The sequence below is a fragment of the Hemiscyllium ocellatum genome, chromosome 4 (assembly GCF_020745735.1).
Source record: "Hemiscyllium ocellatum isolate sHemOce1 chromosome 4, sHemOce1.pat.X.cur, whole genome shotgun sequence".
Classification (NCBI taxonomy): Eukaryota; Metazoa; Chordata; class Chondrichthyes; order Orectolobiformes; family Hemiscylliidae; genus Hemiscyllium; species Hemiscyllium ocellatum.
The window spans coordinates 135,428,577-135,490,988 of NC_083404.1; the positions used below are offsets into that span (position 1 = coordinate 135,428,577).

The following is a 62,412-nucleotide window of genomic DNA, read 5'->3' on the forward strand; positions in this document are numbered from 1 at the left end:
TCAGGCCCCATAAGACACAGGAGCAGAAGTAGGCCATTCGGCCCATCAACTCTGCACCACCATTCACTCAGATCGTGGCTGATCTGATAATTCTTCTTTCCTTCCTTTCTCCCATAAGACTTGATCCCTTTACTGATTAAACTCATCCATCCCAGCCTTCCACATACTTAATGCCCCAGCCTTGACAGCCCTCTGCAGTAAAGAATTCCACACACTACCCTCTGACAATAGAAATTCCTCATCTCTGTCTTAAATGGGCAAATTCTTATTCTGAGATTCTGGCATTGTTTCCATCTCTCCCACAAGGGGGAGCAACCTGTCTGCATTTACCCTGCCAACCTTCCGAAGAATTGGAAGAGTCATATCAGACTTGAAACATTAATTCCAATTCGCTCTCCACAGAGGTTGCCAAACCTGCTATTTCCTGTGTTTGTTTTAGATTTCCAGCATCCAGAGTATTTTGCTTTTTGTTATCCCCTGAGAAGCTTGGATGTTCCAATAAGGTCCCAGAACTAGAGGGCATAGGTTTAGGGTGAGGGGAAAAATTTAGAAGGGACCTAAGGGGCAACGTTTTTACTCAGAGGGTGGTGCGTTATTGGATAATGAGCGCCACATTTAACAGGCATTTGGATGGGTATATGATTAGGAAGGTTTTAGAGGGAAGTGGGCCAAGTGCTGGCAAATGGGGCTGGATTAGGTTAGATATCTGGTCAGCATGGACAAGTTGGACTGAAGGGTCTGTTTCCGTGCTGTACATCTCTATGACTCCTCTCATTCTTATGAGCTCCAATGAATACAGACCCAACCTACTAAATCTCTCCTCATATGATCATACCCCTATGATCCTGGGAACATCGCTGGACTCCAATGAAATACAGAAAGACAGAACTTTGGAGCAGAAGTCGTCCATTTGCCCTTCAAACCTGCTCCATCATTCAATATGATCATGGCTGCTCATCCAATTCAGTTCCCTTCTCCCCATACCCTTTGATCTCTCCAGCCCCAAGGACTATATCTAACTTCTCGTTGAAACATTCAATGTTTTGGCCTCAGCCACTTCCTGTGGTAAAGAATTTCACAGGCTCCCTGCTCTCTGGGTGAAGACATTTCTCCTCACCTCAGTCCTAATGTTCCCCAGATAAGGAGACCAAAACTACACACAGTACTCCAGGTGTGGTCTCACCAAGGTCCTGTACAACTGCAGCAAGACATCTCTGCTCCTGTACTTGAATCCTCTCATTATGAAGGCAAACATTTTATTTGCCTTCTTTCCTACCTGCTGCAACTGTATGTTTACTTTCAGTGACTGATGTACAAGAACACCAGAACTCATTGTACCTTCCTCTTTCCCAAACTACTGCCATTCAGTTAACAGTCTGCCTTCTTATTTTCGCCACCAAAGTGGATGTTCTCACATTTATCCATGTTATATTGTATCTGCCAATGCTTTTACTCACTCATTCAGCCTGTCCAAAGTGCAGTGCAGCATTTCCACATCCTCCTCACAGTACTCCTTCCCACCCAGAGCATAGGTAAAGGGCTTTTGTCCCATCAATTCTGTGCCCTCTAAAAACAACTGCCAAACTACTGTAACCCATTTTGCAGCATTTGTCCCATAGCCTTGTATACCTTAGGTTGTAAATGTACATTTAAATACGACTGAAATGTTGAGGGTTTCTGCCGCTCCCACTCTTACAGGCTGTAGTGAGTTCCACATTCCCACCATCCCCAGGGCGAAAAAAATATTCTTACATCCCCTCTAAACCTCCTGCCCCTTCTATTCCTTCAGCCACTGCTCCTTACTGTCTAATCTATCCGTGTCCCACATTAAGTTTATATATCTCCAACATGTCCTCCTGAACCCCCTCTGTTCCAAGAAAAACAAGTCCAATCTCCCTTCATAACTGAAACTCTCCAGCCCAAGCAACACCCTGGTAAATCTCCTCTGCATCCTCTCCAGTGCTATCACATCCATCCTATAATGTGGATTCCAGATCTGCACACAATTCTCTATTTGTGGCCAAACTAATGTTTTATACATCACTCCACTGCTCTTAAACTCTATGCCTTGACTAATAAAAACAAGTATCCAATATGCCTCCTTAACTATTTTATCTACCTGTCCCACTACCTTAAGGGACCAGTGGACTGAACACCAAGGTCCCTCTGATCTTTAGTGCTTTTCAGGATCATGTATTCATACAATCATAGACAGAGTCATAGAGAAGTACAGCATGGAAACAGATCCTTCGGTCCAACCCGGCCATGCCGACCAGATATCCCAACCCAATCTAGTCCCACCTGCCGGCACCCAGCCCATATCCCTCCAAACCCTTCCTTTCCATATACCCATTCAAATGTCTCTTAAATGTTGCAATTGTACCAGCCTCCACCACTTCCTCTGGCAGCTTATTCTATACACGTATCACCCTCTGCGTGAAAAAGATGCCCCTTAGGTCTCTTTTATATCTTTCCCCTCTCACCCTAAACCTATGCCCTCTAGTTCTGGACTCCCCGACCCCAGGGAAAAGACTTTGTCTATTTATCCTATCCATGCCCTCATAATCTTGTAAACCTCTGTAAGGTCACGCCTCAGCCTCCGACGCTCCAGGGAAAACAGTCCCAGCCTGTTCAGCATCTCCCTGTAGCTCAGATCCTCCAACCCTGGCAACATCCTTGTAAATCTTTTCTGAACCCTTTCATGTTTCACAACATCTTTCCGATAGGAAGGAGACCACAACTGCACACCATAGTCCAACAGTGGCGTGTTGGAATACAATGTCCTGTACAGCCGCAACATGACCTCCCAACTCCTGTACTCAATATTCTGAGCAATAAAGGAAAGCATATCAAACGCTTTCTTCGCTATCCTATCTACCTGCGACTCCACTTTCAAGGAGCTATGAACCTGCACTCCAAGGTCTCTTTGTTCAGCAACATTCCTAGGACTTTACCATTAAGTGTATAAGTTCTGCTAAGATTTGCTTTCCCAAAATGCAGTCCCTCACATTTATCTGAATTAAACTCCATCTGCCACTTCTCAGCCCATTGGTCCATCTGGTCCAGATAATGTTGTAATCTGAGGTAACCCTCTTCGCTGTCCACTACACCTCCAATTTTGGTGTCATCTGCAAACTTACTAACTGTACCTCTTATGCTCACATCCAAATTATTTATGTAAATGACAAAAGATAGAGGGCCCAGCACCGATCCTTGTGGCACTCCATTGGTCACGGACCTCCAGTCTGAAAAACAACACTCCACCACCACCCTCTGTCTTCTACCTTTGAGCCAGTTCTGTATCCAAATGGCTAGTTCTCCCTGTATTCCATGAGATCTAACTTTGCTAATCAGTCTCCCATGGGGAACCTTGTCGAACGCCTTACTGAAGTCCATATAGATTACATCTACTGTTCTGCCCTCATCAATCTTCTTTGTTACTTCTTCCCTTGTCTTGTTTATCCTCATGAAGTGCAAGACCTCACACTTATCCAAATTGAATTCCATTTGACACTGATCAATCCGTTTGACCTGCCTATCTATATCCTGTTGAAGTGTAAGACTATCTCTTCAATATTTACCTTCCCATCAAGTTTTGTCTCATCCATGAATTTACTGGTCAATACTTCTCCTTTCAAGTCTGAATCATTTATATAAAACACAAATAACAAGGGTCCCAACACTGATCCCTGTGGAACCCCATCAGACACAGGCTTCCAGTCACAAAAATCACGCCTTGCCATTCACCCTCTGCTTTCTACAACTCAGCTAATTCTATATCCACTTAGGTAATGTCCTTGGGATCCCATGGGCTCTTATCTTTACCATCAGTCTCCTATGCAAGACCTTCTCAAAGGACTTTCTGTTGTCTGCCAACTTGGTGACAGTACAATTATTTTCCTTATCTAAAACATTAATATACATTTTGACGGATAGGGACCAAGCACTGATCCCTGTGGTATCCATTAGTCTGTGACTGGCACTTGGGAGAAAATAATCTTGCTCATCCCTGTCTGCCAGTATATATTTCTTTACAAATTGCATTGAAAGAAGGATCTTCACCAACATTACAGATGCACCATAGAAAATATACTGTCCGGGTGCATGACAGCCTGGTACGGCAACTGGTCTGGCCAGGACCGTAAGAAAATACAGAAGATTTGTGCACAGTCCAGACCATCATGGAAGTCAATCTCCTAAACATGGATTCCATTTACACTTCTCATTGCCACAGAAAGGCTGCCAACATCATCAAAGACCCCTCCTACTCTGGTAATGCTCTTCTACAACCTCTTCTGCCAGGAAAAAGATACAGAAGCTTGAACACACACAACAGTTTCAATAACTGCTGAATGGACCTCTCTAACTTCAAATAATATTGATCTTGCTTTGCATACCTCCTGTGCTGTTGTAAACTGTATGCATCGCTGTCTAAACACCCTATAATCTGTATGTCCTTGTTTGCTATGATCTGTCTGTACAGCTCGTAAAACAAAGCTTTTCACTATACTTCAGTACATGTGAATACAATAAATCAAATCAAAGATGATTTTATTGTCACATGCATTCAGGAAATGAAATGAAAATTATTATGTCGCCACACTCCAGCACCATTTTGAATGACTGAATGAATAAAAATAAGTTGTTGAAATAAGAGTTTGTCTTCCATTCAAATTAACATCTTTTGTTTCTACACATCAGCCATCAGATAAAAGGACCAAAACTGTTCACAGTACTGTGTTCCAGCTGTGGACTGACTTTAGCAAAACCTCACACCTTTGATAATCCTTTCTCTTTGAAGTAACAACCAACATTATATTTTCCTATTATTGTGGTTCTGCTCGCCGAGCTGGAAGTTTTTGCTGCAAACGTTTCGTTCCCTGGCAAGGGAACATCATCAGTGCGGTGGGAGCCTCGTGTGAAGCGCTGCTTTGATGTTTCTTCCGGTATTTATATTGGTTTGTTCTTGCCGCTTCCGGGTGTCAGTTTCAGCTGCAGTGATTTGTATCTGGGGTCCAGGTCGATGTGTCTGTTGATGGATGTTCTTGCCGTTTCCGGGTGTCAGTTTCAGCTGTAGTGGTTTGTATATGGTGTCCAGGTCAATGTGTCTATTGATGGAGTTTGGGGATGAATGCCATGCTTCTAGGAATTCTCTGGCTGTTCTCTGTCTGGCTTGTCCTATGATAGTGGTGTTTTCCCAGTCAAATTCATGTTGCTGGTTGTCTGAGTGTATGGCTACTAGAACTGACACCCGGAAGCGGCAAGAACAAACCAATATAAATACCGGAAGAAACATCAAAGCAGCGCTTCACACGAGGCTCCCACCGCACTGATGATGTTCCCTAGCCAGGGAACGAAACGTTTGCAGCAAAAACTTCCAGCTCGGCGAGCAGAACCACAACAACGGATACCTGAGCTACAAATCTTCAATCAGATTTTAAATTTTCCTATTAGCTGCTGAACTTGGATGCCATCTTTTTGTGATTCATTCACAAGGATCCCCAAATCCGTCTGAATACTCTGTATCAACCTGTCCAGAGATGGAACACACTGCTAATAGAGACAAATAAAATACCAACATTTAAGAGGCACCAAGACAGATACATGAACAGGGCAAGAAGAACATGGGTCATGTGCAGGTAGATGGGATTACTTCAGAGTAGCATCATGGTGAGCCGAAGGGCCTGTTCCTGTGCTGCACTGTCCTATGAGTTGTTACACACCTCTGGAGCACTACCTGAATCTGGGCCTCCTGGCTCAGAAGTAGGGACATTACTAATGCAACATTCTGCAGACATTCCCCATTGGGTGAGAGGAGAGGCCTACCTCGCCTTTGCGGACACGTGACCTTTCCCCCACCACCCCGCGATTGGACCACGTGCCCCTCCCGCTTGTCAGGCGCAACCCGTCCTGTGCGGGGCGAGTGACGTCAGCGCGCTCTGTCCTCGCGATGGTTGAAGGCGGGAAGCCTGGAGGATTCTGGGATAGCCTTCCTTTTCTCCCTCCGGCCATCTTGGGTTCGCCTCGGTGCTGCCGCTGCTTGTCCCCGAGCGGAGTCTGAACCCTCCCGCCGCGCCGTGTTGCGCTGCCGGTCCTTCTCCTTCCCCCTCCCGCTCACGTACACCGTTACTCGGGCTCTGCAGACACCGGCAAAGATGGTGGCGGCCAAGAAGACGGTGAGTCTGAGGCGCCTGCGGCCTACGAAGCGCGGCCGAGGCTTCACGTGGAGGAAGCGGCAGCCGGGCGAGAGGGAGCGGCTCCAGCTCCGACCTTCACCTTGTTCCTACCCCCGGCGGGTTCTGGCCCCTACCGTCATGTACCTCCCTCATCCTGATTCCGGCGGCCCGCTTGCAAACCTTTCAGACACGGCGGCGGCTGTGGGGAAAGCTGGTGTTTGTTCATCTTCAACCCTGAGTGCTCGCCCCTCTTCCTTCCCCCCCCCCTCTTCCCCCCCCACCTCTTTCCCCCCCCCCCCTTCCCCCCCCCCCCCTTCCCCCCCCCCCCTCTTCCCCCCCCCCCCCCCCTCTTCCCCCCCCCCCCCCCCCCTCTTCCCCCCCCCCCCCCCCCCTCTTCCTTCCACTTCCCCCAAGCCTCCGGCAGGACTCGGCCGTCAGATGAGTCGGTGCTGTACGGGTTAGCCACCTTTCTCGAGTGCCACGCCGGCTCTGGCCTAGCTTGATTTCAATCACACAGCAGGCCCTCAGTAACTATGCTTCCAGCTCACTGCCTTTATTCCTGATGAAGGGCTTTTGCCCGAAACGTCGATTTCGCTGCTCCTTGGATGCTGCCTGAACTGCTGTGCTCTTCCAGCACCACTGATCCAGAATCTGCTTTCCAGCATCTGCAGTCATTGTTTTTACCTCAGTAACCATTGCCCTGCCTTTTAAAGTCTAGTGCAAGATTCTGGAAGAACACAGTTGAAAATGTGTTGCTGGAAGAGCGCAGCAGGTCAGGCAGCATCCAAAAGAGCGGGAGAATCGACGTTTAGGGCACAAGCCCTTCAGGAAGGGCTCATGCCCGAAATATCTATTCTCCTGCTCCTTGGATGCTACCTGACCTGCTGTGCTTTTCCAGCTCTGATCTCCAACATCTGCAGTCCTCACTTTCTGCTGGAAGCACACAGCAAACCAGTCCTGAAGAAGTGTTGCACCCAAAATGTTGACCTTTCCACCACCTGATACTGCCTGGCTCGCTGTGTTCCTCCAGCCTCCTGCTTGTCTAACTTGGATTCCAGCATATGCTTTTTTTTATCTCCAACTTAGTTTGAGTGCAGTTTAGGCATTTTACCGCAAAGGAGAAAGTTAGGGTAAATAACATTTCTGAATAATGAAAGAATGCGTGATCTAGGCAATTGAAAAAGTGTGCTTCTAACAGATGCCAGACACAACATTTAATCTTGGTTAGAGACAAAAGACCTGCAGATATTGGAATCCCAAGTAGACGTGCAGAAGGCTTGTTATACCTGCAAAGTTGATTTCCTCACCTACTGATGTTGCCTGACTTGCTGTGTTCCTGCATCCTCCCCCTTGTCTACCTATTCAGGCTGGGTGTAAAAGGAAATGTGAAAAAGCAAAGTAGGTATAGATGCTGGTAGCCGACATGAAAATCAACTGTCTTCATGTCATGAATATTGGGAAGGATGGGGAAAAGAAGTGGGGCTGAATAGAAAGCAGAAACAGTTATGAGTTTGTAAATGAATGCTTTTCACCTGTCTTTAACAGCAGAGATGCTGATTCCCAATTTATGGGGAGAGGAGGTTCAAGCACTTGATTTTTTTAAAATTGATAAGTGAGCTGACAAATTGCAAATGGTAAACCCTTTTTCTTAACAAAAGATGTAAAGATGAAGTGACAAATGCAGACCAGTCAAGTTCACTTCAGTGGTGGAGAAACTTTAACAATTAGAAATAAAAACAGAATCTGCTAGAAAAGCTTAATAGGTCTGGCAGTGTCTGTGTATGGAAATCAGTTAACATTTTGGGTCAAGTGTCCCTTGCCTAGAATTTAGAATAAAATTTGTCATCTGTTTAATGATAGAAAAGTAGCTGCGAACACAAGAACAAGCATGGAAATATGTTAACTTGTGTGCAACATTGGCTCAGCCTCAACTGGGTTAGGCCATGAAAAAACAGAAAAAGGACAATTGTGGTAGCAAAGCCAGGAGCCAGTGTAGGTAGATGTGGTATGCGAATGGTAGCTGACACAAGTTTGGAAATGGGAAGCAGAATTTTTCAGAGTTTAAGTTTGAGTTGTGGAAAATGCAAGGCTAGTTGTACAAAATTAAAATGAAGTTTGCCACTAAGCGGATGTTTGATAATGAAGCGGAAAACAGTTTTAAGCAGCAAAAGAGCCATGAAGGAGACAAATCTTAATGCAGTTGTGATCTGAAAGGCTGGGGGAATGCATATTTTAGATCTTCCAAAAGCAAGTTGCCAGGTGTAGAATTTGCATGATTTAGGGAGGCAACAGAATGTCAATCTGATTTGATACACCCATATTGACTCTTCAAAAGATGTAATGAGCTGAAATAATTATAAAATATACTGTAGTTTGGGCTAGATGTTACTAGCGAGATATAACATTTGAAGTTTTGATCTAATTATAAATACATTCATTTAACCTGTATATATTTTTGTAGAACAATTCGAATGAGCATCTTCACTGTTTTGGTGTTCATTGAATGCCATTGAACATTTAAAGTTCATTGTTTCATTGCATTTGTAGACTTTTTAAAATGGGGTTTGCTTTTTGAATGCAGAAAAAGTCTTTGGAGTCCATCAACTCCAGGCTCCAGCTGGTTATGAAAAGTGGCAAATATGTGCTGGGTTACAAACAGACTTTGAAAATGATTCGTCAGGGCAAAGCCAAGCTAGTTATTCTTGCCAACAACTGTCCAGCTTTGAGGTAAGTGGAGCTATTTTGTGAAATAAATAGCAAGATATAGAATGGGTTTGCTATTATCCATCCTCTTCCTTGATTTATCTCATTTTATTTTAATGTTCCTTCCTATTGAGAAAAGGTAAATATTTATTTTCTAATTAAATCTGTAGTCCAACTTGATTTGCCATAATGTCCCTTGCTAATAGTGCAGTTGGTAGTTTGTTATGCAATGTATTGTGTGCAGTTTTGGTCAATTGTGTGCAGTTTTGGTCGCCATACTATAGGAAGGATGTGGAAGCTTTAGAACGAGTGCAGAGGAGGTTTACCAGGATGTTGCCTGGAATGGTAGGAAAATCTTATGAGGAAAGGCTGAGGCACTTGGGGCTGTTCTCATTGGAGAAGAGAAGGTTTAGGGAGATCTGATAGAAGTGTATAAGATGATTAGGGGTTTAGATAGGGTAGATACTAAGAACCTTTTACCGCTAATGGAGTCAGGTGTTACTAGGGGACATAGCTTTAAATTAAGGGGTGGTAGGTATAGGACAGATGTTAGGGGTAGATTCTTCACACAGCGGGTTGTGAGTTCATGGAATGCCCTGCCCGTATCGGTGGTGAACTCTCCTTCTTTATGGTCATTTAAGTGGGCATTGGATAGGCATTTGGAAGTTATTGGGCTAGTATAGGTTAGGTAGGATTCGGTCGGCGCAACATCGAGGGCCGAAGGGCCTGTACTGCGCTGTATCCTTCTATGTTCTATGTATGTAAATGTCACATAGGCCAAATGTTTGCTTAGGTTTTGACCCATTTGTCACCCTGAAAATTCAGGAAATTAAATATTAATCAGGTTGAACCAGCTCATTCACAGTGCAAGAGAAAAATTTCCAAAAAAGTACTGGATAGCCACAAAATGCTATGAAACGTTTTTTACTCCCATCAAAGCCCAAAATATTTCTGCTGCTGTAAAGACTGCTGATGAAGACACTGTTACCAGATGTTAGATGAAAGGTTAAAAACAGGTTCACTCGGACCAGACAGAAAGCAAATGTTAGACCTAGGACCTAAGGCATTGTTGAAATATGTAAGTTAGTAATCTTACGATATGTCCCCTTAAAAATAAATAGGATGCAATAGTGAAAGTTGACTATTTATTTGATGGTGAAGGTGTCAAGAAGTCAAACTCTGATTTATGTATGCCTTTTAAATCGTTGGGATGTTTGAAAACAATTTGCAGACACTACTAAATTAAATAATTGTATAATTCCTGTTGTAGACTGATATGGCAACCAAATCTCGCACATCAAAGTACCAGAAATGCCACTGAGAACAATTGTAACTTTTTATGATCATAGTTGATATAAATAATGGCCATGACATTCAATAATTTCTGCTTTCTTCAGAATATTGAATGTAGGTATTGGGTTGTCATTTTGCGACTGTACAGGACATTGGTGAGGCAGCTTTTGGAATGCTACAGACAATTATGGTTGCCCTTGTGTTGGAAAGTCTTAAGAAGAACCTAGGTGGTAACTCTTTCATGCAGAGGGTGGTGTATGTATGGAATGAGCTGCTAGAGGAAGTGCTGGAGCTGGTAATAATAGCACTTAAAAAGGATCTGGGTTGGTACATGAATGGGAAGGATTTAGGGGAAATGGGACTAGGTCAGATTGGGATGTCTGATCAGCACGGACAATTGGACTGTAGGGTCTGTTTTTGTGCTATATGACTCTATCACATACCTTTGGTCGTAGCTAATCATAGAATGGTTACAACACAGCAAGACCATTCAGCCCTATCTATGCCTGCTCTCTGCAAGGTTATATTCCATGCACCACCTTTGAGAAGATTGAGGGATGATTCTGGTAGAAGTGTTCAAGATCGTATGGGCCCTCGACAGCATAGAAAGTTTCCAATGGTAGTGGGGCTGGCACAGTGGCTTAGTAATTAGCATTGCTGCCTCTCAGCACCAGTGTCCCTTGCTTGTGTGGAGTTTGCACATTCTCTCCATGTCTGTGGGTTTCTTCCAGGTGCTCTGGTTCCTTCCCGCAATACAAAGATGTGCAGGTTAGGTGAATTGGCCATGCTAAATTGCCCATAGTGGGAGATGTATTAGTCAGGGGTTAATATAGGGGTTAGGGGGAATGGGTCTGGCTGGGTTGCTCTTTGGAGGGTTGGTGTGGGCTTGGTCCAAATGGTGTGTTTCCATACTCTATAGGGAATTTAATCTAATTACTGGAGGAACTGATTTTGAGATTGGATCAAGAGCTAGTGGCAAACTGGAAATATTTTTTGAAAGTCTATCTCAAATGGTTAGAGTCTGGAATTTGTCGAGCTTGTAAATTCTTTCAAGAGGTCAAGGCTGTGGCCGCAAACATATGAATACAAGTTCTGCCACTGCAACTGGAGGAATTTAATCCACTAATCTAGAATTGAGATATCATCTTAATCGAAACTGTTGTAACCCTCCCTTTTCACTGATTCTCCAAGGAAGATGGTCTACTGTCCTTGCCTCAACTCCAAATCCCAGGTGTATCTTTCCTTTATGAAATTACCTAATAAGTCATTCTCTTGTTGGCTTACCACCTGTTCAGGGGCAATTAGGAACAGGCAACAAGTTCTGGCTTTAACAGCAATATGCTCATCCCTAAAGTGAAATTTTTAAGCTAAGGTTTTGTGCTTTTTTTTTGTGACTTGGAACCATTATAACTTGTACATTTCAGTTGGCAGTAGCTGCTTATGCCACAATCGTCTTCAGTGTTGTTTACAGTACCTAATTAGTGTTTAGTCCATGTTCGCATAAGATTGTCTCTGACAGGTATTAAGGCCTAATATCGATCCATTTGTGTGCTTCAAATTCACCTTTTTGGACTGGAGCATTAATTTGGTACTATTAGGCCACCATAATAATGGACAGATTTTTCTTATTTCACTTATGTGCAGTAACTGACTTTGAAGTCATCAGATAAATGTCCTTTCATGATTATAAAAACTTTTTTTTGTCCCTGTGCCTTTGTCTGTGTTCGGAGAGCCTTGTTTTACATTGAACTATTTGTCTGTTTTCATGGCTGATCTTGACTGACTTAAAATGCAACATTATCATGGTACTGTTTTAATGGTGAATTGTATTTATTTCAGGAAGTCGGAGATTGAGTATTATGCTATGTTAGCCAAGACTGGAGTGCATCATTACAGTGGCAACAATATCGAACTAGGTACAGCTTGTGGTAAATACTACAGAGTGTGTACACTGGCTATCATTGATCCTGGTAAGTTCTTCCGAAAGTATACTACTCTGGCTGAACCAATGTTAAAGTGTATTGAGAGTAAGGTACATAGTATAATGTACCTTTCTATGCTTGTGCTTTAATTGATTGTGGAAGTGTCTGTAGGGTTTGAATGTTTGTTGCTGTATGCTGAGTACATGCCATGTGTGAATGAGAGGTATGGCAATTTGTGTGCTTAGCCATTAATACTTAGTATCTAAAAGAATTTACTTAATGCGAATATTCTCGCTGTCTTGATTCTTGTCTCCAGTCAAGTCAGGCTAGACATTCGCTAGATTAATGCTGTGCTTATTGTCCACAAGCCTAGTTTGTTAAGTCCTGTGGTAATATTTGCCAGCAACAACTTTTACATTGTGACTTTTCTGTCACATCTCATCTGTGGCAGGGTTTTCTTCTCAGTGGTGTGATGGTACGTTTTAAATTGCAACTGGAGTGGGTAGTAATGTATATCATTGACATTCCTTTGAGCAATTGCTTTGATTTGGCCTTGGTCCCGACAAATACCTGTTTGCATTGGTTTCTGTAGCTGAGATTGTGAATTGTGCCTCCTTGGCAGAGATACCTTTTCCATTCTTACTACTTGCATTGCACCAAGTGTAACTGTGTACATCTGTTCACATGATTTGGGGCAGGGCTAATGTGCATTTCCTTGATACAAGTATTTTGAGGCACATGGTATGTTAATTTGGAGAGAGGGCCTGTGGTGGTTCAAGAAATTCTCTCGCCACATCTTTGAAAACCGTTCAGGATGGACAAAAGATGCTGACTGTCAGCCACACTTACCAAATAGTCACCTGGTGATGGCGGTTAACTGAATATTCTTGAAGCTCCTCATAACCATTACCCTTTGTGCTCTATCCATATTTATGGAGACCAGTATTTGCTGCTATCTTCAATGATTTGAGTAATATGCCTTTAGTAGCAAAATTAATTAAATTTAGTCTGCCTTGTGCCCAGACTTATTCTGCCAGTGTATCTGGCACCTTGAAATTTATCATTTGATTTCTCACTTCACAATCCTGCCAAGTATTGTCATCTGTACGTATTGAATTTGTGCCCTGCACATTCAAGCTTGTCATTAATTTAGATCAAAAGAAGCAGCATCCTATTACTGACCCTACTGTGTACTGTTCTCGGTCCATAAAACAGCTCATATCCATTTCCTATCAACTTTGTTTCCATATTGGCACCATTCCTTTTTACTCCCTGTAGTTGAACTTTGTTGATAGGCCTGTTTTGTGACAGTTCATTGAAAATGTGTCTTTCATTCGTCTGGCTTTCTGAAAGATAACAGTAAAGCCCTCCAGCCTTTTATTCAGTGACATTTGCTTCGACTAAACTGAATTCACTTCTCTTTTCAGGTGATTCTGACATCATCAGGAGCATGCCAGAACAAATCAGTGAGAAATAAACTGGGCTGCAACTCTGAAATGTTTTACAAATAAAGTTATTCTGTTAAAAAGGCACTTGCTTTTGTTTTTAATTTAAATGCACATGACATTTCAGATATTTACAGAAATTAATTTATTTGAAGATACAATCATGTTGTTCTATAATATAAAAGTTGTGTAGAAATTTAAATTGGGAATTAATCTGCTTTAATGGTGACACAAATGGTAAATGGATTTGATAACTCCTCTACACTTTTTCTTTGGAAATGAAGAACAGTGGGCCTTATTACTAAATCAGTTGATTAAGAGTGAAGTCAGGAAACAATTGACTGCAATGGTGGAACAACTGCATTCCCCCAGACTGTTTGTAATTGATTTGGGTATTTCAAATTGGGGTTGATAACCTTTTGTTAGGTGACAGTAGAAGGGAATATAGTCTCAAGGTACAAATCAACAGAAATCTGACAATGCTGGAACAGTTCTCCAGGTCAATAAGGAATGGGCAATAAAAGCTATCCTCGTAAGTTGTCCATGTCCCATGAACAAATTTTAATTCTGGGAGGGTCTAAACCTGTTTCTAAGAATCATGTTTGGTACTGTACTGAGCAAAATAGTTTTTGTTGCAAGGCAAGTTTTGTTTCCTTTCCACCTGTGGTTAAGGAGTCTTAATGCATTGCATTGAGGAATGCTTAAGATTTAAACAATAACTAACATAAACATGGGTTATTCTGTCTATATGTCTGTCCTAGCATCAATAATTGTCCACTTAAATGTATATTGTTAAAATTAGCAAGAATAGTTAGTGGCAGTAGGTTCAATATTTCAGGATGAGTGACTGATCTTGATTGCATCTGGCAGTGGGCAGAAAAGTTTGTTATACCTAGCTTAGTAAAATTGGGTTTATTCAATTATATTTAAAATTCTATGTATCCAAATCCTATCACCATAACCATATATTTGCAACATTCCTGTAGATCTGGCATATTTTTCAATGCCATAAGCTTACTCACCTCTTGTAGAAACTGACTTTAATATTGAGGGTTTAAAGCGTGTTGCAGCTTGTTGAATAAGTTACTGCTAATCTCAGGTTTGGTACCATGCTCCTGTCAACACTTAGGTCACTGCTGCTGCATTTCAAGGAGAGATTGTGTCTGAAGACTTCTTTGTCTGACTTTGGAATATTGGCCATTTGATTGTGAGAATAGGACCTAGCAGGAAGACAGCTTTCAGGTTTGTGATCCTGATTTCTAGTGTTTAAATGGGGTCTCAGATCAGGAATTATATTGGAGGCATTGCTAAAGAAGTTTAACCTTATCTGCTGAATCACAATCTAGGTCTCTCTAAAGTGCAGGAATGTGATGCTGACAGTACTAGATGACTACTTTTAAGATTTCTGTTGGTTTAAGGAGGCTTTTGTAAAAGAGGTGACTGCCGAGGTGTGGGAAGTGCTCAACATATTCCAGCAGCTCTGCGTATGGGAGGTGAAAGTTTTGGCTGGCCAGGTTGAAATGAGTTTTATTTTGGTGACATTTAAGGTCAAGCTGTGTATTTGGTATTTGTGTGGTTTGTTGCTTGCCTTTAGCCTCATGATGATTCTAGATGTTAGAGAAGTTAATGGGAAGGTTGTGCTACTAAATTAACTGATGTTTTATACATACGACCATACAAATGAGGAACTGGAGCAAGCTACTCAACTCATTGAGCCTGTTAAATCTTTCACTAATATTGTTGTTCTGTTTACTAGCATCCACCACACATTGGAGTAGTGAATTCCACAGATTCTCAACTATGAGATAAGTAATTCCTCCTTTCCTCTTAAATTTGCCACCCTGAGTTGAAAACTAAACCTCTTGATCTTTGAACCTCCTCTCTCCAACTTATGGCAAGTATATTCCTCTTTCTATAAGACACACACAGTACACAATACTTCATGCAAGGGTTCACTAAGGCTCTGTATGTCGCAGCAAAACATCTTTACTCCTGTATGCTCATTTCCCTTGCAATGAAGACCAACCTATCATTTGCTTGCTACTCCTGCATGCTGTAATTTAGTGACTCTTGAACAGGGCCACCCAGGTTTGTCTTGGATCCCTGCATTTCCCAGACACACAGTTTCATAAATGTCCTTTAATTCATGCTACTTTGCATCTGCCATAATGGAGCCCAGTCAGTGAGCTTGTCCAATATCTGTTGAAATCTTCCTCATGGTGTTCACAGCAAATCTGGTGATATTACAATTGGTCCCCATGTCCAAATCATTTGTGTAGATTGTGAGCATTAAGGTGCAAATACTAATACTCACGACTGAAAGTTAGTTTATTCTTGCTCTATTAGTCTATTAATCAATACTCAATTCATATTTGCCTATTTTCCCATTCTTGTGTGCCCTTATTTTATTTACTAGCCTTTAGTATGCAACCTTATCAAAAGCCTTCTGAAAATTCAAATTAACAAATCCAGTAGTTCTCCTTTGACTTTGCTAAAGTAATATCCTCAAAAGAGATTGCCAAACATGATTTCCATAAATCTGCCCAATTTTAGCATTCTTTTCAGCCCTCAGTTATCATCTACTTTTTAATAAGTTCTAACATTTTTCACTCCTGCCATCAAACCAAAAGGTCTATTGTCTATTCTTTGTTCCTCAAAATAATCAGGGTTGTAGCTGCTATTTTCTAGTTGTAGGAAACTTGATAATCTGGAATTTAGAAAGGTAGCCACACACATATCCACAGGTTCTCTAGCCACTCAACTCTGGGATGTAAATCATCTGGCTGGGGATTTATCAGACTTCTCAAATACTATGTTTTAAATTTTGTTCGTGGGTCCCTTGGTCACCTGTTAATTCAGAGATTTTCTGTATCCTCTTACAGGTAGATGCAAAATAACTTTAGTTTTCCTGTTTTAGAGTCATACAGCGTGGAACAGATCATTCAATCCATGTCTTTGTAGCCCACATTTGTCCTATCAAATCTGTTCCTTTTCACATATATAATGAAGATTTTACAATTCTATTCTATCTCTTTTGCTAGTTTGCACTTGACTTTGTTCTCCTTTCATCAGGTTCTTGGTCCTCTTTTGTCTGATTCTCATTGCTTGCATTTTTCCAGTTTACCACGTTTCCTGCTATTATCTGCTTCCTTTCATCTAATGCAATGTTTAACTCTTCCATTAACTATCGTTGGTTTACCTTTGTTTTTGATGTTTGTGTCCTTATTACACAGTGCTAAATCTAAATTAACCAGATCCCTAAACAAAAAAACTGCAGATGCTGGAAGTCAGGAGCAAAGACAGAAATTACTGGAAAAACCCACTGAATCTGAAAAATTAACTCTGCTTTCCTTCCACAGGTGCTGCCAGGCCTGAGTTTTTCCAGCAATTTGTTCTTTGTGACATGATTCCTGGTTGGATTCTCAATCTATTGCTCCAGAAACCCTTTTCGTACAGTCAAGGAATTCATCTTCCACATTTAGTGCTGATTTGGTTTACCCAGTCAGTGCCTAAATTGAAATTGCCCATTGTTACTGTGCTGTCCACATTACATCTCTGATTTTCCCTCAAAACTAATACCTGTACTGTTGTTTACTACAATTCCCTCATAGTTTGCTGCCCCTTCTTTCTTTGCTCACTCAAACTGAATCCATGCTTTATTATGCATTGATAAATTATAGTATAATTTTAATAGAAGTTGGTTGTTTGATTAAGAGCTGTTCATTCCCAAAATGCTTCAGAAACATTGTAAATTTAGATGGTAGGGGTCACAGATTTGGAAGGTGCTAATCTGTCCTTGATTTATTGTAACTGAATTCATTGTGTTGCTGTTCTTAAATGGGGAGAAGAGATCTAGAAAATATTTGTGATCTTTTGGCAGGGTTTCTTTTGTGGGGCTGATAAAGTGGGGGAAAAAAGACTATAAAATGGATTAAACACAAACTACGCATTTGGTTGACATCCTCTTTTTATTTGTTTTAACATATAAACTGTTAGGTGTGTTAACTCATCAACCAGTGGGAAGGATGATGAGAACAATAGCTTTCTGCAGCAAAAGGCAAACAGCCCTGAATTGTTTTTGCAATAATCCTGGCAATATTCATTAAGTATGCACATTTCATTCATGCTGAACTATAGTAGCAGTCTTAAAATTAACTAATACTTCTCTACAGATTATCGGTGAAGTGGAAGTGAGTTGTCTATATTTCTAATAAAAATATGTAACACATGGTAAAAAGGATTTCGTTTCTTTCAGAAATGGATGAGGCACTAATCATTTTCCCTTCGCCAGTTTGTAAATACCATATCATCAATAAAATGTACAAAATGAGTTGTCTAATCACCTGATCAGAAAACAACTCTATCCACCAAACTAAAGTCTTTGTTTATAGGAATTAAAGAGAGATGTATATTCCATTTTACTTGGCTTTGAAAGAGTTCTCCACGATCTTCAGCCTGTTCATCACTTCTTCCAGTAGTTCTAGTTAAGGAACTCAAAAGATAAAATGTTGGCAATTGCTGTTAAATATTATATACAATAATCATATGCATTGTACTGGTATAAGTTGTTTCAGCAATTTTAAAAAAGCTTTGACCCTATTCACCCAGCAAGTTTAGGATCAAAGCACTGAATTTCTACCCGGTGACACGTTTTGCATCATGTAGTCAAGAGGAGTTAATTGTAAGTTACTGATTTGACTGTAAATTCATATAGTCTCCCTGACATGGAAACACAAATTGGGTTATTGCTGCAGCTGTATGGGGTGCTCATGAGGTCACGCCTGGAGTATGGTGTACAGTTTTGGTCTCTTTACTGGCACTGGAGGGGGGTACAGAGGAGGTTCACTAGGTTGATTCCAGAGATGAGACGGCTGGTTTTGTGTGTAGACTGAGGCTATTCTCATTGGAATTTAGAATGAAGGGAAATATTACAGAAACGTATAAAATGAAGGAAATAGATAAGAGAGAAGCAGGGAAGTTGTTTCCACTGGTAGGTGAAACTCGAACTAGGGGCATAGCCTCAAAATAAGAGGAAGCTGGTTCAGGACTGAGTTGAGGAGCTGCCTCACCCAAAGCGTTGTGAATGTGGAATTCCCTGCCCAGTGAAGCAATTGAGGCTACTTCATTTAATGTTTTTAAGGCAGTTGGGTGTTTGAACAATAAAGGATTTAAATGTTACGGTGAGCAGGTGCGTTCACGAAAAGATCAACTATGATTTTATTGAATGACTAAGCAGGCCTGAAGGGCCAGATGGCCAACTCCTATTATGTTCTTATTAGGAGAATTAGATTAGATTACTTACAGTGGGAAACAGGCCCTTCAGCCCAACAAGTCCACACCGAAGCAATATTCATTAAGTATGCACATACCCGTACGTTTGCCCTTTACCTAACACTATGGGCAATTCAGCATGGCTAATTTACCTGACCTGCACATCTTTGGACTGTGGGAGGAAACTGGAGCACCTGGACACCCACGGAGAACGTGCAAACTCCACACAGTCAGTCGCCTGAGGCGGGAATTGAACCAGGGTCTCTGGCGTTGTGAGGCAGTAGTGCTCACCACCATGCCGCCCACTAAGCATTTGACCCCTTATGCCTGTTTTCCTATGCAATGAGATCAGGCTGATCTGTCTGTTCAAATTCCACTTTCCCATATAGAGCTTGTAACTGTTTCTCTCTACAAGCCAGTTATGACTTCTGTGTCCCCTTCCTCTTTAAAATTATTCAATGACCCCTCACCGCCCCCCCCCCCCCCCCCCCCCCCCCCCCCCCCCGCCACCTGCAACAGAATTCCAAAGTCACAATCATGGTCACAGCAGACATTGCATGTTTAATAAATCAATTGAGTAAAGTCATTTAGACCCGTTGCTGGGAAATTTGCTATACTACCCAGTGTTCCTCCACAAACCTTTGCCTACTATCTCACCACCGTCCCTCAATACACTCTATTGCAGCTTAAATTCTTTCCAACCAAATGTTGGGATTACTGCATACAGTCATTGGTCTGAAGACAAACTTAGTTGCCTTGCCTCTCCTTTGCAATTATCTGTTGCTGAACAAAGATTCGATGGGCCAAAGGGCTTCTTCTGTACTGAGATTCTAAGATTGTTTCAGGATAACTATCAGATGTTCACCTCTGTAACATCGCTTGACTTCATTCCTGCCTCAGTTTAGATCAGAATGGTGCTGGAAAACTGCAGCAGGTCAGGCAGCATCCGAGGAGCAGGAAAATCGACGTTTAGGGCAGAAGTCCTTCATGATTTCTGATGAAGGGCTTTTGCCTGCAACGTCGACTTTCCTGCTCCTCGGATGCTGCCTATCCTGCTGTGCTTTTCCAACACCACTCTGATCTAAACACTGGTTTCTAGCACCTGCATCTTCACTTCTGCCTTTATTCTTGCCTCAGCCTATCTGCTGAAATCCTTATTCGTGCCTTTCGTATCAGTAGACTTTCCAATATTCCCCTGGCTCTACTCCTATATTCTATCCTCGGAAAGCATGAGGTTGACCAACTTGTATCAAGTTTAGTTCATTCATCACCTTGTGCTTGTTGACCTACATTGGCCCCTGGTTAACCAGCGCTTTAATCTTTAAAATACTATCCATGTTTTCAAATTCACCATGATCTTGCCCCTCTGCTAAACCTAATCACCTCTAGCTCTACAACTATCCAATTTCTGCCCTGTTCCAGTCCTGAACTTTTGATCATCCCTGATCCATGCACTAGGGGACAAGGCTGTTTTAAATTCAAGTCTTTAGGATGGCACAGTGACTCACTCACACACAGTCTCTGGCCCAGGTTTGAGTCCACCTCTGTGCTACTGTTTGTGTGGAGTTTGCACGTTCTCCCTGTGTCCGTGTGGGTATCCTTCCATAATTCAAAGATGTGCAGGTTGGGTGAACTAGCTATGGGAAATGCAGGGTTATGGGGATAGGGTAGTAGGTGGGTGGGTATAGATAGGATATCCTTTGGAGAGTCTGTGTGGACTCGATGTTCTGCACTGCAGAAATTCTGAATGAGACCTGAACCCAGAACCTTCTGACTCAGGTAATAGTGCAACCAATTACCTAAATGTAAATGTGTCTCCCTCCTTGCCCTTTTTTTAATTATAGACTGCGATAACCACATTCCCAGTGCCTATAGCCACCAGAATATTGAGAAAATGAAATTAATCTACACGTACTTACAGACACTCAGAATAAATCTAGGTCATTATTTTGCATTGTGAAGGAAATTAAAATTTCTTTAAAGTACTGTTGCACAGTACATCGAAAGGATATATTTCTGGTTTAATGTCCGTATTTCTTCTTTAGCTTGAATCTGGAACAACACAATTGCTTCACATTTGCATTGATCACCAAGTGATGGAGTTCCTGTAATAATTTGTGTACACTTATTAATTTCATTCTTACTGTGTAGAGTTTCATACAAGACAAGTCTGATTCCAGAGTGAGGTCTGACTTGATAGACTGTAAGTTTAGATTTTGCAAACTGCAGTGATCAATTGTGATAGTCATGTGGAGATGCCAATGTACTTTTATAGTTTATTACATGAAAGGAAGGAGAAAACACAGATATAGGAACAATTTGAAAGGGTTTTATTACAAATATCAAATAAAGATTTTACCCTTTTACACTCAACAGCAATCTTGTAGACACTCGAACCTGTGTTTGTTTGTCCAGTTTCCACTTTAAAGTTTGTCAGTTGGCACAGCTGTATCTGGTTTATTTCAAACCTACGTATTCAGAATTGAGTGGTGCTGGAAAAGCACAGCAGGTCAGGCAGCATCCGAGAAGCAGGAGAATCGATGTTTCAGGCATAAGCCCTTTGTCAGGAATTCATTCCTGACGAAGGGCATATGCCCAAAACGTTGATTCTCCTGCTCCTTGGATGCTGCCTGTCCTGCTGTGCTTTTCCAGCACCACATGCTTGACACTGATCTACAGTCCTCACTTTTTCCTAAACTTTTGCATTCACTCTTATCATCTTTGTTTAGCAGTCTTATCAATAGATGTTAACTAAACTGCTAAAACAGGTGACTTATTCCTTAATGTGTTCCTTAAATTCGTGTTCTCAACATCCTTGTAGGACATCCTGCTCTCAGGCACTTTAAAGCCTTTTGTTTCTGCATCCTCTCTCTCATTCTCGGCCACTTAGAACTTTTCTTCTACCCGGGCTATTCTGGAGACTGCTAACCTGCACTGCCGTTGGTCCAGGCCTTTTCTGACCTGCTGCTTGTACATTCACTGATCTGCTCCTTTCCTATGAGAGGAAACTCATTTCTGTCTCGTTCTCCCTGTCTCCTAGGCCACCTTGTTGCCAAGCAACAGACCTTTTTTTTAATCATTCACCTTTTTTAAAGTATGTAAACAGATTTCCAGATAACTCAATACCACTGAAAAATGAAACTAAGACTATATCCTTTCTTTCTTGTCACACAACATAGAACGATAAATCAAACTTAAAGATGTATATAGTTTTGTCCATTTCAGAACACATTTCCAAATAATAACATATATCAGGAACCTTCATCACAAGCTCAGAACGTGATGGTGGGGATTGTTTATTGGACTGGAGGCCTGTGACCAGTGGTGCGCTGCAAAGATCGGAGATGGGTACACTGCTTTTTGTCATTTATATAAATGAATTGGATGTGAATTTGAGGAATGGTTAATCAATTTGCAGATGATGCCAAAATTGGTGATGTAGTGGACAGCAAAAAAGGTTATTTCCGAGTGCAACAGGACCTTTGATCAGATGGACCAAGGGATGGCAGATGGAATTTAATTTAGATAAATGTGCACTTTGGTAAGGCAAATCAGGGTAAGATTTATAGACTTGACGGTAAGGTTCTGGGGAGTGTTGCCGTACAAAGAGATCTTGGAGTGCAGGTTCATAGTTCCTTGACATCGGAGTTGCAGGTTGACAGGATATTGAAGGAGGTGTTTGGTACACTTGCATTTATTGACCAGTGCATTGAGTATAGGAGTCTAGATTAGAGTGGTGCTAGAAAAGCACAGCAGGTCAGGCAGCATCCAAGGAGCAGGAAAATCAATGTTTCGGGCAAAAGCCCTTCATAAGGAATGGAGGCAGGAAGCCTCCACGGTGGAAATATAAATAGGAGGGGGTTGGGCGTGGGGGGAAAGTAGCAAAGAGTACAATAGGTGAATGGGGGTGTGGATGAAGGTGATAGGTCAGAGAGGAGGGTGGGGGATGGTAGCAAAGATCTACAGTTCTGGGTGGACCTACACAATGGGTGAATGGGGGTGGGGATGAAGGTGATAGGTCAGAGAAGAAGGTGGAGCGGATAGGTGGGAAGGATGATTGGCAGGTAGGACCGGTTTTGAGGACGGTGCTGAGCTGGAAGTTTGGAACAGGGGTAAGGTGGGGGAGAGGAAATGAAACTGGTGAAGTCCACATTGATGCCCTGGGGTTGAAATGTTCTGAGGTGGAAGATGAGGTGTTCTTCCTCCAGGTGTCTGGTGATGAGTGAGTGGCGGAGGAGGCGCAACACCTGCATGTCCACGGCAAAGTGGAGGGGGGAATTGAAGTGTTGGGCCATGGGGTGGTGTGGTTGATTGATGCGGGTGGCCTGGAGATGTTCCCTAAAGCGCTCTGTGAGGATGCGTCCAGTCTCCCCATTGTAGAGGAGACCTCATCGCGAGCAACAGATACAATAAGTGACATTGGTGGATGTGGAAGGGTCCTTTGGGGCCTTGGATGGACGTGAAGGGGGAGGTGTAGGTGCAGGTTTTGCAATTCCTGCGGTGGCAGGGGAAAGTGCCTGGAGAGGAGGGTGGGTTGTTGGGGGGTGTGGACCTGACCAGGTAGTCACGGTGGGAACGGTTGGGAGGTCATGTTGCAGCCGTGCAGCACATTGGTTAGGCCACCTTTGGAATACTGTGATAAATTCTAGTCTCCCTGCTTTACGAAATACATTGTTAAACTTGAAAGGGAGTGCAGTAAAAATTTACAAGAATGTTGCGGAGATTTGAGCCATAGGGAGAGGCTGGATAGGCTGGGGCTGTTTTTCCTGGACCCAGGGAGACCTCTATAATCCTTATAGAGGCTTATAAAATCATAATGGGCATGGATAAGATGAATAGCCAAGATGTTTTCCTGTGAGTTGGAGAGTCCAAAGCTAGAGGGCATAGGTTAAAAGGGAGGGGGGAAAGATTTCAAAGGGACAACTTTTGCATGCAGAGAATGATATGTAAATGGAATGAGCTGCCCAATTTGATAAATTGCAGGTACAATTGCAACGTTTAAAAGGCATCTATGGGTATTTGAGTAGAAAAGGTTTAGAGGGATATAGACCGAATGTTGACTGATGAGACTAGATTAATTTAGGATATCCGGTCGGCATGGACGAGTTGGACTGTAGGGTCTGTTTCTGTTCTCTACTTGAAATTGCAAAATTCTCCCCTTCCAGATATTTTGAACCTTGCCACCAATTGCACCTAGAAACAAATGGTACCGAAACATGACACTAATTGGGTCAAGAGCTATTATGCTGTACTTCAGTTGAATTAATGTCACAATATTAATACTGACTTCAGAATTCTTCTATATATGACAGGAATTATTCTGACTTATAATGTTCCCTTGGAGGGAATTCCCACAGAAATTACAATACATGTTACTTAAGTACCTTGACAAATTTGTAGTTTGACTGTTTCTGCTATTTCCCCCATGGTCCTGAAGTCTTTTGTGTAATGCAGGTATTCATCATGTGGCAATGAAGCAATTTGTTGTAGTTGTTCTTCAGTTGCCTTGCCAACTCCAATAGCGAATATATTGATACCTGTAGAGACAGTTCCCATGAGTATGTTGTTTCTCTTCACCTTCAATGCACTATAGAGCCACAGAGTGGGTTATTGTGTGAAACACACCAACTGAACAGGTGATGAAAGCAGATGTGATTTATAACTTCCAAAGAAAATTAGATAAAAACTTAAAGCTTTGCAGGATTTTGGGGAAAGTACAAGGAGAAGGACTAATTGGATTGCATTTTCAAAGAGTTAGTACAGTGATAATGGGCCAAATGGCATCCCGTGCTGTATAATTCTGAAGAACATCTTGTCCTTGGCTGTCAATCAAGGAAAGGTGGACAATTGTGTAATGGGGACGCATATAGGTAAAGAGTTTACCAAAGAAAAAAGGACTCCAACCAAAGTGGTGTCTGGACTGGCCCTGTACTGAATGCTTTGATTTGATGATACAACTGAAATGAAGACACTTGGTCAATTTCAGATTCATGAGGTAGTTGCCTCATGCCTGTTCAACAGTTCACTCAACTTGCAATTCATTTTCAATGGGTTGTAAAGGCCACAAGTGAAGCATTAGTAAGGTGGTGTAACTGTGCAGGTTAACTACTTACTGCAGCTTTTCTTAGCTTCAGCCTCTGAAAGGTGACAGCACATTAGAATTAGGCAGCTGTCCTGGACACTATTTAGTCATCAATCAATATCACTAAGGATTTATAATTATGATTTTACAGTTTGAGAACTTCATACGTGTAAATTGGCTGCTGTGTCTCTTAAATATTAAAAATACAATACCTTTGGTGAATGATAATCTATCAATCTCAGACTTAAAAATTAATTTGGTTTCAGTCACCATTTGCAGTCATCAAGTTCCCTGACCTCATAATGATCTATGTACCTAGAACCAACTCAATTTTCTGCAGATGTTGAGATGTTTAGCTTTATATAGAAAATAATTTATCCTATGCTTTCAAGATCCAAAGTGCATTACCTCAAATAGGCCTACATTGAAAACCTTTTGCCATGGTTCTGCCCAATCACTTCATCAATATCTTGATGTGATTTTCCAATTTCATCTACCCAATTTACAATAGTGTCTACCCTTATTCAACAGCTCTCATAGACAATCATGCGACAGTGGTGAGAATGTACAGTTCCTGTAGCAGATTGGCCATGATCCCATTAAAAGGGAAAAAGACCTGAGGCACTAAATAGCCCCGTGCTACTATGTTTCAGCGTCTTTTGTGCTGATCTGAATAGATAGGACTTTGGTTAAATTCCCTAATTATAAACACTGCAGCAGTCGCTATATTGCACTTTGAGACTTTAGCCATGTCATTGAGCTACATATATGGGTAAAATTATTGCTTTGTTACAATGTTGTTTTATCTGCTATTGAAAACCAGTATTCATAAATAATTAAAATTTAATCAAGTTAAAATAGAAGATTGGGTCCTTAAATGGCCTGACTGAAGAACAGAATGGCCTACTTCTGCCTTAAAGGAAAAAAAGACTTGCATTTATAGAGTGCACTTCCCAACCTTTCAATGCCCTGCAGGACATATGAAGACTTGTGCTGGAACACAACTGGCTTTATGCAGGAACCCAATGTGATACTGAGCAGTGATCTGTTTGTTTTAGCGGTGCTCACTAAGAGACAGGTATTGGCCAGGGCACTGTGAAGAACTCCGCAGCTACATTTTGGAAGATTGCCTTTTGAGACTTTCGATGCCCACCCAAGGGGCCTCAGGCAGCACTCCACTGACACCAGAGCTTAGGTTTTCTAGAGTGGCATTGAACTTATGACTAAAATGCGAGAACGTAAGTCAAGACAATGTACAAAAGCAAGCTATACGATTCTCTGGGAGATTCTTTGCATGGTGTAAAATGTGCATTACCAGTCTGCTTTGCTTCAGTTGCCCATTCCACAACATCGGCCTGTTGCCGGCTATCAGTGAGCACGATCGCTATCCTTGGAACGTTTTCTGCAAGGGCTCGAGCTCCTTCGGCCACCTTGAAGCTGTTTTTAAAGATCTGTCTCCGAGGGCGTCCTCTTGTGGGCTGTTGGCCTATGGATTTAGCTCGACTCACTGCAGCCTTGACCTGGTTGACAGTGCTGTAGCGTCGGAGAGGAAACTCATTCCGGACCTTAGAGGAATACTGCACCAGACCCACTCGAGTTGCGTTTGGTGCAACTTCCAAGCCATCCACGATGCTGTTGACAAACTGTTTCACTGAGCGGAAATGATTTGTTCCAAGGCCTTTGGATTCGTCAATGAAGAAGACAAGGTCCATAGCTCCATGGATACACTCTACAGCATCCAAACAGAACATTAAACAGAATGTGGGGGAAACACACACCGATAAACCCAATCTTAAACAAAAGTTAACGTATGCTATTTAACTTTTGTGCAGATAGATATCTTTTAAAAATGGTTTCTTGAGAAAGCATTGTGGCAGAAAGTGCTAAATTGTAATGACAATTAAATAAATCAAGTTTAAGAATTTACAATTTAGAGATAAAATAGTTGAAATAGAATAAAGTATAAGCTAATAAAAAGCTGGCACCATTGTGTGTGTAGAATTGATCACATTTTATTGCAAAATCAAGGTCTTCTTACTTTCAACCTATTGACGGGATTGGACAAAGTCTGCATGGATTTATGGAAGGGAAATCATGCTTGACAAATTGATTGGAACTATCGATTATATTAATTACATTCTTGACAAATTGACTGGACTTGTGGTAAGTTGGTACAACTCAGATATCCAGACAGTGATAGAAAGAACATTGGAGCCTAATCGTTATATTACAAGATAATGAGAGGCATAGGTAGAGTCGATAGCCAGAGACTATTTCCCAGGGCAGAAATGGCTAATACAAGGGGTCATAGTTTTAAGCTGGTTGGAGGAAAGTATAGAGGGGATGTCAGAGGCGGATTCTTTACACAGAGAGTTGTGAGAGCATGAAATGCGTTGCCAGCAGCAGTTGTGGAAGCAATGTCAGTGGGGACATTTAAGAGACTGCTGGAAATGCATATGGTCACAGAAATCTGAGGGTGCATACATGAGGATCAATGGTCGGCACAACATCGTGGGCTGAAGGGCCTGTTCTGTGCTGTACTGTTCTATGTTCTATGTTTGTTACAAATGTGTTTGGTGTATTAATGTGCCTATATAGAGGAACTCAGTTATGTCCCCATTTCACACCGATTCATCACCAATTCAATGTCTAATTAACCAGGCAGACTCCAATTTTGGATCACTACATTGAGAGGCTAGAGGGTCTCTTGTGGTGAAGCGAAAATGACCGTCTCTCTGAGCCTAGAGGTGTGGGTTCAAGCCCCACCTACTGCAGAGATGTGTGAGATACCATCTCTGAGCAGTTTTAATAGAAAGCATCTAATGAAGCTACAACACCAAAAGAGGCCTTCAGTCCTAACTGATGAGACCCTGTTCATTACTTTTAATCTATCCTGGTACTCCTTTCTTCTTTTCCAGCTTCTCCAAAATAAGAGCTCACATAGAGACACTGCACAGCAATGGCTTTACAACTCCAATAATGATCAATGTGAGGTTACACAATGCTGAGAGATCTCAGGCTTACCTTCAGATGGTTATTTATCCAGTTAAAGTGATGAGCCATTCACTAATGAATACAAAATGATAAGGGGCTCTTGTAGTGTAGGAGTAGTATCCATCTCTCTGAGTCAGGAGGTCTAGGTTCAAAACCTACCTGCTCCAGAGAAGTGTAATGACATCTCTGAGATGAGGTAATATGTAGAAATGCTGGAGCATAACAATGGGTTTAGTGAGGCTTCCTCTGGAAGGCTGTGTCCAGTTTTGGTCGTCCAGTTATAGGAAGGATATTATTAAGCTAAAAAGGTTTGAGAAGAGATTTACCAGGATGTTGCCAGGTATGGAAGCTTTGAGTTATAAAGAAAGGCTGGATAGGTTGGAACTTTTTTCACTGGAGCATAGGAAGTTGAGAGGTGACCTTATAGAGATTTATAAAATCATGAGGGATATCAATAGGATTAATGGTAGGTGTCTTTTCCCTCGGATGAGAACTTTCAAGACTAGGGGCATATTTTTAAAGTGAGAGGAGAGAGATTTAAAAAAGACAAGAGACAAATTCTTTCACACAGAAGGTGGTTTGTGTGTGGAATGAACTTCCTGAGGATGTGGGTACAATCACAAAGTTTAAAAGACACTTAAATAAGGATGTGAATAGGAAAGGTATGGAGGTAGATGGGCTGAAGGGACTAGTTTAGCTTTGGGATTATGTTCAGCATGGCCTAGTTGGACCGAAGGGTCTATTTCCATGCAGTATGCTGATCTGCATAACTTATTTGTTTAACAATTCAGCATTTTGCGATCTGCATTCCATTTTGATTCCTTGTAATTCCCAAACAATGAGTCTCCGATGTATGTGGTGCACAACTGACTCTGGGATTGTGATTTAGGCAAGTTTCAATCAAGCACATCTGTTTAATTTAGTGTTTCTTGTCAATGAGGATTGAATGACTGTTTCTACATCATTGAATCCCTACAGCATAGAAATAGGTCATTCGGCCTGTCAAGTCCACACTAACCATCCAAAGAGCATCCCACCCAGATTCACCCCCCCCCCCCCCCCCCCCCCCATCCTTGTAACCCTGCATTTCACACAGTTAACCCAGCTAGTTTGTACATCTCTGGACAATTTAGCACAGCCAGTCCATCTAACTTGCACATCTTTGTGACTGTGGGAAGAAACCAAAGCACACATGGGAGAATTTGCAAACTCCACACAGACTGATGATGGAATTGAACCTGAGTCCCTGGCGCTGTCAGGCAGCAGTGCTAACCACTGAGCCACCCTAAATACATTGTTTGGATTGGAATAAAAAGGAATTTGGCTTGTTATGAGACAGGGTCTAGAAGAAGATGAAATGTATGTTGTGAGAGTGAGTAGTTACTGAGGGACATACTCAGACATGTCTTGCCATCGGGGTGAAGTTTATATCCTTTCCGACATCTGCAGAAATAACTGTCCTCCGTGCTCACACAATCATGTTCACAGTGGTGCCTGGCCTGGACACAGAAATCAATTCCTGTAAAAAGGACAAAGAACGTATTGAATTGTGTTAATTTAAAGCAGCTGTTACTCTTTTTTTCCCCAGTAGTATAGATATTTTAAATCAAGTTGCTCAGAGATGTTATTAGGCCTGACCCCAGGTCTCCAATCTCAGAGGTAGGGACACTACCACCATACCACAAGTGCCCTACAAGCAAGCTACTGTATATTAAGCATATACAAGTCATTTAGACTTTTCAGTTCGAACTGGGGGCATGGTTAAGCTGATAGAAGTCTGTAAGATTCCAACAGGTTAGGTCTCAAGGGTGTGTCAGGAAATATATCAGAATATAATAATGCCATGTGAAAAAACCCAATCATGGTGATTTTAATCTTGCTGTAAATTGGAATATTCAGATTGACAGAGATAACCATGAGGAATAATTTGTAAGTGAATTTCTTAGAATAATATGTTATGAATCTGACCCAGGATAAGGCTTTTCTTGGATCTATAGATGTGTATCGAGGCATGTTTAAGAAATGATGTCAGAATAAAGGATCCCCAAGGAAATAGTGATCATAACATTTAGCATTGTTTGAAAGGGAAAAGTGCTGGTTGGAAATTAAGCTTAAATAACAATAATAACATGGGAATGAGGACAGAGCTGGTCTGATTGGAGGGGGAAGGAGTTTAACAAAAAAAGATGGTTGATGAACAATGGCAAACGTTCAATAAATTAGTTCATGACTCACAATAAAGGTATATTCCCATAAGAAAGAAGGATTCTAAGAAAGGGATAAGCCAACCATGGTTAACCAGGGAAGCTAATTAGCATAAAATTGAAAGAAGAAAAATATACAGTATGGCAAACCTTAGTGGTAAACCAGAAGATGGGAAAGTTTTTAAAATCAACAAAAGATAACTAAATGAATAATAAAGAGGCAGAAAATAAACCTTCAGCAGCAAATAATATTAGGATGGAAAGCAAGAGCTTTCTAAATAAGTAAAAGAGAGTGGGAAAAGTGACTGTAGATCCCTCACAGGATGACATTGGGGAATCAATAATAGGGAAATGAAAAAAAGACAGAGGACTTGATTTTTGTTTATTAGTGTAGGAGACCCAAAGAATTCCAGAAATATTAAATAATTAAGAGGCAAAGGATGAGAGGAACTAAATTCAATAATTAACACAAGGGCAACAAATGGGGCAAAAGATTAACAAATTCCCTGGACCTGATGGATTGCATCCTAGATTATTAAAGGAAATAGCCAGAAGTCACACGACACCAGGTTATAGTCAAACAGGTTTGTTTGAAATCATAAGCTTTCATTCAGATGAACTTCACCTGACAAAGAGGCAGCGCTCCGAAAGCTTGTGTTTTCTGACTTTATTCCCCCTCCCCTATCCGAATCCAACAATGGAACCTCCACATCAAACGAAATAGCTACAGAAAGAGTGATAGTAATTCTCCAGGAATCTTTAGATTCTGGAAAAACAACATATAATCCCCCTCTTTTAAAAAGGGGTCGGTAACAAAAAGCAGGTTACTAACGGCCAGTTAGTTAAATGTCTGTTATTAATATCTCATTACACTCTACTGGAAAGGATGTAATAGCAGAGCATGTCAGAATAAATGATATGATCAAGCAGAGTCAGCCTGACTTCAGGAAGGAAAAATCATGCCCCTGGCAAATCTATTAGAATTCTTTGAGGGGGTAACAAGCAGCACTGCAAGGCATTGGACACACTATGCTGTCTCCTTTAACCCTTCAGATCTGATTGTAACCTTCTTTAACACTGTTGAACCTCACCATCACATTCTCAGCTACGACTAGGACAGGCTTTTTATTTATTCACAGAATGTGGGCATCACTGGCTGGGCCAGCATCTACCGTCCATCCCTAATTGCCCAGAGGGCAGTTAAGAATCAACCACATTGGCTGTGGATCTGGAGTTACATGTAGACCAGACCAGGTAAGGATGGAATCTTTCCTTCCCTCAAGGACATTGGTGACCCAGATGTGTTCTTCCTGACAATCAACAATGATTTCAAGGTCCTCATTAGACTCCAGATTTTATTGAATTCAAATTCCACCATCTGGATGGATTCGAACCCAGGTCCCCAGAAAATTACCTACTTCTCTGGATTAATAGTGTTGTGATAATACTCGGCCATAGCTGACTAAACACTGGCCTATAATGCAACACCCATTTCACATGAAAGTGTTTAAAAAACATTCCCTTCAAATGGTCAAAGCGATTTAAACTATGACACCAACTGGCCTTACTTCGGCAGGTTTTCTGATCACTGTTGAGGACGAATCCTTTTTTACATTTGCAAATGAACGACCCTGGTGTATTGACACATATCTGTTCACATCCATGGCCAATCACTCCGCAGAGATCCGTATCTGTGCACAAAAAGAGAAAGGTTTATCGTTAGTGAAATATTTCTCAAAGGTACATGATGAAAGACCACGAGAGGAAGATGAAGAGATGTGGAATGTTGTGCTTGAAAAGGTGTGGGAAACTGATTCAAAAGGAACTTTTCCAAGGATTAAAAATAAAGCAGAAGGCAGTGTTATACTGGAGGAGGGACGTGTGGGATGAATTGGATAGCTGTTTCAGAGAGCTGGCACAGGTTCAATGGACCAAATGGCCTCCTTTGGTGCTGCATTAATCTATTTATCTACACTTCCTGCATAAGCAAATCCTGTGCATTACCTTCTATCTTAACCAAGACAGATTACTCCTTTCAATTAGTGTGAAATCGGTGCTAAATGATTGACATTAGGAAATTATCCTGAAGGAATTCTTCACAATACTGACAAGTACAGCCGTGAAGATGCATCAATTGTAGTGAATGAAACTTCAAAGGGTTTCATTGAGCTGGATTCCACTTAAAGGCAAAACAAAGTGGGCCAGCAAACTTCCAAAGATTTTATCAATATCTGCTCGTGGATTGGACTTTCATGCAGTCCCTTCTCAAAGTTAATTCACTGAGAGAACTTGCATTTCTACAGCACCTCTTCCACCAATCTTCCTAAAAGGACTCCCGAACGCTTACAATGCAATTTGACATTACCTCCTCTCGGTCTTGCTGCAGTTTCAGCAATGACCACTGCTCCAGGTGGCACTGTCGGAATGAGTGAGTTGCTTGCCTCTTATTGGTCAGCTTTCTGAGGTGTAACTTCCTGTACCAGTCTATCATCAGCCAATGCTTACTGATGGTTGCATGGTTACCCTTCTTTGCCTGGTGATATTTTGAAAGCAGAGTTCACAAGACCCCTTAAAACCCATCCTTTAGACTGATGCAAAAAAAAGGCCATTTGTCTATCTAGTCAGTCCTGGCTCTCTCTACGGTGATCCTGACAGTCCCTAACCTCAGGCTTTAGCCCTGTATCCCTGCAAGTTTATCTCTTTCAAGTGCTCATGATTTCCTTCTGGAATCATTCATTATCTCCATTCTCACTCTCCTCTGCTAAAATACCTCTCCTGTAGGCAGTGAGTTTCAGATCTTTTCAAATCTATTTGCTATAATAAAAATCTTCTTGATCACATTCTGATGCAAGGTCTTAAATCTGCAACTCTAGTCCTTTGGATGACAGCCAATGGAAACGGATTATTTTTGTTTATGTCTCTAAATCTCCCGTAGTTGGGAACAATTCTCTCAGATCTCCCCTCATTCACCTTCACCCGAGGACCTACTCAGATTCTCCAACTTCATCCTTCAGCTAAATTCGCTCATCCCCGGTAAATGTCCTCATCCCTCTCTCAAGTACTCCTCCTCAGGCCTGGTGACCAAACAAATTAGGTGCCACACTCAAGTTGTGGCCTATTGAGAGTTTCATAAACATTCAGCATAGCATGCCTACTTTTGCACTAAACATCTCTTTATATGAAGCCTAAGAGAGCACACAATTTGCCAAATAATCTCTCAATATGAGCTGGCGCTCTCAAAGATCAGTGTACTTGCACCCACTGATCCCACACACCCATCAAACTCTTTTGACCCATGCCATTAAGTGTATATTACCATTCCCGCTCTTTGGGATGCACTTCGGATTTGGACAGATACATGGATAGGAAAGGTTTCCAGGGACATGGGCCAGACACAGGCAAATGGGGCTAGTTCAGTTTGAGAAACCTGGTCAGCACGGGCAGGTTGGGCCGAAGGGTCTGTTTCCATGCTGTATGGCTCTACGATTCTCTGTATCAAATCGCATTCTGTCAGTCTGTCGCTGTCTTGCTGCATTAGATTGACATCATTCTCCCTGTCTGCCACATCTCCAAGGCTAGCACCATTGGCAAATTTTGGAATTTTATTCTGTAATCCAATATCCAGGTCAATTGGACATATTTTTGAAACAATAGCAGTACCAGGAAAAGCCATCATTCTGAAAGTCAAAAATTGTTGTGACTTGCTGTTTTCTGTATTTGGCCAATTTTTGACCCAAGTTGGAAGTCTTGCTACTTGAACCTCAGTTTAAGATAGTGTGGTCTTTTGCACACACTTGAGAGGACAGATAGCATTTAGGTTTAATGTCTCAACTGAAACACAGCACCTCTGGCAATGCTGCACTCCCTCAGTGGTGCACTGGACTGTCGGTTTACATTTTGTGCCTAAATTTTTTGGTGTAAACTCACAATCTTGGGAACCTCCTGATGCTAAGGGTGAGAGCATTGGCCACAAAACCCTCTACATGGCTAAATGTTAAACAGTGCATTTGAAACATAATGGTGCTATTCCCATCCCGTCCCCACTTCGCCCCCCCGCGCCCCCCCCCCCCACTGCCCAACATACCACATATTTTGGTTTGGAATTCAGAGAGGAGAGTTTGGATCATGCTGAAATTCTGCACAAAGAACACGTGTTTCTCATGTGGCTCGCTCCCAATCAGCTGGAGTGTCTGCATATCGACTCTCCCTACACCCACAGCGAATATCAGAATTCCTGAGTCTCTTGCTTGAGCTGCTACTTCTGCCACCTTGTCCTGGGGTCGCCCGTCCGTCACAATAATCGCCACGCGTGGCACGTTCCAATCGAACGGCCTTGCCCCTTCCTGAGTGGAGAATGCCACGTTCATCGTGTATTCGATGGCCAGCCCTGTCATGGTACCAGTTGCCAGGTGCACCATCTCGTCAACTGCTCTCATCATGTCCTCCACCTTCCTGTGGGTTTTGAGGGAGAACACACTTTCGACAGTGCTTCCATAGAGGACAAGGCCCACTCTTGTCTTGGCCAGACCGATGTCCAGGAATTTAAGGATGTTTTTGATGAATTCCTTCACTTTCTCAAAGTCAGGAGGAAGTATACTTCGGGAACTGTCAATGATGAAGACTAAATCTAAGGCCTTGCCAACGCATCGTTCCTCTGTAAAATAAAACACAATATTTACAGTCTAGAAAATGCATTGGAGTACAGGTAGTTCTTCTATTAAGTGATTGTTGCTTTGTCATACAACTCTGTGTTATAGAAAAATTGCATTTTAGAAACAGCACACAAAGTGTTGGCGACGTAATTGCATCACAGCCAATACATGTTTTAAAAGTTCACACTTTAGAAACTGTCCCCAATCGCGTTACAGCGAATTCGTGTTATCGAAATGCACTTGTAGCAAAATGATCTGTAGCTTCTGTCATGGGTAAATACCACAGGAGCAGGCCATTTTACTCCTTGAGTGTGTTCTGTCAATCAATGGCTGATCTAGAAGACACCCTCCTTTATTCTTCCACAGAACAGGTCATAATTGGCAAGCCCAACATTTGTTGAACAATCCTAATTACCTCTTGAACTGAATGACTTGCTCGGCTATTTCAGAGGGCAGTTAAGAGTCAACTACATCACTGTGGATCTGGAGTCATATATAGGCCAGACCAGGTATGGAGGGCAGATTTCCTTCCCTAAGGGATGTTAGTGAACTAGAAGTGTCTTTTTAAATTTAAGCACAATCAATAGTTGTTATCAATTCCAAGACAAGTTTTCAATTCCAGCTGCCCATGGTGAGATTTGAACTCATGTCCTCAGAGCAATGGTTTCAGGCCTCAGCATTGCTAATCCACAACAACATCACCATCCTTCCTGCCCCAGATCCCTTAATCACTTTGGGTAATAAGAACCTCTCAATGTATTTTAAAACTGACAACAAATTTAGCATCAGCTGCCATTTATGAAGAGAATTCCAAGTTTCCAAATTTCTTGATTTTACTCCTGAAATTTCATTTTTTGATTAAAGCTCCTAGATCAAGATCCACACCTCATCTCCATGCCTCCAAACAGTGAAAATACTTTTTCCTGACTACCTATTTTTTGTTCTCACTAATATCTTGAAAATTTCCATCAAATCGTCCCATTCCAACCATGGTTTCGTTCAGTAGTTGTTTGGTGCTGTCCTCCCAAGTACAATAAAAATTTTATAATTGAGATTTCTTTCACTCCTTTCCTCCCTCAACACCTTATCACAAGGATTTCGGCCTTCACGTCACCTCATCATCTTCTCACTCCTCTGAGATTACTGGCCTCTGATCCACTCGAAATGTCTTCCTCTGAGATATTCCCAGCCCATGTCCAAAGCCATCTCCTTGTTCTCACTGTCTGCTCCTTACAATACCATAGTTTCAATCATAGACAAGTTTAGCTCTGTTTACATCTTTAAGCATCTAAGGCCCCCTTTGACACCTCCAACCTTCCCTCCATCCATATAGCCCCTGGAAAAAATGAGCCCAAATTCATTCACAGCTGCACTTTCATCATCTAGCCTTTGACCTTCCATTTTGCATGACATTCCTCCAACAACTGATTCACTCTCTGCATTGTATCTGATGTTCCCATCCCCAGTGAAATGGTACTTTCTCATGTGACGATGCTGTCGCTTGGAAAAGGTTATTTTGTCCTTGGTTTTTTTAAAAAGAGGTCATAAAGGCAGAGATGCCGAAGGGTCTGTTTCATCAATGGAAGGGGAGTGGTCAGTTCTTCCAGTTCAGGTTTCTCTAGTTTGTGAGACTCCGGGGGAGTTATAAGCTTCAGTAAAGAATTCCTCTGACTTTCTTCTAAAATGTCTTGCTGGAAATTGTTCCCTCCTGCCAGTAAGAATCTGTGTTTGAATTTACCTTTTTGTCAAAGGGTGTGTCTATGGGATGTTACTGTATCAGGTCAGTTAAGTTTTCCAATAGTTGAGTGGGTTTCTCTTCGGCGGGTCGATGTGGACTTGTTGGGCCGAAAGGCCTGTTTCCATACTGTAGGTAATCTAAATCTTAAGTTATTCTAAATTCTGCTTCCCTTTGTTCATGTTTTAAGTGTAGTGTTTAAATAAATACTGTTTTGCTTAAAGCCAAGTGGTTTGAGGAGCTGCATCACATCTGGAATATCCACTTCACATCTACCTTTAAAATAAGAAAGAATTAGGATCTAGGCTACCCTCTTAAATATTTTGAGGGGGTTTGGTCTGCTCCATAATGCTCTCTCATCCTGACTGTTCCCTTACAGCAAAGGACGCAGGCATGAAAGGAAATGACAGAGAATGGTTTGGACATCGTTCAGCAGATTTGGCTGGAAAATACCATCGGATTCTGTTGTCATCTGTTAAAACCACTGACTATTCCAGAATCCTGCTGGAATACATTCCAGATCATAACATACTCACTGTGCTACCATTAGCAGCAAAAACAACAGGACAAACAACATTAAGGATAGAGGATTAGCTAACTAAGACGAGACAGAGAAATGGGATAAGGTGGACATTTTCAGGATGGCCACCTGTAAAACAATGATATGCCACAGGGATCAGGAATACCCATTATTTTCAATATATAAAATACAAGGATAAAGTGCTGAAGATCAGAGTCAAAAAGTGTGGTGTTGGAAAACACAGCAGGTCAGGCAGCATCCGAGGATCAGGAGAATGGACGTTCTGAGTGTAAGCTCTTCATGAAGGATGTGGATGAGGATAGCCAGGTTTGTGGATGACACAAAAATAAGTGGGAAGACAAGTGATGAGAATAACACAAAGAGTTTGCTGAGAAATATAAACAGGTTAAGTGAGTGGGTAAAAGTGTGGCAGATGTAATGTGGGGATGTGTGAAGTTATGCACTTTGGTAGGAGGATTGGAGGAGCTGAATATTACTTAAATAGAGAAAGACTGCAGAACGCTACAATACAAAGTGATTTAGGATTCTTCGTCCATGAATCACAAATTGCATTTTCCTTCCTAACTGCCAGCTGAACCTGCATGTTTTCCTTTAGGGAACTCAGACTCCTAAGTCCCTTTGTGCTTCAGATTTCTGAAGCCGTTGCCACATAAACAATAGCCCACACCTCTATTCTTCCTACCAAAGTGCAGAACCTCACACTGTATTCCATCTGCCACTTCTTTGCCAACTCTCATAGCCTATCCAAGTCCTTCTGCAATCTTCCCACTTCCTCAGCACTATCTGTCCCTCCCACCTAGCTTTGTGTCATTCGGATGAAGGGTCACCAGACTCAAAATGTGAATTCGACTTTCTTCCCAGAGGTGCTACCTGACTTGCTGAGTTTCTGTCACATTTTCTGATTTTGCTTCAGACCGTAGCATCCACAGTTGTTTTATCTTTGTGTCATTAGGTTTCCTCTTAACCTTCTCTAAGAAGAACAACTGCATTCTCTCTGGTATCTCCACATTACAGTGATAACTCAGCTCTGGTATCTCCATGTGAACTTTACAGGATCGTTTTCAATATGCAGGAAGTATGGATGGAAGATTAGTTGTTGCTGCTTATTTAACTCACTCACAGTTTTTTGATGTGGTCCCTTTTCCTTACCGAGATGCTTTAGTGCCAATTTGTGTGACCTGTTGTTTTGAGCTATCTGCCAGTACTCACCAACGTATTGTTGTGCTGCGATTTCATCTCCTGCGTTTACTTTGGATTGTTTTGCATGCTGTGTTTTTCTGGCCAATGCAACATTCTCAACCAGTGCAATTTCCAAAAGAAGCAGCAGGAAGATATTTCGTGGTGTCATCTTCACACCTGAGGAGTTATCAGAACAGACGAACATTAAGAATAGGGAGGTCAGCCATTATTCCCACCTCAAGCTTCTTCAGTAACATCAGTGCTCAACTTCATTGGCTCCAGCTGAGTCTTACAGTTCTCCCTGCATCCCAAATTCACAAAATGCTCACCCATCTATTGCTGTCAATACTGAACACTCCGCAACCCTCAGAGGTAGAGAATTCCAAAGGTCTGCTGCTCTCTGAGTGAAGAAATTCCTCCCCATTTCAGTCCCAAATATCAATCTCTTAATCTGTGATCATGCCCCAGTTTCTAGACTTTCCAGTTGGTGGGTGGTGGAGGGGTGGGGGACATACAGTCTCCATCTATTCTACTAAGTCCTCACGGAATCTGATAAATTTCAATGAGATCACTTCCCATCCTTCTAACTCCAGAGAGTATAGGCTGTCTCTTCCTTGACCTTGGGAACCCATGAGCCATGATTTGAACAAAGTTGCCCTTTGTCTATTTTTAATATATGATTTCTGTTATTAATATAGGCACCAGAGTATAGTGACTTAAACACTTTTCACTGTACCTTTTGCAAATGGTAATACATTACTGTTCTATTTTATTCTATTTTGTGATGACATGGAGAAAGACAACTGAACCAAATCAGCAACATGGTAACATTAAAGCATTCAACGATCTTTAAAATTGACCCCAATGGTTCCTCATTAGAATTTTTGAATAAACAATCCTAAGCTGTGAGAATAGTCAATCTTTGACCACCAGTTTGTATTTTAGAACAAAAAATATTGTAATTTATTAACAATATAATAATGTTGGTAGTGTAAGATTAAACGACAAAGTAATGTAGTTGGTTGATGCTAAAACCCAAAAACCTTTGATATCAGCTCAATTCACACAAAAGTGAGACAGACAGACAGACACACACACACACACACACACACACACACACACACACACACACACACACACACACACACACACACACACACACAGTTAAAGGATGAGTAAAAGAAAAGAACAAAACTGGCTGGATTGCTTCAGTGGGTTTCACAACGTCTTGTTCTACAGGCTTGGGCCATGCTTCCTTGGTTGATTATCTGAAGATGTTGATTATGGTCGATTTTACAGTTCACCCAGATAAAGGCAGGAATACATCTAGCTTGGTTTTCTATTCTCTGAATGACTAAGAAGATGCTTGTGGGAGGTTAGATATGGAACTTCCAAATCTTCAAGTTGTAGCTTCAATAATCAGAGAAAACACAGTCCAAAACTCAATTCAAATGTTGTCCTCTCCCTGACAGACTGAAGGGCTTATGCCCGAAACGTCGAATTTCCTTTTCCTTGGATGCTGCCTAACCTGCTGTGCTTTAACCAGCAACACATTTTCAGCTGTGATCTCCAGCATCTGCAGACCTCATTTTTTATCCAAAGATTTTGACCTTCCCCTCCATCAGGTCTCAGTTCTCATTCAATATCTACCATCTGTTAGGGCATAAGGTCCATTCCAAATTTGCTGTAACCACCTCCCAAGGACTGGCTGCATTAATAAACAACTTCAGTCAATCTGTTTACATGTAATGCTCTTATCAGATGATGCCACATCTGTAGAACCTTTTGATCAGGAACCAATCTGCAAATAACTTTCAGGGATGGCCTCACAATTAAATAAAAGCTTTTCGTTTACAATTCAATGGTCTTTTTTTCATTGTAACACAAGTTGTTACTCACAGTCCAAAAGTCATTGTTAGTTTACAATTCTTAGTTTCCAGCTCCGTACCAAAATTGATAAAAGAATAAAATAAAAGCAAGGAAAATCAGCAAGGGCGTTAGCAAGGTCCTTGCTCATTGGAAGCTTTCAGGAATAATGTTTCGTTGCACTATCTATCAAGAGTAGCTGATTGAGTTAGACCTTTATTCACCAAAGGGCTGATTTTATTGAAATGTACAAGATTCTGAGGTGGTATGACAGAGTAGATGTTGAGATGTTTCTACCAGCTGGGCAGTCTCAAACCAGGACACATTGTTGCAGAATAATCACTGAAAACTGCGATGTGAGGGAATGTCTCCTCCCAGAGTAGAGTGATTGCCTGGGGTGCCTACTCAGACAGTTTAATGATCCAGCCCAAATTATGGATCAGATTCGTGGACGATACCTTTGTTATCATTGAATGGTCCAATTTGGAAAGTACACACCATCTCATCAATACCATACTCACCGGGATCAGGTCCACCAGAGAAGAACAGGACAACAACCAACTCCTGTTCTTTGACGAACAGTGGGGAATTCCTTACCAGAGTGTATAGAAAGGCCACACGTACAGACTAGATCCTTAATTACAACAGTAACCACCCCAATGTCCACAATCAGAGCTGTGTCAAGATCCTGCTTAAACAAGCTATAACACACTGCAACACCCCAGAACTCCACATAAAAGAAGAGGAACACCTATACAAAGTTTTTGCCAATAATGGGTACCCTAGCATCTTCATCTGCCGATGCCTGGCATACAAACAACACCAAGAAGACACTGTGCCCCTCGACACATTGACCACCCTATCCTACATATAGAAACGTCTCAGAACTAACAATGAGACTTTTGTGCCCTCTGGGAATGAGACTTTTATGCCCTCTGGGAATAATGACAGCACTCAAACCCACAGCCACACGTCGCCAGCTACTATTCAGGCCAAAAGACCCCATACCCGCAACATGCACGGTGAATGTGATGTATAAATCACCGTGCAGTGACTCTGAGAAAATTACATAGGACAAACGGGCAGGAAACCTACCAGCAGAATACATGAGCATCAGCTAGCAACAAAATGACATGACCAATCCTCCCTCATATTAATATACACTGACAATGAAAGACACCAGTTTAACTGGGACAACATCATGATAATGGGACAGGCTAAACAAAGACAAGCTCAGGGAATTCTTGGAGACCTGATATTCATCCACTGGTGCCATAAACAAACACGTTGAAATCAACCCCATTTACCAGAACCAGAACCACCTGCCATGACAAACAGAACCGTATAAATTCTGGGCAGACCACAATGACAGCACTTCTCAAAAGGCTACACAGCACTGAAGATGTCACCCAGAAGGGTGATGAAAATCTTACAAGATAACCAACCAGCTTAGCGAACCGACAAACAACTTCAAATACATGGTGTAGCTGAAAAGACAGGCGTATGGCTGCTCCATTTTGCAGTCATCCATAGAGTTCTAATCCAAGATCCTTATAGAGACAATGAAGAAAAGGTTCACAACAATGGTTTCAGTTACAGGGAGAGATCAGAGAAGCTGGTTGGGAAGGCTCTCCTTAGATGAAGAGGGGAGATTTCCTTTATTCTTTCATGGAACGTGGGATGTCACCAGCAAACTAAGCATTTATTGCCCATCCCTAATTGCTTGGAGTTAGTTAAGAGTCAACCACATTTGCTGTGGATCAAGTCACATATAGGCCAAATCAGGTCAATGCGGAAGATTTCCTTCCCTCAAGGAAATGAATGAACCAGACAGGAGTTTTGTTTAAAATTAATCATTGAGCTTTACGATAGTCACCATTACCGTTAATGTCCAGTGACGTTACAGTGAAATCACTATCGTCATTTTGATAGATCTGTTCAAAATCCTGAGGATCTGGACAAACAGAAATGGTTACCTATTGGCAGAAGGGTTGATAACTGGAGAACGTGCTTTCAAAATGATTAGGAAAAATATTGAAAGCAAGATGAGGTTTTTTTTATACAATGAATTGTATGCTTTGGAATGTACTGCCTGAGACTGTGGTAGAAGCAATTCATTGTTGATTTAAAAGAAAATTGAATAAGCAGCTGGACTTAACAACCATGGAGAAAGGTGGGGAATGTGTCTAAGTTCCTTTTTGGGAGGGTTAGTGTGATGAGGTTTTTAGTCATTTGTTACAGTCCTGGGTGTGCCCCCAGTTTTATATTACAGTCTGTTTAGGTCCCAGTAACATTTTTGTCTAAGGTCAACAGTTTTTTTTGAAATCCTAGGTACTTATTAAGAGAGTAAAGCCACAACTTCCAGTTTTGAACAGACTGCAAACGTTTATTGTATATTGTCAGGAAAGGAAAACAATCTACAAAATGCTTGCAATTTATATTCTAATATTCAAAATTATCATGAGGTAAAATGAATGAACAGTTAAAGATAGCGAAATACTCCCCAGAGCACATCAAGATGCAGTCATTAATTTCTCTGTAACCCAGCTAGATTTTAGTGACACTATGGATAACCAAATCTCATTAAAATTTTCTCTCCTTCATGAAAGATTAGAACTCTTTACTCTTGAAGATCTAGTCTGTGAAGTTCCTCAAAGGCTGCATCAATTAGATTACTTACAGTGTGGAAACAGGCCCTTCAGCCCAACAAGTCCACACCGACCCACCGAAGCGCAACCCACCCACACCCCTACATTTACCCCTTACCTAACACTACGGGCAATTTAGCATGGCCAATTCACCTGACCCGCACATCTTTGGACTGTGGGAGGAAACCGGAGCACCCGGAGGAAACCCACGCAGACACGGGGAGAACGTGCAAACTCCACACAGTCAGTCGCCTGAGTCGGGAATTGAACCCAGGTCTCAGGCGCTGTGAGGCAGCAGTGCTAACCACTGTGCTACCGTGCCGCCCACAATTGTCACCTGCTGGTGGTTCAATCTCTTCTCCTGAAACAGAAACCCTGTGGACCCGTTAAGTTGCACTCCTGCCTTTAATTACAAGCACAACTGTGAATGTTTCACAGACAAAAAATCTCCCAGTAACTCTTCTCGCTTGGCAGGTAACTAGGAAGAGCAAATTGCCTGTTGAAAGGATTAGGGTGAAAAACCACCTTCAGAAGCACTGAAAGGGGGAAATGCCCAATCAGTGAATGAAAGATAGCATCGCTATGGAAACATCACGGTCTGAGGAGGAAGGAAGTGATTCAATGTGCGTTACTCAAACTGGGTTCAAAATTGTTTTCTCTTTCTTTTACTTTCCCCACTGTAGAGACCTGGACCTTCTCTTGTCTCATTGTGTGGCTGTATCTATGTGCATGGGCATTTTAGAAACAGATAGTTTAAGATTTAAAAAAAAATCATTAATGGGATGCAGAAGCCTGGGCCCAGTATTCATTGCCTGTCCCTAATAATTCCTTGAGAAGGTGGGGGTGAGCTGCCTTCTTGAACTTCTGTAGTCCATACTGTGGCTTGTCCCACAATGCCCTTGGTAAGAGAATTCCAGGATTCTGACCCAGCAACAGTGAAGATCCAGTGAAATATTTCCAAGTCAGGTTGGTGAGGGATATAACAGATCCAGCTGTTTATAATCAATGGTAACCCCCAGAACATTAACAGAAAGGAATTCCAAAAGGTCATACAAGAAAGAGCAGACTTTAGGCCATTCAGCCCATTGTGTCTGCTCTGCTATTCAATCATGGCTTACGTTTCTCAACCCCATTCTCCTGCCTTCTCCACGTAACCCTTGATCCCACTACAAATCAAGAACCTGTCTTAAAACCCCTCAATGATGGCCTTCACAGCCCTCTGTAGCAATGTGTTCCACACTGTCTGGCTGAAGAACTTCCTCCTCATTTAAAGGGCCACCTCTTCACTCTGAGTCTGTGCCTTCAGGTCCTAGTCTCTCCGACTAGTAGAAAAATATTCTTCACATCCATTCTATCCAGACCTCCCAGAATTCCATAACTTTCAGTCAGATCTCTCCTCATCCTTCTAAACTCTATTTAGTACAGATCCAGCGTCCTAAACTGTTCCTCATATTCTAAGCCCTTCATCCCTGGAATCATTCTTGTATACCTCCTCTGGATCCCCTTCCAGAGCATGTCCTTCCTTAGATACAGGGCTCAAAACTGCTCACAATATTCCAAATGTGGTCTGCACTATTAGTGATAGTAATTCAGTCATAGTAATGCTATTGAACACCCAGGAATCATGGTTAGAAGGAGTGGTGATATCTTTCCATTCAGATGGAGAGAAACTCTCAGGTAATAGTGTTCCCACGTATCTGCTGTAAATGATCATGGGTTTCGAATGTTATATAGTTATAAATCAGCAATTCTTGTTTCTTTTTTGTTGTTGTTTAAAAATAGTTCAATTAAAATAAATAGTTATTTTCTTATTAATGATTCCCTGATTGGGGCTGTTAACTGATCCAATCAGGGAGCCCTGGCTGACAGACATAAACAGGAGTGTCAGGGGTTCTGTTCACTCTGAGAGCTGGCACTAAGGGAGCTGGATCAGTGTCAAGGACTCTCCACATGTAAATAAAGGGGGATTTGGTGACAGGATACTGGCCTCTATGGAATTATTTCAGTTACAAGTCAACCACATCACTGTAGGTCTGGAGTTACAAGTAGGCCAGACCAGGTGAGGATGGCAGATTTCCTTTCCCTAGAGGGATTAGTGAACCAGATCTGATCTTATAACAACCCAATAATTTCATGGTCAGTGTTGCTGAAGTGTTTTATTTTGATTCCAAATTTATTTAATGCTTTGAATTAGAGGTGGTGGTCAAATGGTATACTGGCTAGAACATTAATCCAGAGATCCTGGTGACATTCTGGGTATCTGGGTGTGAATCCTGCCACGGTAGATGGTGGAATTTAAATTCAACAAATATCTGGAATTAGGAGTCCAATGATGACCATGAAACCATTGCCGATTGTCAGGAAAATCCCACCTGGTTTACTAAAATCCCACCTGGGACAGCACGGTGGCTCAGTGGTTAGCACTGCTGCCTCACAGCGCCAGGAACCCAGATTCAATTCCAGCCTTGGGTGACTGTCTGTGTGGAGTTTGCACATTCTCCCTGTGTCTGTGTGGGTTTCCTCTAAGTGCTCCAGTTTCCTCCCACAGTCCAAAGATGTGCAGGTCAGATGAATTGGCCATGCTAAATTGCCCATAGTGTCAGGTGCGTTAGTCAGAGGGAAATAGGCCTAGGTGGTTTGCTCTTCGGAGGGTCAGTGTGGACTTGTTGAGCCAGAGGGCCTGTTTCCACACTGTAGGAAATCTAATCTCTAATACCCTTTAGGGACGGATATCTGCCATCCTTACCTGCTCTAGCCTATATGTGACTCCAGACTCACAGCAATGTGGTTGACATTCTATTGTTCGCTGGACAATTATGGGTGGGTAATACATGCTGACCTAGCCAGAGACATCCATACCCTGTGAATGAATTTAAAAAACCTACAATATCCCAATCAGTAGTCCAGATCGCTAGGTTACTGACCCAGTGACATTAGTGACTTTTTTCCATAACCCTCACACCGTAGCTCCGTATTCATATCCCTCAACTTCAAATTCATCATTTTTTGTTATCCTTCCTACAACTTAAATGATGCTGGGGTGACCTAAATCCAACATGGGCAACACAACTTTGTCAACCCCAACACATACTACCCAGAGGCTGGAGGGAATCTGGACTCCCTGTGTGTCAGCCTGGTACAGACACAAACCCTGATAGCATTTCAATGTATATAATTGTGCATTTGCAATGCCAAGACATACATGGTATGGGTCAAGTGTTGGAAAATGGGATTAGAGCAGTTAGGTGGTTGTTTTTGAGAAGTGTGGACACAATGGATAAAGGTTTGTCTGTGCTGTAAACCTCTATGGCTGGGTTAGTGCAGCAACACTGGTAGCTGATGTATTCCTGAGCTTCACAAGCCTGTGGTGCGTTGACACTGCCCGATCATTAAATGTGCACAGGATTTCAACTGCTTGGCACCACAATGTCTCTGGGAGTGGGTGCAAGAGGCTTATTGAGGGGGACACACTTTGCACAGCATTCCTGCTCAGCAGACCACTAAATGTGTACTAAGCTGGTCAAAAAAACTGTTCAGGATGCACTGCCAAAAATTACATAGCTTACCTTACTACAGCACAGTAACTCTAACCCTATCACAGACATAGGAGCAGAAGTAGGCCATTCAGCCCATCAAGTCTGCTCCACCATTCAATGAGATCATGGCTGATTAATAATCCTCAACTCCACTTTCTTTTCTTTGCCCTATTGCCCCTGATTCCCCTTACTCATTAAAATTCTGTCTATCTCAGCCTTGAATGTACTTAATGACCCAGCCTTGAAAGCCCACTGCTGTAAAGAATTCTACAGATTGCAACTTCTTAATCCAAAGATGTACAGGTTAGATGAATTGGACAAACTGAATTGCCCATTGTGTTCAGGGCTGTGTCGGTTAGGTACATTAGTCAGGGGTAAATGTAGAGTAATAGAGTAGGGGAATGAATCTGGGTGGTTTACTCTTTGGAGAATTGGTGTGGACTTGTTGGGCCAAATAGTCTGTTTCCATACTGTAGGAATTGGATGATTGGATCATTGGGAAATGAACAAGGGGGGCATCGTGGAGAATTTATGCTAAAACCTGGTGTCGTGATCAGCAGTGAACTGCCTGAAGAGGTGGCAGAAGCTGATTCAGTCATAACATTCAAAACAAGAATTGGAGGGTTTGAGCTACAGGGAGAGGCTGAATAGGCTGGGGCTGTTTTCCCTGGAGCATCAGAGGTTGAGGGGTGACCTTATAGGATATGGATAAGATAAACAGACAAGGTCTTTTCTCTGGGGTGGGGGAGTCCAGAATTAGAGGGCATAGGTTTGAGGTGAGAGGAGAAAGATGTAAAAGGAAGCTAAGGGGCAACTTGTTCAGCAGAGGGTGGTACGTGTATGGAATGAGCTGCCAGAGGAAGTGGTAAAATTACAACATTTAAAAGGCATCTGGATGGGTGTATGAATAGGAAGGGTTTAGAGGGATAGGGCCTAAGAGCTAAATTCATTTAGGATATCTGATCAGCATGGATGAGTTGGACCAAAGGTTCTGTTTCTGTGTTGTATCTCTCTACGACTCTATGATTCAATGATGCTCTCTGCTCCTAGATTCTTCTGCAAGGAAAAACAACTTCCTATATCTACCCTCCCATTCTTTTATATATATATTCATCTCCTCTTATTCTTCTATATTCCGACGAGTAAAGACCAATCTCCTCATAAGACAGTCCCTCCATGCCCAGGATCAGCCCAGTCAACCTTCTCTGGACTGTCCCCAATGCCAGTATATCTTCCTTCAGATAAGGGGCCCAAAACAGCTCTGGTCTGACTAGTATCTTGTATAGATTTAGCGAAACGTCCCTCATGCCTTGGAGGTTTTACAAATACCTGGAATTATTTAGTTGAGCTTCCACCCAAGGAGGTCATTTGACCCACCCTGCCTGTGCAAGCTCTTCAAAAGAGCAGAGCAATTAACTCCCCTTCCCCCAGAGCCCTGCAAGTATTTATCCAACTCTTGTTTTGAACATTATGACTGAATCAGCTTCCACCACCTCTCCAGGCAGTTCACAGCTGAACACAACGCCAGATTTTGGCATAAATTCTCCGCAATGCCCCTCTTGTTCGTTTCCCAATGATCTTAAATGTATTCCTTCTGATTATAGACATTAAAATTCCAACCATTCCACCTACTAGAATTCCAAACATGAATTCCTCAGATATCCCATTGGGATCAGGTCCACATTGTTGGAGATCATTCCATCATTTATTTCTGCAAACTCTGACCTGGCGAAGCATTTAACGTTCACATCTATTTAAAACATTTCAACAAAGCAGGATACCTGATTGTGACTGTAAGCTGACAGAATGTGAATCAAGAAATAGTCGACTGTTTTCGGTGTTGGAGTCCTGTGGTGTAGCCCCTTGCCCAGTGGGCTCTCTGGAGAGAGGGTTGGAATTGGCAAGAGTTTAACTTGAACTTTGCAATCACTTCTACTGCAGCGCAGCAAATTTAGAAATCCATAAAATCGATTTCTTCGAGAAGGAAAGCCACAAAATTTAAAGACAGGGTGGGGTGAAAAGTCTAGCCTTTCATTGGAAACAACCTGGAAATATTTCAGAGAAAACAACCAGTTTTTTTTGTGTGACAGAACATTACAGCTCCCCCAACAATTATCCAGCTAATGTTTGATTTGAAAAGAAAGGGTAAATATGTAACTTCGTACCTGCTGCAGCGTGAATCTATCCAGACCTCGGAACCCAGTTACACGCTGGACCAAGAGCTGGTGTTGCTGCTGAGCTCTGAAACCACTCTGAAAGCAAAAACCTTATCCAAGGATGCTGCTGCACTCGGTTGGTTAGAGTCAGGCGGGCAAATTTCCAGATGCGAAAACCACTTTTTAAAATTCTCGTTGTGTTTGTGGAGCTGACTATTCCATTGAGGTAAAGCCCAGTCCCTTTTTGCTTTGAGATGGGGTGGAGATTCGTGTTGCTAAACTAGACTATTATGGCCGATTCACACACTGCCAGGACTAATGATAGCCAATGTTATGATTTCCGTGATGCTAGAGAAAGGATTAACAGAGAGTGTGGAAATAGTAAGCTCCACGAACTACTGCTGATTGCCAGAAGAGTGGTTTTCGAAATTAGGACTAACTAGCTGACAGCAACGAAGAAAGCAGAAGGTCAACATGATCAGACAGATACACAAAATGAAAATTATCACTTCTCATTGTGATGATGCACTAGAAATCAAGCTCTGCTATTTCCAGAGTCATCACAAAATTGAAATGTTTTACTATTAATAAATAGATTCTAGCTACAGGTAAACAATAGTGAACAGATAAATCTGATAATTAAAACTCTAACCTCCTTATAATACACATACAGAAGTACGTGAACAGGCACCAAAGAAACATTGGTGTTAGGGTTGGAGGGAAAGACCGAAAAGGCAGTTCAGTGATCCCTGTTCACAGGACTTGCTGAAATGATTCTTTTGACTTGTCAGGATTTGCTGATGGTCAATTTCTCTCTAGGACAATTGTTTTTACATTGTTACAGAGCTACTGGTCAACAAATTATAAAGGCTATGCCTTATCTGTTAAAAGCAACAGCTTATAGCTGTTGTTGAGGGAAAATGGCTTTCTTTGGTCTTCAGTTGTGTTTCCACAGCAGAGAAAAGGACATCACCTCCCCTTCTGGAGGTCAGATGGATTTTGTTTTATCATTCACAGTCACAAAGTAGTCAGCTGGCTAGGAGCCAATCACATTGTTGTTGGCAGGCAGAAAGCCTTTGTCATCGAGAACTGGTCACCATTCCACAGACCAATCAGCTACTTGTTGCTGGTCAAATCTCACTTTGTAATACTCCCTGGCACCATTTGCCGGCAATTAATATTTCTCTCCTGGTTGAACAAGCAGCGCTGTAAGCAGCACTTACAATAAAAGTGCATTTAAACAATGCAGAAATCCCTTCCACAGTCCTGTTTTTAAAACAACATTTTTCCCATTTCAGTTACCAATCAAAAATACAGGTAAAGAGAGGTTAGAGTCATCACATGCCTCCAGCCTTATAAGATGAAACATTAGACAGAAGGTGGTATGTAAGGGTATACACCTCTGTAAGGATATAGGGACATGGAAGAAAAAGACTGTAGGAATTAATAATAGAAATTTTTAAGGCATTAGAGGAAACAGGAAGATGACAGTGAGGAGAAAGTGAGCAACAGGTTAAACCTTGTAAGGTCAATATCTGGGAGAGATCTGGGAGTTCAGGTCCATTGTACTCTGAAGGTGGCTGCACAGGTGGATAGAGTGGCCAAGAAGTCATATGGTATGCTTGCTTTCATCAGACGGGGTATTGAGTATAACAGCTGGCAGGTCATGTTAAAATTGTACAAGACTTTGGTTCGGCTGCATTTAGAATACTGTGTCCAGTTCTGGTTCCCACTTTACTAAAAGGATGTGAACGCTTTGGAGAGGGTACAGAGAAGGTTTATGAGGATGTTGCCTGGTATGGAAGGTGCTAGCTATGAAGAGAGGTTGAGTAAGTTAGGATTGTTTTCATTAGAAAAAGGGAGATGAGGGAGGGACCTGACTGAGATCTACAAAATCATGAAGGGTATGTGCAGGATAGATAGAAATCAGCTTTTTCCCAGGGTGAGGGATTCAATGCTTTCAAGGTGAGGGGAGGAAAGTTTAAGGGGGATACACATGGAAAGAGGGTGGTAGGTGCGGGAGCAGAGGGATACAGATGCTTAGAAATTGGGTAAGAGGTTTAGACAGTGGACTTGGATCGGCACAGGCTTGGAGGGCCGAAGGGCCTGTTCCTGGGCTGTAAATTTTCTTTGTTCTTTGCTCAATAGGAAAGTATTAGGGAAAAGAAGTCTGAAGACTTACATTTATGTAGCGCCTTTCAGGATCTCAGGACAGCCCAAAGGGTTTTACAGCAACTCGTGTACTTCTGTTGGTTGTTTAGGATACACAGCAACTACAGGAAGCTCCCACAAACATTAATAAGATGAAGCACTATTTTAAATATATGTTTCATCACTAGATATGTGATAGACAACAAAACACAAGAAACACATCCATTCATTCCCTTATACAACTTTATACATTCTTATCAATTTGTAAACCTTTAATTTACTCCAACAATTTACACTCGGTACAATGCACCTGCAAATTGCAATATTTATTCCAGCAATGTGAACACCCTTGGCAATAAATGGTTGAAATAAATGACTCCACCTCATGTTTGGAGTTTATAAACTTTTCAATGTAGGCCAGTGCATTGTGATCAGTGAAAGTTAATGTTTCATTATGACAATGTCAGAGGCTTTTTCCTAACCTGTTCCGAGATGTAATGAGACATCTCTGGATCAGGTGGGACTTGAACCTTAGTGTAATAACTCAGGAAACTTGACTGGAAAAGAGCATCATTTATTGTTGAACACCAACATAGAGCTACTATTCATGGTATACATAAGCTAGGCCCAGCCTGGGAAATAATGATCTGTCGATCTGTTTCTCGGTGATGTGGATTGTGTGATACATATTGGATGCCAGAAACAAGTCCCCATCTCTTCGTCCAATAATATCATGTAATCCTTACATTCAGAGTCAAAATGTGTGGTGCTGGAAAAGCACAGCAGGTCAGGCAGCATCTGAGGAGCAGGAGAATCGACATTTTAGGCACAAGCCCTTCATCAGGAAAGTGGGCAGAGGGGCTGAGAGATAAATGGGGGGGGTGGGAGTGGGGAGAAGGTAGCTGGAAAGGTTCTCAATGTAGTCTCCTCTGCATCGGGGAGACAGGACGCCAATTCATGGAATGTTTCAGGGAACATCTCAGGGACACACACACCAAACAACCCCATCGTCCTGTGGCTGACCACTTCAACTCCCCCTCCCACCACACCATGGACATGCAAGTCCTGGGCCTGCTCCACCATCAAATCCAAGAGTGGAGAAAGAATGCCTCAGCTTCCGCCTTGGGACCCTCCAACCACACAGCATCAATGTCGATTTCACCAGTTTCTGAATGTCCCCTCCCCCCACCCCATCCCAGATCCACCCTTCCAACTTGGCACTGCCCACTGACTTGCCCTACCTGTCCACCTGCCTTCCGACTTGTCCCCTCCACCCTCTGCTCTGACCTATCACTATTACACCCTGCCTGCAACCACCTATCGTCTTCCCAGATACCTCCCTCCCCCCACCCCCCACCCTCACCCTCCTATTTATTTCTCAGTCTCCTTCCCCCTCCACATTCCTGATGAAGGGCTCATGCCCAAAACATCGATTCTCCTGCTCCTCAGATACTGCCTGACTTGCTGTGCTTTTCTAGTGCCATACCTTTGACCCTGATTTCTCCAGCATCTGCAGCCCTCACTTTCCCTCAGATCTTTATATGCACCCAAGAGAGGAGACAGACCCTTAGTTTCACATTTCATTTGAAAAGTAGAACCTTCAACAATGCAGCCCTCTCTTTGTAGCACACTGAGAGGATTAATTTAGATATTGTTGATAGATGTGAGGCTGGAAGAGCACAGCAGGAGAGTCAACGTTTCAGGCTGAAGCCCTTTGTCAGAGCTGGGGAGGGGGAGGGGAGCCCAGAAGTAAATAGAGAGAGGAGGGTGGGGCTGGGGGAGGGGTAGGTGGGATGGTGTTAGGTGGATGCAGTCCGGGGTTATTGTGATTGGTCAGTGGGAAGGATGGAACGGATAGGTGAGTAGGAAGATGGACAGGTTAGAACAGGGAGGCGAGGAGGATGGGTGGGGTTAGATATAGGATAAAGCTGGGAGGGACTTTGAAGCTGGTGAAGTTGATGTTGAGGCCATTGGGCTATAAGCTTCCCAGTCGAAATATTAGGTGTTGTTCCTCCAGTTTCCATTTGGCCTCCCTCTGACAATGGAGGAATTTTTCGTTTATCTAAGTTAAGACTAAGATTAAAAATGGCAGGAGATCTCCGACCTGTGTTATGCTCCACTTTCTGAATGTGGGAGCTCAGGGACCAGCTGATGGCCCTGGCTCCTTCATGTGCAGGAAGTGTGTCCAGCTGCAGCTCTAGTTTGACCGCATGGCGGATCTGGAGCTGCGGATGGACTCACCGCGATGCTGAGGAGGTCGTGGATAGCACGTTCAGTGAATTGGTCACACCGCAGATTAGGATTGCTGAGGGAGACAGTGAATGGGTGACCAAAAGGCAGAGAAAGAGCAGGAAGGCAGTGCAGGTGTCCCCTGTGGTCATCTCTCTCCAAAACAGTTATACCATTTTGGGAGAGATGGCTCACCAGGGAAGGGCAGCAATAGCTAGGTTCATGGCACCATGGCTGGCTCTGCTGTACAGAAGGGTGAGAAAGAAAGTGGAAGGGCTATCCTCACAGGGGATTCAACTGTTAGGGGAGTAGCTAAGTGGTTCTGTGGTTGAAAATTAGACTCCCAAATGGTGTGTTGCCTCCCAGTGCACGGGTCAGGGATGTCTCAGATCGGCTGCAGACAATTCTGAAGGGGGAGGGTGAACAGTCGGTTGTCGTGGTGTATATAAGCACCAATGATAAAAGTAATAAATGGGATGAGGCCCAACAAGCAGAATTTAGAGATTTAGGAGCCAAGTTAATAAGTAGGACCTCAGAGGTAGGAATCTCAGGATTGCTACCAGTGCCACATACTCGTCAGAGTAGAAGTGAAAGAATAGGCAGGATAAATGCATGGCTTGAGGGATGGTGCAGGAGGGAGGGGTTCAGTTTTTGGGATTGGGACCGGTTCTGGGGAAGGTGGGACTATTATAAATTGGATGGTCTACACCTGGGCTGGACTGGAACCAATGTCCTTGGGGGAGGAGAGGGTTTAAACTAATATAGAACATAGAACATAGAAAAATACAGCACAGTATAGGCCCTTCAACCCTCGATGTTGCTCCGACCCAAGCCACCTAACCTACACTAGCCCACTTTCCTCCATATGCCTATCCAATACCCATTTAAATGTCCATAAAGAGGGAGAGTCCACCACTGCTACTGGCAGGACATTCCATGAACTCACGACTCGCTGAGTAAAGAATCTACCCCTAACATCTGTCCTATACCTACCACCCCTTAATTTAAAGCTATGCTTTAAAGCTCCTCGTAATAGCTGACTCCATACGTGGAAAAAGGTTCTCATGGTCAACCCTATCTAAACCCTTAATCATCTTGCACACCTCTAACAAGTCACCCCTAAACCTTCTTTTCTCCAATGAAAACAGCCCCAAGTGCCTCAGCCTTTCCTCATACGATCTTCTTACCATACCAGGCAACATCCTGGTAAACCTCCTCTGCACCCGTTCCAGTGCCTCCACATCCTTCCTATAGTATGGCAACCAAAACTGCACACAATACTCCAGATGAGGCCGCACCAGAGTCTTATACAATTGCAACATGACCTCAGGACTCCGGAACTCAATTCTTCTACCAATAAAAGCCAGTACACCATATGCCTTCTTCACAGCACTATTTACCTGGGTGGCAACTTTCAGAGATCTGTGTACATGGACACCAAGATCCCTCTGCTCATCCACACTACCAAGTATCCGACCATTAGCCCAGTACTCCATCTTCTTGTTACTCTTACCAAAGTGAATCACTTCACACTTAGCGACATTGAACTCCATTTGCCACCTTTCTGCCCAGCTCTGCAGCTTATCTATATCCTGCTGTAACCTGCCACATCCTTCCTCACTGTCAACAACTCCACTGACTTTCGTATCATCCACAAACTTGCTCACCCAACCTTCTAGCCCCTCCTCCAGGTCATTTATAAAAATGACAAACAGTAATGGTCCCAAAACAGATCCTTGCGGAACACCGCTGGTAACTGCACTCCAAGATGAACCTTTACCATCAACTACTACCCTCTGTCTTCTTCCAGCCAGCCAATTCCTAATCCAAACCTCCAACTCCCCCGCAATGCAATACCTCCGTATTTTTTGCAGTAGCCTACCATGGGGAATGGTAGGCTACCGATATGGCAGGAGGATGGGAACCAAATGAGGAAATTAGTGGATAATAAGGAGGTAGTAACCAAAACCTGTAAGGACCTAGATAATGAAGTCAGCATGACTAAGGGGAATAGTAGGCAGGAGAAAGTGAGGACTGGAGATCTGGAGATCAGAATCGAAGTGTGGTGCTGGAAAAGTACAGCAGGTCAGGCAGCACCCAAGGAGCAGGAGAATCAATGTTTCAGGCTTAAGCCCTTCATCAGGAAGAGTAGGCAGGGAGCAGATAATGAATGTGCTCTGAGATGCATTTGTTTTAATGCAAGAAGTGTAGTAGGTAAGGCAGATGAGCATAGGGCTTGAACTTGTACCTGGGAATATGATATTATTGCTATTACTGAGACGTGGTTGAGAGAAGGGCATGATTGGTAACTAAATATCTCAGGATAAAGAGGGAGGGAATAGAGGTAGTGGAGTTATATTACTTGTCAGAAATGATATCACAGCTGTGCTGAAGGAGGGCACTATGGAGGACTCGAGTAGGGAGGCAATGTGAGCAGAGCTCAGAAATAGGAAGGGTGCAGTAACAATATTGGGGCTGGATTACAAGCCTCCCAACAGTAAGCGTGAGAGAGATACAAGTATGTAAACAGCTAATGGACAGATGTAGGAGCAACATGGTGTTGGTGATGGGTGATTTTAATTTTCCCAACACTGACTGGGATTCATTTAGTGTTAGAGGTCTAGATGGACCAGAATTTGTAAGGATCATTTGGGAGAGTTTTCTAGAGCATTATGTAAATAGTCCAACTCGGGAGGGGGTCATACTGGACCTGGCGTTGGAGAATGAGCCAGGCCAGGTGGTTGAAGTTTCAGTAGGAAATTACTTCGGGAATAGTGATCACAATTCCGTACGTTTTAGAATATTCATGGACAAAGATGAGTATTCCTAAAGGAAGAGTGCTAAATTGAGGGAAAACCAATTATAGCAAAATTCGGCAGGAGCTGGGGAATGTAGATTGGGAACAGCTATTTGAGGGTAAATCCACATTTGATATGTGGGAGGCTTTTAAAGAGAGATTGATTAGAAATCAGGACAGATATGTCCCTGTGAAAATGAGGGATAGAAATGGCAATATTAGGGAACCATGAATGATAGGTGAAATTGTGAGACTAGCTAAGACGAAAAAGGAAGCATGCATAAGGACTAGACAACTGAAAACAGATGAAGCTTTGGAAGAATATCAGGAATGTAGAACCAATCTGAAATGAGGAATTAAGAGGGCTAAAACGGGTTATACGATACTGTTAGCAAACAGGGTTAAAGAAAACCCCAAAGCCTTTTATTTTTTATATAAGGAGCTAGAGAAAGGCTTGGCCCACTCAAGGACAAAGGAGGAAAGTTATGCGTGGAGTCAGAAAAAATAGGTGAGATTCTTAATGAGTACGTTGCATCGGTATTCACTGAAGAGAGGGACATGACAGATGTTGAGGTTAGGGATAGATATTTGATTACTCTAGGTCAAGTTGGCATAAGGAGGGAGGAAGTGTTGTGTATTCTAAAAGACATTAAGGTGGACGAGGCCCCAGCTCCAGATGGGATCTAACCCAGACTACTGAGGGAAATGAGAGTGGAAATAGCTGGGGCCTTAATAGACACCTCTGCAGCATCCTTGAACATGGGTGAAGTCCTGGAGGACTGGAAAATTGCTCATGTTGTCCCCTTGTTTAAGAAGGGTAGCAGGGATTATCTGTTAATTACAGACCTGTGAGCCTCTCGTCAGTGGTAAGGAAGCTGCTGGAGAAGATACTGAGGGATAGGATCTATTCCTATTTGGAAGAAAACGGGCTTATAAGTGATAGGCAACATGGTTTTGTGCAGGGAAGGTCATGTCTTACCAACTTAATAGAATTCTTTGAGGAAATGACAAAGTTTATTGATAAGGGAAGGGCTGTGGATGTCATATACATGGACTTCAGTAAAGCATTTAATAAGGTTCCCCATGGTAGGCTGATGGAGAAGGTGAAGTCGCATAAGGTCCCGGATGTACTAGCTAGATGGATAGAGAACTGGCTGGACAACAGGAGACAGACAGTAGTAGTGGAAGGGAGCTTCTCAAAATGGAGACCTGTGACCAGTGGTGTTGGGACCACTGTTGTTTGTGATATACATAAATGATCTGGAGGAAGGTGTAGGTGGTCTGATTAGCAAGTTTGTAGATGACACTAAGATTGGGGGAGTAGCAGATAGTGAAGGGGACTGTCAGAGAATGCAGTGACAGTGTGGTGCTGGAAAAGAACAGCAGGTCAGGCAGCATCCGAGGAGCAGGAGAATCGACATTTCAAGCCCGATGAAGGGCTTATGCCCGAAACATCGAATACTCCTGCTCCTCGGATGCTGCCTGATCCGCTGTGCTTTTCCGCACCACACTCTTGAGTCTGATCTGTAGTCCTCACTTTCTTCCTGTCAGAGAATGCAGCAGAATATAGACAGACTGGAGAGCTGGGCGGAGAAATAGCAGATGGAGTTCAATCCGGGCATATGCGAGGTGATGCATTTTGAAAGGTATAATTCAAGAGCAGTAAATGGAAAAGTCCTGGGGAGAACTGATGTACAGAGTGTTCAGGTCCATTGTACTCTGAAGGTGACAATGCAGGTCAATAGAGTAGTCAAGAAGGCGTACGGCAGCCTTTCCTTCATTGGACAGGGTACTGAGTACAAGAGTTAGCAGGTCATGTTACAGTTGTATAAGATTTTGGTTTGGCCACATTTGGAACACTGCCTACAGTTCTGGTCACCACATTACTTAAAGGAATGAGGATGCTTCGGAGAGGGTACAGAGGAGGTTCATCAGGATGTTGCCCAGTATGGAGGACACGAGCTTTGAAGAGGGGTTGAGTAGATTATGATTATTTTCATTGGAAAGACAGAAGTTGAGGGGGGACCTGATTGAAGTCTATAAAATCATGAGAGGTATAGACAGGGTGGATAGCAAGAAGCCTTTTCCCAGATGGGGCACTCAATTACTAGAGGCCATGAGTTCAAGGTGAGAGGGGAAAAGTTTAGGGGAGATATGCTTGGAAAGTTCTTTATGCAGATACATGAATGGGCAGGGAGCAGAGGGATACAGATCCTTGGAAAATAGGTGACAGGTTTAGATAGAGGATCTGCATTGGTGCGGGCTTGGAGGGCCGAAGGGTCTGTTCCTGAGCTGTAATTTTCTTTGTTCTTTGTTTATTGAGGGGGCCAAGGATGGACGTGTTGCTGAGGGATTGGAAAGGGGAATTAAAATGGATGGCAACCAGAAACTTGTTCTCAAGGCTCAGGAGGAGGATTTGAGCACACAATCATCTGACCGCCACAGCTAACAATTACAGATAGCCTTATTTTTAATTCATTGAGGGGATGTGGCTGCTGTTGGCAGGGTCAGCATTTATTGCTTTCCCTAGTTGCCCTTAAGAAAGTGGTGGTGAACTGACTTCTTGAACCATTGCTGTCCATATGACCCACAATGCTGATGGGAAGAGAGTTCATTATTTTAATTTTGACCCAGTGACATCTAAGGAACAGCATTGATATATCTCCACGTCAAGATGGGGAGTGACTTGGAGGGGAACTTGATCATGGATTTGGAAGGAGGAAGTGAGGACTGCAGATGCTAGAGATCAGAGCTGAACTATGGGTCTTTTTTTTAGATTACTTACAGTGTGGAAATAGACTCTTCGGCCCAACAAGTCCACACCGACCCGCCGAAGCGCAACCCACCCCCCTACATTTACCCCTGCCCCTAACACTACAGGCAATGTTAGCATGGTCAATTCACCTAACCTGCACATTTTTGGACTGTGGGAGAAAACTGGAGTACCCAGAGGGGACCCACGCAGACACGAGGAGAACGGGCAAACTCCACACAGTCAGTCGCCTGAGGCGGGAATTGAACCCGGGTCTCTGGCACTGTGAGGCAGCAGTGCTAACCACTGTGCCACCGTGTCACCCACCGTGCCGGTACTTGGTGAACTGCTGCAGTGCGTCTTGTAGATAGTACACACTGCTGCTACTGAGCGTCGGTGGTGGAGGGAGTGGATGCTTGTGGATGTGGTGCCAATCAAGCAGGGGCTGCTTTGTCCTGGATGGTGTCAAGTTTCTTGAGTGTTGTTGGAGCTGTACCCATCCAGAGCATGGAGCTGGAAAAGCACAGCAGGTCAAACAGCATCTAAGGAATCTTGGATGAAGGGCTTATGCCCGAAACATCGATTCTCCTGCTCCTCAGATGCTGCCTGACCTGCTGTGCTTTTCCAGCACCATACTCTTGATTCTGATCTCCAGCATTCGCAATCCTCACTTACTCCCAGCTGCACCCATCCAGGGAGTATTCCATCACATTCCCGACTTGTGCCTTATAGAGGGTGGACAGGCTTTGGAGCGTTAGGAGCTAGTTAGTCATCATAGGCTTCTACACACTATAGGGATTCTATGATGAAGGAAGCTGCAATGAAGCCAAATGCTTTGGTCTGAATGTGGTGACTTTTGATCGCACGTTGGAGAAATAATATTTGAAAATTGAACTTGTTTAATTGCCACACACTTCTCTGCCAAAGAAGCCAGGGCAAGCTGTCAAGTAATTAATATTTCCATTTATTATCTGAAGAATACTGTTGCTTTCAGTATTTCTTGTATTTTTGTAACTTAGTGGAAAAGATGTTATTTGCCAAATATTTCATTTCCATTCTGAGATTTTACCTTTCAAATGTAGATTAATTTGGCAAGGGTAATGTAGTTCAGGAATTCTGAATAGAAAATAGGTTGTTTGTCTGATGTTAACCTCCACATGCTAATCCCAACATGGACAATGGAGGATAGATGTTCCATAGACGTTTGTATCAATGGAAAGGATGGGTTTGGTTTGGGAAAATTAGGAGGAAATGCAATGGATCATTTTGTAATATTTCTCCATGAATTGTGAATGTCACTGACAAGTTCCAATCCTAATTACTCTGGAGAAAGTGGTAGTGAGCTGCCTTCTTGAAACACTGTTGACCATGTGCTTTAGTAGACCCACAATAAGACTGTAAGACCATGAGATGTACGGGCAGGGTTAGGCCATTGGGCCCAGCTAGTCTTCAATCATGGCTGGTATGTTTCTCGACCTCATTCTCCAAACCTTCTCCCTGTAACCCTTGATCCCCTTATTAATCTCCCCATGTCTGCGTGAGTTTCCTCCGGGTGCTCCTGTTTCCTCTCACAATTACAAAAATGTGCAGGTTAGGTGAATTGGCCATGCTAAATTGCCCATAGTGTTAGGGTGCATTAGTCAGGGGTAAATATAAGTTGGGGGAATGGGTCTGCATGGGTTACTCTTCGGAGGAGTGGTGTGGACTTGTTTTGGCTGCAGGTCCTGTTTCCATACTGTAAGGGATCTAATCTAATAAAGAACCTACCTAGCTATCTCTGTCTTATATACAATCATTGACTTCACCTCTACAGCCTCCTGCAGCAATGAGTTCCATTGATTCACCACCCTCTGGCTGAAGACACTCTTCCTTCTCTCAGTTCTAACGGTCCCTTCACTCTGGGGCTGTGCCCTCAGATCCTCATCCCTCCTACTCGTGGAAATATCTTCTCCAAGCCCGCTCTGTCCAGGCACCTTAGTGTTCCGTAAGATTCAATCAGACTCCTCCCTCATCCTTCTAACTCCATCGAGTACAGACACAGAGTCCTCAGTCACTCCTCAGATGACAAGGCCTTCACCCCAGGATCATTCTAGTGAGCCTGTTCTGGACCCCTTCCTTTGCCAGCACATCCGTCCTCAGATATGGAAAGCTGCTTACAATGTTCCAAATGCGGTCTGAACAGAGCTTTATATAACCTCAGCAGTACATCTCTGCTCTTGTAATCTAACCCTCTTGAAATCTAACTAGTAACTAACCAAATAAATACTATTGCATTTGCCTTCCTGACTGCCAACTGAACATGTATTTAACCTTAAGAGAATCCTGAACTAAGTCTCTTTGTGCTTCAGATTTCCAAAGACCTTCTTCATTTAGAAAATACACCTCTATTCTTCCTAACAATGTGCATTATCATCCACTTTCCCACATTGTATTCCATCTGTCACATCTTTGCCCACTCTCCCAACCTGTCCAAGTCCTTCTGCAGCCTCCCTGCTTCCTCAGCATGACCTGTCTCTCCACTTATCTTTGTGTCAACTTCAATGTTAAAAACAATGCCCTCAGTTCATTTGTCCAGACTGTTAATGTATAATATGAATAGTTATGGGAGAAAGTGAGGACTGCAGATGTTGGAGATCACAATTGAGAGTGTGGTGCTGGAAAAGCACAGTAGATCAGGCAGCATCCAAGGAGCAGGAGAATCGATGTTTCGAGCATAAGCTCTTCATCAGGAATGAGGCCATGAAGAGTTATGGTTCCAAAACTGATGCCTGTAGAACTCCACTAGTCACCAACTGCCATCCTGAAAAAGACCCCTTTATCCCCATTCTCTGCCTTCTTCCTGTCGGCCAATCCTCTATCCCTGCTCCTAACACCAGGGGCTCTTTTCTTATTAAGCAGCCTCCTATGCAGCACCTTGTCAAAGGCCTTTTAGAAATCCAAATAGATAACATCTACTGGATCTCCTTTGTCTAACTTGATGCAGGAAAGGGAATTCCAGGATTTTGACCCAGCGACACTGGAGGAACAGCTATATACTCAGGATGGTGAGTGGCTTGGAGGGGAACTTGAAGGTGGTGGTGTTCCCATGTACCTGCTGCCCTTGCCCTTCTAGATCGAAGTGGTCATGGGTTTGGAAGGTGCTGTCTGAGGATCTTTGGTGAATTTCTGCAGTGCATCTTGTAGAAAGTGCACCCTGCTACTACTGAGCATCAGTGGTGGAGGGAGTGGATGTTTGTGGATGTGGTGCCAATCAAGCGATGGTGTCAAGCTTCTTGAATCTTGTTGCATCCATCCAGACAAGTGGGGCGTATTCCATCACGCTCCTGACTTGTGCCTTGTGGATGGTGAACAGGCTTCGGGGAGTCAGGAAGTGAGTAAGCACTGCAACATTCCTAGTTTCCGACTTGCTTCTTGTAGCCACTGTATTTTTATGGATAGTCTAACTCAGTTCCCAGATAATGATAACCTCCAGTTGTTAACAGTGGGATATTCAGGGATGGTAATGCCACTGAATATTGAGGGTGAGTGCGGCATCCTCTCCCGTTGGAGACAATATTTGTCTGGCAGGTGTATGGCACAAATGTTACTAAAACTTGTCAGCTCAAAACCGAACACAGTTAGTTCTGCTTAACGTGATAGTTCAATCTTGTGCAATCCCGTGTTATAAGAAAATCGTGTAATAGTAGCACCATTTAAACTAATGGGGCCAGAATCCCATTGTAATCAATATACACTTTAAAAGTTCATGCTTTAGGAACAGTGTTCCCAATTCATCAATTGTGTTACAGCGAATTCACATTAACGTAACAGACGCTGCATCAGAATGACCTGCACTGTCCAACTCTTTCTGCATATGGGTATGGACTGCTTCAGTATCTGAGGAGCAGAAAATGGTGTCAAAACATGTGCAATCATCAGTTAATGTTCCAACATTTGACTTCTTTTGGTTTCTCACAGTATGTGGGTGACACTACCGAGGCCAGTGTTTATTGCTTATCCTGAATTGAAGCTTGAGAAAGTGGCGGGAAGGTCATTGGTGAAGCAGCTGAGGATGGTTGAGTCAAGGACACTACCCAGAGG

The 62,412-nt window shown here is 42.6% G+C and overlaps 2 protein-coding genes and 1 non-coding gene across 3 annotated transcripts; 2 read left to right on the plus strand and 1 right to left on the minus strand.

Annotated features, from left to right (window-relative positions):
• The first annotated feature begins 5,982 nt into the window (after nt 1–5,982).
• On the plus strand, nt 5,983–13,626 carry rpl30 (ribosomal protein L30). Its single transcript, XM_060824527.1, has 4 exons — nt 5,983–6,176; nt 8,758–8,903; nt 12,012–12,142; nt 13,522–13,626. Exons 1-4 carry the CDS (start codon nt 6,156–6,158, stop codon nt 13,569–13,571), a joined length of 348 nt encoding a protein of 115 aa, XP_060680510.1. The 5' UTR covers nt 5,983–6,155; the 3' UTR covers nt 13,572–13,626.
• On the plus strand, nt 12,374–12,505 carry LOC132815552 (small nucleolar RNA SNORA72). The gene has a single exon (XR_009644676.1). It is a non-coding gene; the product is annotated as a small nucleolar RNA SNORA72 (small nucleolar RNA).
• Nucleotides 13,627–17,488: 3,862 nt separating the features above from the next.
• On the minus strand, nt 17,489–41,579 carry LOC132815253 (matrilin-2-like). The gene is made up of 9 exons (XM_060824067.1): nt 41,522–41,579; nt 38,228–38,374; nt 34,175–34,744; nt 31,659–31,781; nt 29,283–29,405; nt 26,208–26,621; nt 24,195–24,347; nt 20,823–20,915; nt 17,489–18,013 (listed from the first exon to the last, which is right to left on the minus strand). Exons 1-9 carry the CDS (start codon nt 41,577–41,579, stop codon nt 17,958–17,960), a joined length of 1,737 nt encoding a protein of 578 aa, XP_060680050.1. The 3' UTR covers nt 17,489–17,957.
• Between the last annotated feature and the right edge of the window lie 20,833 nt (nt 41,580–62,412).

Bases quoted from the DNA above. Each gene is read 5' to 3' on its own strand.
- rpl30 (XM_060824527.1), top strand. From the start codon at position 6,156: ATGGTGGCGGCCAAGAAGACG. The intron at 8,904-12,011 runs GTAAGTGGAGCT...TATTTATTTCAG, and splicing joins AACAACTGTCCAGCTTTGAG to GAAGTCGGAGATTGAGTATT. The intron at 12,143-13,521 runs GTAAGTTCTTCC...TTCTCTTTTCAG, and splicing joins ACTGGCTATCATTGATCCTG to GTGATTCTGACATCATCAGG.
- LOC132815253 (XM_060824067.1), bottom strand. From the start codon at position 41,579: ATGGAGCAGCCATACGCCTGTCTTTTCAGCTACACCATGTATTTGAAG. The intron at 29,406-31,658 runs GTAAGGCCAGTT...TCCTTTTTACAG, and splicing joins TGATCAGAAAACCTGCCGAA to GAATTGATTTCTGTGTCCAG. The intron at 24,348-26,207 runs GTAATGCACATT...CTGTCTCTACAG, and splicing joins AACTGAAGCAAAGCAGACTG to GTATCAATATATTCGCTATT.